Consider the following 72,089-nt stretch of genomic DNA (forward strand, 5'->3'; position numbering starts at 1 on the left):
TAATTTTGTTGGCTTCCTTCTTTTCTTTCGGTAAGACGCCGTCTTTTAAGAACAGTATGATGGGATCCATCCATGAGGGGCCTAGTTCGGCACAACATACCTCTTCTACTTCGGGGTCTTCAATGCTTGGTCTTGGTAGGTACTCAATTAGTAGTGGATGAGGGATGGATGTATCTGCCATTGACGCAAAGCCTGCTAGTTCGTCTGCTCTGCTATTTTCCTCCCTGCCAATCTGTTCTATCCTTACTACTTCAAATTTCTTGATCTCTGTTCTGACCAATTCTTGGTACTTGGCCATCCTGTCATCCTTTGCTTCGTAGTCGCCAGAAATTTGGTTTACCACTAGCTGTGAGTCGCTGTAGACCATTGGTTCGGTGGCACTCATGTAGAATGCTGATTTGAGTCCTGCAAGAAGTGCTTCATACTCCGCTTCATTGTTTGATGCGGGGAAGCCAAAGTTGATTGCTTGCTCCACAACCAGGCCGTCTGGTGAGATGAGGACTATGCCAAGTCCTGCACCATGCCGATTGGATGCTCCGTCCACAAAGAGCTTCCACATCTCTCCCACGAACAATTTCCAGCAAGTGGAGGGATCAGATGATGCCGTGGGGTCAAGAATGTTGTTGGTGTTTTCTTCAAAGTCCATGCTTGCTGTCTGCCCCATGCTATCTGATTGAACCAAGTCTTTATTTGTTGGTGAGTCTTGGCTTGGTGTAGTATGGTTCGCTTCTGCCTTGCTCTCTTTACCTTGGTCTGCCTTGGGGTTTGACTGAATATTCTATGCCTGGGGTTGCGCTATTCCGGCGTCAACTTCCATCCCTAGTTCGGTTGTGTTAGTCAGGTCGACTGGGCAGATATGATGACTTCCTGGGGTAAATTCTGCGACAAAGTCTGCTAAAGCTTGGGCCTTTATCGCAGTTCTGGGTTGGAACTTGATGTCGAATTGTCCCAACTCTACTGCCCACTTCAAGATTCGCCCAGAAAAGTTCGCCCTCTCAAACAAAGCTTTTAATGGGAAAGCGGTGAGGACGACTATGGTGTGGGCATGAAAGTAGTGCGACAACTTCCTTAAGGCCATCATTAAGGCCAAGGCCAGTTTTTCCAGTGGCAAGTACCTCGTTTCGGCGCCCAGCAATGTCTTGCTGACATAATAGATGGGCAGATGTTGGATTCCTTCCGCACGGACCAATACTGCGCTAATTGCGTGCTGAGAGACTGCCAGGTACAAGAAGAGTTCTTCTCCAAGTATTGGGGTGACAAGCAGTGGTGGAGAAGATATGTATTCTTTCAAGTTTTCCAGTGCGCAGTCGCATTCTTCGTTCCACTCGAACTTGGCCTTTAATGCTTGAAAAAATGGTCGTAGTCTGTCTGACGACCGGCTAATGAATCTGTTGAGTGCAGCTGCCATGTCGGTGAGATGCTGTACTTCTTTTACTGAGTTAGGCCTCTTCAGATCCTGAATAGCTTTGATCTGGGAGGGGTCTGCCTCTATACCCCGGTTGGTTACCAGGAAGCCCAGGAATTTGCTAGATCCTACACCGAACGCGCACTTAGATGCATTAAGGCGCAACTTGTGTTTCTTCAGAATCTGGAACATCTCACCTAGGTCCCTTAGATGGTCATTCTTGTCCTTGCTCTTGACCACCATGTTGTCGATGTAAGCTTCCATTGTTTTGCCTAACAATGGTTTAAACATCTTGGTGACCATCCGTTGGAATGTTGCCCCTGCATTCTTTAGGCCAAAAGGCATGACCTTGTAGCAATACAGTCCTCTTGGAGTTGTAAAGGACGTGACCTCCTGGTCTGGTTCGTACATGGCGATCTGATGGTAACCTCTGTATGCATCAAGAAAGCTAAGTCGGTTGTGCCCCGCCGTGGTAGGGGGAAGCTGTCCTTTGGGCATGCTTTGTTGACTGTCTTGTAGTCGACGCAGACACGCCATTTGCCATTCTTTTTTGGTACCACGACTGTGTTAGAAATCCATCTGGGGTAATGTACCTCTCTGATTGCTCCTACCTCCAGTAGGTTTCCCACTTCTTCTGCCACTATTTCGGCGTGGTGGAGTGCCGATCTGCGAGTGCGCTGAATGATTGGTCTGGCGGATGGGTGGACATTGAGTTGGTGACAGATGAAGTTTGGATCAATGCCTGGCATGTCGTAGGGTGTCCAGGCGAACACTTCGATGTTAGAGGTCAAGAATTCCAAGACCTCCAATCTCTCAGTGCTGGACAACGACGAACCGAGCAAAAAGAACTTATCCGGGTTCTTTTTATCTATTCTTTTCTCTACCAAGTCTTCCACCGCTTTTTGATCAGCTGTTTTGCCGACATCTGCGAACAGTCCATTGCTCTCAAGTTCTTCCACCGAATGAACATATCCCTTGGCGACGCGGCTGCCATTAACCGTGACGATGCACTGCTTGGACATAATTTGGTCTCCAAAGACCTCTTCAATTATCCCAGCTTCGTTGGGGAATCGCATTACTTGATGGTAGGATGAAGCTACCGCTCTCATGGCATGCAACCATGTTCTTTCCAAGATTATGTTGTAAGTGGAGGGGACCTTTAATACCCAAAATTTCACTTGTTTTGTCACGCTTCCTGCCCTGACTGGAAGGATGATCTTGCCAACTGGCCACTCTGGTATTGAGTTGAATCCGATCAGGGGGGACACAGCTGGTGCCAAGTCTTTGTCCTTCAATTTCAATTGTTTGAAGGTGTCGTAGTACATTATCTCACACGAGCTACCTTGGTCTATCAAAATTCGTTTGACGTCGTAGTCCTTGATGCGGAGGGTGACGACCAGTGCATTGTTGTGAGGGAAATATATTCTTTCCAAGTCTTTGTCTGAAAAAGACATGACGTTCTTGGCCTCTGTTCTCCCCTTTTTGATGGTAGGTTGGGCACTTAGTACCTCCCTTAAGTGCTCAGCCTTCTTGATCGACCCTCTGAGCTCGCATACACGCTCAGGTTCGAATACTCCATGTATCACATTAATTACTCCTTGAGGTGGGGCGTCAATTGGCATTCCATTGGGGTTATTGTGGTCCTAGGGGGCTGGTTGCGTCCCTCCTTCAATGTATTTATTCAGGTGACCAGCTGCCACCAACTCCTCCAGGTGCTGTCTCAATGGCATGCAATTTTCAGTACGGTGCCCCTTTTCTTTGTGGAAGGTGCATCGTAATCTTTCGTCGTAGTCTTTCTGTGCTTCTCCTAGCTTAGCTGGCCATCTGACGAAAGGTTCATCGCGTATTTCGCTCAGAATCTGATAGATCGGTTTCTTGAATACCGTGGTTATGGCAGTGCGGACTCTCAACCATCTTTTATCCTTGTCCTCACCGTTGTCTCGCATGTCTCGTCCGTTTTTGTTCGGACGTTCTACCGTGTTGACCTTTGTCGCGGTCTTTTTATCTGGTACTGCGGTCGTGCCAGATTTTGTTTTGGCACGGGCGCCGTCCTCTTCCACCCTGATGTGCTGATGCACTCTTTCCATCAAGGCCTCCATGGTGAGGGGTGGTGTCATGGTGATTGAGTCCCTTAGTCTGTTCCCGACTGGAAGGCCTCTTTTGTACTGTGCAATAGCGAGATTGGTGGGGCAGTCCCCAATCTGATTGAATGTCTCCCAATAGCGACTATTGTAGGATCTTAATGTCTCCTTTTCGCCCATGTCGATGGAGAGTAGCTGGTCAATCTCCACCGGGGTTTTGGTGTTTGTTCTGAACCTTGTGACGAACGCCTCCGCCAATTGCGCCCAGGAGGCTATGCTGCCTTCTGGAAATTTTTCGAACCAAGTCAAGCCTAGATCGCCAAGGCTTGACGGGAAGAGGATGCACATTAAAGCCTCGTTTCGCCGATACACCGCCATAACCTGGCAGAAGTGGCTTAGGTGAATGTAGGGGTCCGTCTTCCCCTCGTACGTAGTGAATTTGGGCTGAAGGAAGCCTGAAGGTAGGGGCGCGTTTTCAATTGCCGGAACGAACGGCGAGGTCTGTAACCTCGCTAATGCTTTGTCTGTTGGTTCGTAGGCAGGGCGTGGTAATGGCATTCCAACCTCGACGCTTCCATGCGTCCGAGGAGCCAACCGCTGAAGGGCAGATACCCTGTGAGGGTTGCGCACCCTAGTATCCTCCTTCTATCGTGCCTTTTCTTCCAGCATGGTCCGCAAGTCGGATGATCTGGGCAACTCCGTTTGCCTGGATGATGTCTGGTGCGAGTGCGAGTGCGAGGGTCGGTAGGTACTTCCCTCAGTGTAAGACCTTAATGATCTCGTTCTCTCAGACCTGGAGTAACGAGTTCTGGAGGTTCTGGACTGAGTATCACCTGTCTTGAGGCTTCTACTCTCTGCTTGTGATGGTGTGGAATGCCTTCCACGATCTTCTGAGCTGCGAGGGGGCGTCTTGTTTTTGCTCCCCTCCCCTGTCGCCCCTTCTTTTCCCTTCATCTGGCGTTTCATAATCTCCATGTCCGCCGCCATCCGTCGTATTAATTCGTCCTGCTCCTTTACACGGTCCTCCAAAACTTGAGGATCAATCCTTCACCTTTGTCTGTCAGGACTTTGTGAATGAGAGTGACGGGGGCTGTTAGTCCGCCTCCTCCCCCTTGCATCCCTCCTGGGATTTTGTCGTTGTGGCTCCAAGTCCGCCATGGGAGGGATAGAAGATAGGCCTTCGCGCCTTGCACCCCCCTCTGGTGTTTGTCCGTCGATGGCGGACTGCGGCAAATCTTCGTTGTGCGCCATTGTTTTTAAAGAGGAAAAGCTTGATCAAGAGGTTTTGTTCTAGTCTGAAATTCCCATAGACGGCGCCAATTGTACGGGAAAGAAATAAATCTTCTTGTATAATCCTGTTGATCAAGTCTGCGCTCTTCCAAACGTCGTCGCTTTACTCCCTGAAAACACAAACGTGAGCTAGCCGGCGGGTGTGTGCCGGAAACCTCTCCGATGCCTAAGTCAGCAAAATAGACAAGTAGACAAAAGCTCTGTGTATTTAGGAATCAAAGTTGTGTTACCTCTCCATAGGTGATGTTTGCGAGCTTTTATAGGTTCCGTGTGGCACAATCCAAGTAGGACTCTTACTCCTCCATGTAGAGTCCTCCTAGGATTCATACTCCTGAAAGATAATGCTTATCCTTCAACACCCCCCTCACTGTTTAAACCAAGTGAGATGGTTTTACCATGGTCGGACTCCAATGTGGCCGAGGTACACACGGCTATGCTTAGCCGTAGAACAGACCGAACTATCCTTAGTTCGGCTCGTCCTTTTACTGCCCTTACCTCAGTTCCTCCTGTACAAACCGTGGTAAGTCTAAACCGAGCTAACTTTTAGCAAGGTTCAGACCGAGCTAACCATACTGCGCCATAACCGGTATAAGTTTTTAGTATGGTGACCGAGCTAACCCCCTTGGGACCGGAGTAACTTTAAGCCTCTTCAAGACCGGAGCAACTTTAAGCCTCTTCAAGACCGGAGCAACTTTATGCCCTTTTTACTCAGCCCTTCGCACTGAGGCCCATAATGGCCCAGCTCGGCCCAATTTTCATATAAATTACCCTCTCAATATCTATATAATAGAGAGAGAGAGAGAAAGAGAGATTACCTCTGTCAATTGGGTCGGCTAATTTCTTTTCAGCAGCGAGATCTGAATCTTCTGTTACAAATCCAAAAAACTTAATTAATTGCGGAGAGAGTTATATAATATGATAATCCAATCCACAAAACACACATACAGAGAGAGAGAGAGAGAGAGAAAGAAAGATTTTACTTTCGAGTATGGCAAGGGTTTTGGAGAGAGAGAGCTTCTCGTCTGGGATTGGGAACTTTTCTCATATGGTGCGGCCGTCGGATTAGCTTTCGATTCAACTTTCTTGTTTGTTGGGAATCATTGGCCACTGGGGACTCTGCTACTGCTACTCTTTCTCTTTCGCCTATCGTTGAGGAGGAAGAGGGTGGATGAGATCGTTCTGTTAAAGCAGAAGAACAAAGAGTGAGAGAGAGATAAGAGGGACAGTGGCGAGAGAGAGAGAAGGTGTAGAGAGAGAGTTGTAGAGACGTGTTGGGGCAGACGTGGAAGAGAGAGAGAGCAGAGAGGGTTTGAGCGGGAATCAAATTGATCTGCACCCTTAATATATTTTTAGGATTGATCTCAGCCATTCAAAAGAAATGTATTTCTGAACCATTTTATATATTTTCAAAATCTGTTTTGCTTTATTATATAGATATGATATTATTGTTTGGTTTAATTTTTAGAATATATTTTCTTGAAATATTTTTATAAAATTTAAAATTTAAAAGCATACATAAATTTCATATGATATTATATTTTTTAAGGTAGAAATAATTTTTAAATTTTTTATAAAACTCATAATTTTTTTTTAAATTTTTTTTTTTTTTTTTTGTTGAGAAAACCAATTCTATCAAACCAAAACCGAAAGAAGCGAGTATACATTTGCTACACGGTTCAGTATCTACTACTCTCTCTCTCCTCGCACACGCACAGAGCTGAGCTTGAAGAAGATGCCAAGCAGAAGACGAAGAATTTCTATTTCTTCCATTATTGGACCAAGAATAACTTACTACAATCATTGGCTATTAAAAGGTACTTCCAAATCTCCATCTCCATCTCTACTTGTTCAAGTTAATCATCCCTCTTGTTTCTTATTTGTTCTAATTCGTTCTCTCTCTAACTCCACCAAAAACCCTACTTCTCCTCCTCAAGGACGCGAACCTAAACCTGAAGCCTTACCCAAACAACCATGCAATTTGGGTCCCAATCATCTTCATTCTGCTTTAATTTCCTTCAATCGCATGCTCCGAATGCGACCTTTGCCCCCAATTTCTCAATTCAACAAAGCTTTAGGCTCTATTTTGAAAATGGGTCATTACGCCATTGCTCTTTCTCTTATTCATAACAAGTTGCAACAGTTCCAAGGCATTCAGGTCAATATCTGCACCTTCAACATTGCTATTAATTGTTACTGCCACCTTAATCGAATCGATTTTGGGTTGTCTCTTTTGGGTACCTTCTTCAAACGTGGCTATACACCCAATGTAATTACCTTCACAACTCTGATTAATGGACTTATTTTGCAAGATAAAACTCCTCAAGCTGTGGAGTTGTTTAAGAAATTAATGAGAAGTAGAGAAATTGAACCCAACGTGGTTATGTATGGAACCATTGTCAATGGGCTCTGCAGAACGGGGAACACTATCAGGGCTGTTAGTTTGCTTAGGATTATGGAAGAGGGAAGTTGTAAACCTAACGCCGTAGTGTATACCACGGTCATTGACAGTCTTTGCAAGGATAGAATGGTGGATGATGCTCTCAAACTCTTTTCTACAATGGATGAAAAGGGTATTTTCCCAGATGTTGTCACTTATACTTCTTTGATTCATGGCCTATGTAATTTTGGCCAGTGGAAGGAGGCTTCTGGATTGTTCAGAGAAATGTTGGATAGTGGTATTGCTCCAAATGTTCATATGTATAATGTGTTGCTGGATGCATGTACCAAGGAAGGGAAGATGAAAGAGGCAGAGGGGGTAATTGAAGTCATGATACAAAGAGGTGTGGATCCTGATGTAGTCACATACAGTAGTCTAATGGATGGATATTGTTTGCAAGGCGAAATGGATAAAGCAATCAGAGTGTTGAATACCATGGTGGAGAGGGGCCTTCACCCCAATGTTTTTAGCTATAACATTCTAATCAATGGATATTGCAAGAAAATGAAAATAGATAAGGCCATGCATCTCTTTCAAGAATTGCCTCGAAGGGGGTTGAAACCCGACAATGCAACTTTCAATGCTATGTTACGGGGTTTGTTTCAAATAGGTAGATGTGGAGCTGCTCAAAAACTTTTTAATGATATGCACGCTGCAAGCATAATTCCAAATTCTCAAACTTATGGTATCTTATTGGATGGGTTGTGCAAAAATGGGCATATTTCTAAAGCATTGTCATTATTCCACGTGATGGAAAGCTGCAGTTTACATCTTGATATTGTTGAGTACAATATTCTTATTGATGCATTTTGCAAGGATAAAAAGCTTGATATTGCAAGGGCCCTTTTCAATAACCTTTCTTCCAAGGGATTACAACCCAATGTTAAGACATACACTACGATGATACAAGGTTTTTGTGAAGAAGGCCTACTGCATGAAGCTAAAGAGTTGTTTGTTAAAATGGAACATAATGGTTGTTCGCCAAATAATGTCACTTACAACACTATTATCCGAGGATTTATTGGACAACAAAAGTGCTATGAGGCATTAATACTGGTTGAGGAAATGGTTCAAAGGGGTTTTTCAGCAGATGCATCCAATTCTTCCTTTGTCATAGATATAATCTCAACTAAAGGACAAGATCCTGCTCTCCAAGAAGTGATAAAGAAGTTCATGCCCAAATAGTCATGGAATGCAAGAGATTGAGTAAAGTGCTTAAACTATGAAGGTAAAGCTACGTACATATTGTAATATATATTATTAGGTGAAGCTCCCTTTTTTTTTTCCTTTTGTTATATATTGACATGGGTTTATACTTCTTCTCCATCAATAATTTGGGACTTGTTGTTGCATGACTTTGCAATATTATTTTCACATGTTGTAGAATCTTGTAGACTGTTTGTTACCTCTCTCTCGGCAGTATTTTAATTCACATGTTACAATTCAAATAGATTCTTTTTCAGTCCCCTGAATTATGTACAAGTGGTCATTTCTTAGGGATTTAGGATAAATGACCGCCAGTGGTACTTTTGGAGATTTCTTTCTTAGGTATGTGGTCATCAACTAGTTCTCTAAAGGAGAATTTATGGTATTAGTAGGGTATTTTCCTAGATGTTGTCACTTATACTTCTTTGATTCATTGCCTATGTAATTTTGGCCAGTGGAAGGAGGCTACTGGAATGTTCAGAGAAATGTTGGATAATGGTATTGCTCTGGATGTTCATACGTATTGTGTGTTGCTGGATGCATGTACCAAGAAAGGGAAGATGAAAGAGGCAGAGGGGGTACTTGAAGTCATGATATACAGAGGTGTGGATCCTGATGTAGTCACATACAGTAGTCTAATGGATGGATATTGTTTGCAAGGCCAAATGGGTGAAGCAATCAGAGTGTTGAATACCATGGTGGAGAGGGGCCTTCGCCCTAATGTTTATAGCTATACCATTCTAATCAATGGATATTGCAAGAAAATGAAAATAGATGAGGCCATGCATCTCTTTCGAGAATTGCCTCGAAGGGGGTTGAAACCCGACAATGGAACTTTCAGTGCTATGTTACGGGGTTTGTTTCAAACAGGTAGATGTGGAGCTGCTCAAGAACTTTTTAATGATATGCAAGCTGCAGGCATAATTCCAAATTCTCAAACTTATGCTTTCATGTTGGATGGGCTGTACAGAAACAAGAATATTTCCAAAGCATTGTCATTATTCCATATGATGGAAAGGAATGGTTTAGATCTTAATATTGTTATGTACAGTATTCTCATTGATGCATTTTGCAAGGATAAAAAACTTTATACTGCAAGGGCTCTTTTCAGTAACCTTTCTTCCAAGGGATTACAACTTGATGTTAAGACATACACTACGATGATACAAGGTTTTTGTGAAGAAGGCCTACCGCATGAAGCCAAAGAGTTGTTTGTTAAAATGGAGCAGAATGGTTGTTTGCCAAATGATGCCACTTACAACACTATTATCCGAGGATTTATTGGACAACACAAGTGCTATGAGGCATGAATACTCGTTGAGGAAATGGTTCAAAGGGCTTTTTCAGGAAATGCATCCAACTCTCTGTTGATCGTAGATATACTCTCAACTAAAGGACAAGATCCTGCTCTCCAAGAAATGATAAAGAAGTTCATGCCCAAAGATAGTCATGGAATGCAAGATATTGAGTAAATTTCTTAACCTTTATGAACTATGCCAAATGTTAGGTGTGTACCTAATCTTTCTCCTCCCAAACACACATTAATGTGTACTATTTGGGCCTTTTTTTTTTTTCTTAAGCTGTGAAGGTAAAACTACATTATACTAAATTGTGTAGCCTTTAATGCTCATAAAATGTCTGTTATTTGGTGAAACTCTTTTAAATATATGTATGGATGTTGCATCTTGCCTGTACCAGTATGTACTGCACTAATGAAAAATGCAGTACACTGACTGGTACGATATTAATGACATTGGTTGTGTTTTATTATGCCTTTTCTCTTACACTAGGATGAAATTATTGGTAAAAATTAATTTGTTTGGGACTGATCTATATTAGCTAGAAGATTGATCGTGGAATTGTTCCTTGTGTAATTTCTACAGTGCTACATTAGTTGCTCTTTGCTTTAAATAGAAGAAAGAGCCATTGTCTTGTTTCAGTAAATGACTCAAGGATACATAAAGCCTGCCTTCTACCAGGTTTTAAATTCTTTTTGCGCTGTGCAAATCAGAAAAACCAACTTGAGAAGTATTTGACCTAAATTACTTTAGTTCTATAACATGGATACATTTTTGCTAGTCACCATTTTCAAAGTTATATCTGTAATTCTTTTCATATATCACTCTTTTTTAATGGAATGCAGATTAAGATGGATTAAAATAACTTAGTGAACCCTTTTTGCTAGTGTATTTTTAAAATGATTTGTAGCTTGCTTGGTTAATTAGCCCATATTTTGATGTTACCAATAAAGGACTCTTTGGAAGGAAAGATTGGTTTGCAACTAAGGGGTTCTAGTAATGTTATATGGTACTATGATAAGCTTCGGTTATATATAGCTTGAATTTATTAAGCTAAGTACAGATTTGGTATTTTACCTCTTGTTTTTCACAAAAGCTGTAAGGAGCTATACAATTTTCATTATGAGCTTTAATTCATTAAAATGAAGCAAATGCAATCTATGGGAAGAAGATAAAGTACAGGCTGACCCTGTTGATCAACCAAAGACAAGCTCTAAAAATCACTTCTTCCACTTAATTCTTCAATAGATAATTGTAATGTCCTTAAAATAGCCTACATTATATGTTGCACTAGAGAAAGAGGATAGGTTCAGGTATTTGTTTTCTTTTTGTGGTCCTGTAGGATGACAAATAATATTTACTACTTGTACAAGAACAGGACAAAAAAATAAATATATATATATATATATAAAGTAATGACATTTTGATTGTAGACATACTAGAGGCATATCTAATAATAAAATCACCTGTTGTTTTTTTTCTGTTTTTATTTTTATTTTTATTTTTTTCCCTGTAGAGATTGTAACCAAGTTCTAGTCAATAATATTTGCCTAAACTGGTGTAGATTTCTGACGAATTTGTTATTGAAGTGAGACCTTGGCATGTTAAGCCAACTCAGCAGCCAAGTGTGCACTCCAGAAAACTGACTTTAATATGTTTTAGTTGGAATGATGCACAAAACTACCTGTCAATGGGAAAACTAACTTTAATATGTTTTATTGAATGCATACCATACTAATACAAAAAAGGTAAACAAAGTGGCGGCGTATAATATTAACCACATTGGTTGGGCTTTATTATACCTTTTCTCTTATACTAGGATGAACTTAATAAATTGGTGAAAATTAAATGGTTAGAGAATGATCATCATGTTTACATGAAAAACCAAAGCTAAAATATTAACCACCAGAATGCTCATGGAATTATTCCTTGTGTAAATCCTCGAGTGCTGTAATATTAGTTGCTCTTTGCAAGAACTAGAAGACAGAGCCATTGCTTTGTTTCAGTAAATGACTCGAAGAGGCATAAAGCCTAGCTTTTGCCACCTTTAACACATGTGGCCATTTGAAAGGCTTATATGCATTTCTTCTCAATTCTCATGATCACTATATTTAGGAATAAGATACTTAGGATTTTTTAGGACAGCGTCAGATCCTATGAATCTGAAGGGGAGAGGCTTAAGCCCTTATATACACATGAGCTTATGCTTCTCTTTCATTATTCGGGACTTGTTGGTAACTCTCTTAGCAAAGTGCTACTCATATGTTTTGGATTCTTATGGGCTCGTTGCTACCTCTCTTAGCAGAATTGTAATTCACATGTTGCAGATTCTAGTAGATTCTTGTGCAGGGGACTGAAGTTCTGTATTAGTAGGCATTTCCTTGGGAATTTGAGACAAATGATCACTAGTAACGTCTGTAGACATTGCTTTATTAGTTCAATGTGCATCAAATAGTTCTCCAGATCTGATTCATTGCCCTTAAATGTTTCTGGAATATTAGCATGATGCGTTGGAGGAGACACAATTGCTGTACCAGTAAGTTGGATTGGTTACAATAGTGGTTGGTCATGAGGCTTTTGTTATACTAGCACAAAGCTTGATAGGTTTTACACTAAGTAGCATATACCTCTATACTAGCACTAGATCGATAGATGAGGTTGCCATCATTAGTCCCAGATGGAAAGAAAAAAAAAGGATTCATGACTAGATGAAGCAATTTAATAGTTGATAGTCTTGCCTGGAGTGGGTGAGACAACTATTGCCTTGTTAGGATGACAGTTGTTTGCTTACATGATTGCCATTTAAATTTTTGGATTCTCCTCCTTTAAAGGTTCAGTTCACTGCAATTTTTGGATTCTCCTCATTCACATTCCTTGGTGCTAGAATTACTCAATGGCAAGAGCAAAAATCTGATGAATTTACGACTGTTCCTGTTCTTCTAAAGAATTCATAAGCTGTGGTATTTCCATATCATTCTGTTGATATTTATTGACATTCTATGTATATTATTAGTTCATGTGGTGTTGTTGCTGTAATTGGAGGGCATGGATTGGTGGTTTATCAACTGCAGAAATATTGCATTATACTAGGAAGAAAATTTGCACATTTAGCTACAAATTCACCATCAGGGTTTAGTATTACATTAGGATGAACACATTGAAGGCACATTTGGCTTTTGAAAAAATTGGTCAAACTGAAATGGATATAGAAGGATAATAATTTCAAATGATATTATATTTTTTGAAGGTGGAAATTTTTTTTTAAAAATCAAACCAAAACCAAAAGAAGCAAGTATTCAGTTGCTACACAGTATTACTCTCTCTCTCTCCTTGCAGACACAGAGCTGAGCTTGAAGAAGATGTCAAGAAGAAGAAGAATTTATGTTTCTTCCATTATTTTACCAAGAATAGCTTACAATAATTGGCTATTAGAAGGTACTTCGAAATCGAAATCTCCATCTCTACTTGTTAATCATGCCTCTTCTTTCTTATTTGTTCTGTTTTGTTCTCTCTCTGACACAACCAAAACCTACTTCTCCTTCTCAAGGAGGTGAACCTAAACCTAAAGCCTTACCCAAACAACCATGCAATTTGGGTTCCAATCATCTTCATTCTGCTTTAATTTCATTCAATTGCATGTTCCGAATGCGACCTTTACCCCCAATTTCTCAATTCAACAAAGCTTTAGGGCCTATTTTGAAATTGGGTCACTACACCACTGCTCTTTTTCTTATTCAGAACATGTTGCAACAGTTCCAAGGCATTCAGGTCAATATCTGCACCTTCAACATTGCTATTAACTGTTACCGCTGCCTTAATCGAGTTGATTTTGGGTTGTCTCTTTTGGGTACCCTCTTCAAACGCGGTTATGCACCTGATGTAGCTACCTTCACAACTAAGGGGCACAACTAAGGGTTCTAGTAGTGCTATATGCTACTATGATAAGATTCGGTTATATATAGCTTGCATGTATTAAGCTAACTACAGATTAAGTAGTTCTCATATGACCCTTGGGGTGATTTTAATAGTTTTCTGGTATATATCCTTTTGCTATTGGGGCTGTTGAGTCTAAAAGATATTGATATGGAACTGTGACATAGCTAGAGTGGAAATGAATTATCAAGGCACAAGTACAAAAAAAGTGGCTAGTGGCTGCTCAAGTGTAGGAGGCCAACCTGTGGGCTAGTTGTGGCGCCATGGTGGATTATAAACGATATGCACCTTATGATCTCCGTAATCCTGGTTCTTTTGCATCGCTTTCAATTTGAACTATGTTATTAGTTGTAGGTGTAGAACACCAGATCTCATTTCCAGTATGTTCTAGAGATGGAAAATAAATAAATAAATAACCCTTTAGATATTGTTTGAATGTCTAGTCAAAGAAAAATGTGATCTTTATTAGCTTTGCGCTAGGTTCCTGTATGTTTATTTATGATTGCAAATATCAGTCTTCTTTTTCATTCTCCTCTAGGATATTGGCATGTTTTCAATGCAAATGCTCACTTGATGCTACTTGAAATATTGATGTAGCTACTGCTGGAAATATATATATATATATATGTATTTTGTGCAGGTAAGGACAGGTGAAGTTGATGTTCTTGGGTTGATGTTGATAAAAGCTTCGTGGCAACGTCTTGCAACTGCTCCGGTTTGTAAAGAAATAGGTGAATAAGGTTGGATACAGACTTAATTGACTATCAATCAGAGGGTGTGGAAGTATCCTACCCTTATGAACACACATCATATAGAGCGACTTTGAAGGGCTTGTGAAATATACTTGGCAACAAACTCAGCATGAAGTTGAATTATCACAGTGAATTATCAAGACTCAATTATTATTGAAGTGGCTATGCAACTGCAAGAGCCCAACCTGTTGACAATTTCTTAAATTGTGGGTTGTAGTGGCAAAACACAAGGCTGCAGAGGCTATTTGTCGCGAAGTGCAGGGCTGACAATCTTTCTGGATAGATTTGTCAACTGACTGATGCCCTTGGGATGGAATGCCTTTGGCTGGTTAACTTGATGACCAACCACTGCCCCAGCTGAGTCCATCCTATGAGGCCAAGGGTGGGGGGGCATTGAGGTCTGTTACTTGGTAGCTGGCACAGGAATTTGCCCTTTTGCTATCTCCAGTGGTTACGTGTTTAGCACCCTTTTTCAGCACATCAACTATTTTTTTTTTATTTTATATATATATATATTTTTTAGTTTTTGAGAATTTCCACTGAAGTTTTATAAATAGCTAGATGTTGCTTAATAATTCATAACTTCCATTATGATGTTGCTGACTGCTTATTATCAATTAAAAAACACATTTCCCTCTTGTTTGTGATGAAAGAGGTAAAGGAGCTATACAATCATGATTGTGAATATTCGTTAAATTTGAGGCAAATGTGATCCATGATGCTGATTTCTGTACCTTCAGTTTCACAGTCCTTTATTGATGGATGTTGAGCTGATACCCAGCTGTTCAACTAAGCACTTCAGAATAATTCTACTTGTAAATATTTCAATGCTGTGTGCTAGTGATAACAGTTGTCTGGATCTCTTAATTACAAGCAACACATGGTTCTTGACATTGACTTTTGTGGTTCATGTATGCGAAAACTGTAGAATGGTACTGATCTCTTGTGACCCAGGAACAGAAAAGGAGAGCCCGCTTTCATAATGTAGGTATCGATGTTTTGGAACCGCTGCACCAGTGGTATATCCAATAGTGTAACCCATCCATCAACTAAGTTGTTGCATGGTTGATTTCAATGAAGTGGGAAACCATCTGTCTGCTAAGAAGCTGATTGGTATCTGTGAGTTTTTTGTACATCTGCATCCTTGTAATTTACACCAATTCTTCTTACTGGATGTGTGCAAAATTTTATCCGTTTATCTTCTTATATAACCAATAATAAAACTCAAAATATATATATATATATATGTATATTTCATCTATTTGTTTAAAATCTATTTTTTTGAGACTATATTAAGAGGTCTTTTTTTATAGTTTTATCCATTTATCTTCTTATAACATTTGTGGTCTTAATTATCACAAATGTCATAACTAAATTTTTTTAATCACAACTAAAAAACACAAGTCATAAGTAAACACTACATAAGTTATAATTAAAATAATAATCACATATTTAATGGTTTAATATTAAAAATACTAAACTAACCCTTCTATTAACGTCGTTAGTCACAAAGAGATTTGAATAGTTTTTTTTTAAAAAAAAAATCAGTTTAATTATCAAAAATCTCAAGACAATGAATGTAATTTACCCTAAAAAAATAAGCATTATTACCAAAACCACTATATCTAAACTAACGTCATCTCCAACGGTGCATCAAATTGTGCATCAGATTTGAAATTTGATGAAAAAATCACTTTTTCTCCTTTCAATGGTTTCATCAAACTGTTATCAAATTGAGAACTAAGCAAAAATTTCACCAAACTGAGAATACGCTGGGTCTTTCACCAAAACACTATTCATTACCGTTGTAGTTTCACTACCGGATGACGTACCGAATGACCAATTTTGCGCAAAATGTTGTACAGATTTTACACTGAGAAGTTGACCACTCGTTCAACCCCGGGATCGACCCCCCGGATGACCTTCAAGCTTGAAAATTCAATTACAAAATTGTACAAATTTTGCTCTTTCCGGTCGACCAGCCGGTCGTCCCCCCGGACGTCCGGTAAGTTTTGATGAAAGGTACAGTACATTGGAGTGATTGATATCAGATTGAGCCAAAATGCCTTTTTTTTACTCAAATTTGGTGAAAAATTTGTTCAACCGTTGGAGATGTTCTAACACGATTTTAAGATATTAGATCATCTCTAATCTTACATCAAATGTTTCATCAAATTTAAATTTGATGAAAAATTAGTTAAAATAGTATTCCAACCGTTCATCAAATCAACATCAAATGAAGGGAGAGTTTAATTTTTTGTCAAATTAAGGAAATTTTTGACATTTCGTCAAAATTTGTAATTGGTTGTTGGATCGAGCGTCCCCTAGACAATTGGGTTTTCTTTATCTAAACATAAAATTTTACTCATGGTTTGAATGTTCTCCCGAATAATTGAGCTTGTTACTTAAATATATTATTAAAATGCACCGTATCAAATTAAATTTTTTTATTAAATTTTTATTCAAATTTAATAATTACTACTAATCGGTTCGCAAAGCCATTTTAAAGTTGCCCCACCAGTCTGTACTGCCGTTTTCTCTGTTTCTCTCCACTCACACACACAGCTTGAAGAAGATGTCAAGAAGAAGAGTTTCTATTTCTTCCATTATTGGATGAAGAAAAAGAAGAAGAAGAATTGCTGATCATAATTGTCAGAAAGATACAATGTTTCCCTCTCTAATTAATCATCCCTTCTCATTCTTATTTGTTCTGTTTCGTTGTTCTCTCTCTACTACTACCTGAAACCCTAGTTCTCCGCCTGCTGATGCTGCTTTAATAACGAATCAACCTAAAACTTTACCAACATTCCGATGCTATGGTCTCCAAGACGCTGTAACTTCGTTCAATCGCATGATCCAAATGCGACCTTTGCTCCCCATTTCTCATTTCAACAAGGCTTTAGGTCCTCTTTTGAAAATGGGTCATTATGACATCGCTCGTCCTCTTAATGGGAAATTATTTTCTAGGCATTCAGGTCAATATCTACACCTTCGACATTGCTATTAACCGTTATTGCCGCCTGAATCAAGTCGATTTTGGGTTCTCTCTTTTGGGTACCCTCTTCAAACGGACCTGATGTAACTACCCTCAACACTCTGTTAAATGGAATTATTTTGGACTATAAAATCCCTGAAGCTGTAGAGTTATTTAAGAAATTAATAAGAATGAGAGAAATTGAACCCAATGTGATTATGTGTGGAACCATTGTTAATGGGCTTTACAGAACGGGGAACACTATCAGGGCTGTTAGATTGCTTAGGATAATAGAAGAGGGAAGTTGTAAACCTGACACCGTAGTGTATAATCATTAACAGTCTTTGCAAGGATAGAATGGTGAATGATGCTCTCAAACTCTCTTCCAAAATGGATGAAAGGGGTATGTTCCCAAATGTTGTCACTTATACTTCTTTGATTCGTGGCCTATGTAATTTTGGCCCGTGGAAGGAGGCTACCGGAATGTTTAGAGAAATGTTGGATAGTGGTATTGCTCCAGATGTTTGTACATATACTGTTTTGGTCGATGCATGTACCAAGGAAGGAATGATGAAAGAGGCACAAGGGGGTACTTGAAGTCATGATACAAAGAGGTGTGGATCCTGATGTAGTCACATACAGTAGTCTAATGGATGGATATTGTTTGCAAGGCCACATGGATGGATGAAGCAATGAGAGTGTTCAATACCATGGTGGACAAGGGCCTTCACCCTAACATTGTTAGTCACAATATTTTGATTAGTGGATATTGCAAGAAGATGAAGATAGATGAGGCCATGTGGAAGGCTCCAAAATAAATAGACATCTAAAGCCCTTATAATATCTTCACTCATGTGAAAACTCCTATTGTGATTTCTTTATGAGACATGCTTACATCAGAATCCCTTAATTATTACAAGATTTAATTACATACATTGAGCTTATAGCGTGAAACCATAGCATGCGGTACAAGAGGATAATACTTAAATTAATACAAGTTAATGCCTTAAAGACTACAAGTTTCCGAGGCCTTGCCCGGATTACAACAAAAGAGTTATAAACTCAAAACAAAAAGCCCTTGGCTTAAAAGAAAGCAAAACAATAACAATACGAGCATCAAGCTCCATGATCCTCCCAAGCCATTGTCTTGGCGGAGGCACTCCAAATCCACCTAAAATTGGTTTTCCACGTAGGTGAGCAATAAGCTCAGTATAGGTAATCTGCAGTGCTATGCTAGAGGGCCTGTTTCAATCAGGAAGATGTAGAGATGCTCAAGAACTTTTTAATGAGATGCAAGCTGTAGAAATAATTCCAAATTCGCAAACTTATAGTAGGTTATTGGATGGTTGTGCAAAAATGGGCATACTTCTAAAGCATTGTCATTATTCCACATGCTGGAAAGGAATGGTTTAGATCTTAATGTTGTTATGTATACAATATTCTCATTGATACATTCTGCAAAGATAAAAAACTTGATACTCAGAGGGCACTTTTTAGTAACCTTTCTTCCAAGGGATTACATCCTAATGTTAAAACATACACTATGATGATACAAGGTCTTTGTGAAGAATGCCTATTGCATGAAGCTAAAGAGTTGTTTGTTAAAATGGAACAGAGTGGCCGTTTGCCAGATGATGTCACGTACAACACTATTATCTGAGGATTTATTAGACAACACAAGTGCTATGAGGCATTAATACTCCTTGAGGAAATGGCTCAAAGGGGTTTTTCGGTAGATGCATCCAATTCTTCCTTGATCGTAGATATACTCCCAACTAAAGGACAAGATCCTGCTCTTCGAGAAGTGATAAAGAAGTTCATGCCAAAAGATAGTCATGGAATGCATGATATTGAGTAAATTTCCTAAGCTATGAAGGTAAAGCTGCACACATATTAAATTATATATTATCAACTGAAGCTCTTTTTTCTTTTTCTTTTTCTTTTTTTCTTTTTTATTTGGTTGTGTATTGACATGGGCTTATGCATCTCCATCAACTATTTTGGACTTGTTGCTACGTGACTTTGCAACGTGTTTTCATAATTTCTATTTATGTATATCGTGTGTATAATGGCTTCTAATTTTCTCTCTCTCTCTCTCTCTCTCTCTCTCTCTCTCTCACACACACACACACACACACACACACACACACAAATTTTTTGATTCCCCTCCTTTGAAAGTCTATATCGACACAGTACGAAGCAACCCCATTCACAAGAAGTGGTGCTGACATAATTCAGTGGCAAGAGCAAATACTTGTTGGATTGACAATTGTTCCTTTTATTCTAAGCTATTCAAAAATTATATATATGTTTTTATATTATTCTTTTGTTATTTATTAGTACACTATATATTCTTGTGTTGACTATAATGACTATCGGAAGTTCATGCATGGTTTGCTTCAATTGAAGATCATGTAGTGGTTTCATTTGAAGTAGTTTATATCTTTTGGTTCTTAAGTCTAGCACAATTATTTATATAATAAAGCACCCAGCTTTTTGAAAATGTACTACAATTTTGTCCTAGATATCAATTTGAATGGGTAGGATTAACACAATCTAATGGTCTAAAAATGTCCAAAAACGTCCAAAAAACAAATTGTATGTTAATGGTTGAGATTGTTTGCTTGGCATATATCTTACGGTGGAGGATACATTTTCTCCTTCCAACCCACCCCTTTCTGTTTAGCTCTTTCTCTCATTTGAATTTCAAATTTCAAACACACCTTCTCCCAGTCTCACTCTTTGCTTCTCTCACACACTTCCTCCTTCATTCTCTTTTATGCTTCAATAATCAAAAGATTTTGGATTAAACTCATTTGGTTCATCGCTTTCAAACCCTCCAATCTCTTACCCATTTCACTCTCTCTGATTGCTTTCAACAACCAACCACATGTCAACAACCACTTGAATCCACTGATTCAAAGTCCCAAATTTTCAATCTACCCTTCTAATCAACCACTACCAATCTCATCACACCCAAAACCCATCATTTTTCTTACCGGAGCACCACCTTGCTCCTCCACCACAAGCCAAAACGCACCACCATAGATTTCTTACAATTTTGTAGAATCCCTTGGTTCTTCAATTTGGATAATGGTCAAGACAGAGGTCACAAATTGAAGTCAAAAGTTTGAATTCAAGGTCATAGTTATGGATTTCTTCTGAATTAGTTTCTGATATTTAATTTTTCCTTCCTGTAGTTCAATAATTTTTGGGTTTTTGCTATCATTGTTTGTACTTTGCAGGTATAAAAACCCATCATTGTTTGATTCTTTTAGCTTAGGTCATAGAGGAGCAACATCCATAGAGTAAGCACACCTTTTGGTCATGCTATTTATTGATTCTTTTGCTCATTCTCCCTTGTTTTTGATTCCATTCACCTAGCTATGTTTAGTGGGTCCATGAGAATATCTTTGGCATATTTTTGTTAGATAGTGGATAATGACATATGTAGGGTTATTATTTTGGTTACTAAATCTTTGTTATTTGGTTAATGTTCAATTAAGGAATTTCACTCTTTCCTTTGTTACTCTCTCTCTCCTTTTTTTTTTCAAAGATATTGTTCATGGTACTTGAGGTCTACAACTAGATGGTGTTGATGGTACATGAAGTTTTTTCTAGAGCTATTGTGTCCATTGATGGCATTGATTGCTTTTTAGGTATTTTAAGTGCTTTCAGTCTTAATTATATTTTTGTGTGAGTTTTGGGATAATTCTATTAGATTGAGAATTTTGGGTATACTATCAAATTTCAAAGTATATCTCTCCATGTTTGATCAACATAAATCCTGTTTTAGTGTGTTTTTTGGGGTTTGCCATGTTGCTAGCAAGTTTTGGGTCTGCAAATTATCTTCTTGCTTTTTCTATTAGATTGCTATAAATTGTACATCAATTTTTTTGCTAATTACCAATGACCCGTACTAACGGCAAATTTTTTTGGGTTGAAGTCGGATAAATACTTTATGATTAAGCTTTTTCCTTTTCATTGTTATGAACATTATAGAGATCTCTCTGTTTTTAGTATGATTTTGCTTGTACATTTATGCATTTAATTTTTCTCATCTATATGTATATGTGCCATAAAGGTTTAAGGTTTATAATTTTTAATTTTTTAATAGTTCTTTAAAGAAAACCAATTATTTGTAATTTTTTGTATACTATTTCTAATAATTGAAGTGAGTTAATATGCCTTCATTGTTGTGAATAGAGATCCTTAATTTTTGGTAAATTGCAGTGGAAACAATGCTTCAATTTGATGCTTTACTATAGCTTACTATAGGAACCATTACCATTCAATAGCTAGGATTTAACTCAATGGGTTCAATCATGATGGAAAAAGGTCATAATGATCAACAACACTCAATTGAATAGGTCAAAATTTATGAAAACAGGAAGAAGCTTCCTAAAGTACTCTCAAATAAAAATCCTTTCTGTAGTATTTCATTAGTTTCAAAGTAGGGAGAAGCTACGTAAAAAGGTGCACATGGTATGTCTTTCATAACACACTATCACAAAATTTGCAACATAAATCATAAAATGACACAACTTTTCTCACCACAAAAGTATATCTTTCACTTTAGGGTGTACACCATAAATTCAATATGTGTAACTTTTACCACAAATTAACATAGCATAACTTTATTAAAAAAAAAAAAAAATCCTTACTCTCTTACGATGTGCCTTTTTAGTAGTACACTTAATAGAATTTCCCTTCAAGTTATTATTATTAATTTTTTTGAAAATGATTGTTTAAAAGATTGATGGTTGATTAAGATGAAAAAGTACTTCCAAAGGAAGAGAGTGGTAAGACTTCCAAAGGGTTTTTTTTCACTGGTTGCTATTGTTTGTTTGATGATTAATTTGTTTTAGGTAGAACATTGCAAGGTATCTTGCCTTTCCATCTTGCTGGAGTGGCAAGTGTGTTGGCTAATTTGCTATGAAGACTTTCCTTTCATATTTTTTAGTGAATCTAGTTGTATTGATTATATTTTTCATAATTTTTTTAGTTTGAAATTTGAAAAACAAAAATTGGATTTTAGATTTTTATTTTTATCTTTATATTTCAAGGTAGGGGTGTTAAGCGGATATTCCGATCTGCCCAAACCTACCGAACTGAACCGATCCGTCGCATTTTGGACGGATGCGTGATGACAAGCAGACGATTGCAGATTGATTTTTTCCAATTTGCCTAGTTTTGGACGGATGGCGGATTTGAGGTACTTTGGCCGCAACTAAACTGCCAAATCGCGAGCACCCTTAGTAATTTATAAGAATCTGTGTTTTCAATTTGTTTAGATATTTTGTTTGTGTTTTCAATTGAAAAAGAGTTTAGATATTCTGTAGTGTTTTCAATTTATTTTCAATTTGGAAATCGTTTTATTAAATGGCAAGTGTTGATATTTGATATTTCTGTGTGGAAAATACAAGGCTTAATTTTGTCATTTTTAAAAAAAAAATCAAATTAAATAGTTTTTGAATAAAAAAAAGTAATGAAAATGGTTTTCTTATATGTATTTATTATTGGTATTGGACAATTTACTTGATAATCTTTTGATTATGTTAAGTTGGATTGTTATCCAAAAAAAAATGTTGATAAGTAATTATATTATGTTCAAAATTTGTGAAGGTTTAAACTGCCAAACCGATTTGTATTCATCCGTCAATTCGCCAATCCGGCAGACGAATGGCGGATTGGAGATTCCTCGGCCGCAACCGAACCGTGAACACCCCTATTTTGAGTTGTGATTTGCTTATTTTAATGATGCTTCAATCTGTAGAGTATGAACATACATTGATGATGATGATGACGAATTGTGCATCTATTATGGTCGTCTATATTAGAATGATTAGCTCTGTGTGTCCATAAAAGTACCATGTCTTTTATTCATGTTGTTGTGATTTAGTACCAAAGCTAGCCTCAATTGTAGTTTTGTTTTGTTTGTTTTGTTTTTTTTTAAAATTTGGATTCCATTAAAAATTGTTCTTCAAAAACAATTTTGCTTTTGGAATTCCCTTGCTTTTACTTTCATGCCTTATAACTTGTAATTTTTTATTCTATTCTGAGGTTGATTTAAGAATGTTCTTTTTTGTTGTTTTTGTTGTCGTTTTGGATTACATTGGTTTGATTCATTCTGTCTTGCTATTCTATTGACTAAAAATAATTACAAATTTGTGATAAATTTTATAAATATTAATAATTAAAATCATAAAAATTTTCATCTGTGTAATTATTTTTTTTTTTAAATTACACTGCGGTGTAATTGCCCCTTTTTAAAAAGAGTTTCAACAACCTTCAAAATGTTTACATCGCAGCTTATTTTACTCCCAAGATGGTTCTTGAATAAAATTCTTATCAACTGGTATGGTTTTTGAAGCATTTTTATTTATTTTAATCTTTTAGCAATTAAAGTATTAGTATGATTTTTAACAATTAAAACATTAGTATGATTCAAGACTGCAAAGCACTTAATACTTCATAATATTAGTATTATTGTTAAACTTTTATTTGATGGTACATGTAGGTTAAGTTATGTCAAGTTTATATTGTTATGTTTCTAATTATGCCGAAAGCTCCTCGTGTTTGAATAACTGAATGCAACATTGTGGTGTTTTCTTAATTCTGACACTACTACATGCTTAGAAATGTAGTAATAGGCGTAATATCAATTTAGCCATGGACTACTAGATTTATTATGTCCATCAAAAACAAATAATTTAAATTTAGTGAGATGTCAAATTCATTCCTACATGTGGGATTTTTTTTTCATTTTTTTTTTGTTTGCATGTTTAGAATTTTTTCTTCCATTGAAAAGATGGATAAGTGAATATTGACTGACCCAAGGACACAACAGGATGGTGGATTTGATGGCCATGGATCTCATGGATTTTTTTATTGGTTTAAATGCGTTCGTAATTTCTAAGCTTATTTCTTTTGATGGGATAAGTGAGAAACGAGGAGATAATGTACTACTAATGATTGTGTAATACCTTAGATTTTAAATATTTGAACAATCTCATCACTGATAAGTTGTGATTGTAAATCTGATAGCAGTTCATTATTTACTTTGCCAGGGCTTTATATTGCTTTTCCTATTTAGTCCTACGATACTTCATTACAACTCGAGACAAATTGTTTTGAAGTTTGTTTTGCCTTTTAATTTTTGTTGCCAATGGTCTGTTTGGATTTTCTCAAGTATGACCTTTTTTTTTCATATGATAAAATTGATTTTTTTAACGGTTTTTTTTCTTTAGCCTTCTATGAGGAATCACATGTATTTTGATCACGAAAAAAGTGTGAATGTGATAATTGTTGGTATTTAGTTTGGTAATTGTAGGTAAATTGAGACACTAGTGCTTTTTATCAAGAAGAGTTATGTTGGAATTTTATTATGTTCAATTCCTCTTAATTCATAGTTATTGGTTTTCTTGTTTCTCATAAGTATTTTGATGTTATTTTTCCTGTTATGATTTCTTTTAGTTGATTTTTTAAAATGAATTCAAGCGTTTGAGTGATTTTGTCGCAGGTGATTGATCCGCATTAGAAACGTTAGGGATGTGTTGCTTTTCTCTGTGTGTTGATTGATACCAGTTGTTAGGGAAAATCCGAGATTCCCCACAAGTAAATCAATCAATGGGAATAAAAATTAATGCGAAAAATTAAATCAAAAACAACACAAGAATTTTTACGTGGTTCCCTCAATGTGAGGTACGTCCACGGGATCGAAATCCGATTCCACTATCAACTAAATAATTCCAAACGATTACAAACGAGACACTAATGGTCTCACAAAACCACCCTTAGGTGAATTCTAAATAATCACAAATAAACAAGAGGAAAGACCTCACCAAATAGATGAACCAAAATAATCACCACAGCAAACCTTCAAAGCAAATCCGAAGCAGAAGCCAGCCGAATAACCAGAGCAATAATTAATCACCAAATTGAACCACCAATTAGACTTCTGTGGGATGCTTGTTTACCAAACCGAAAAAGTAAGCACTATCTCACCAAGGAAGAATTTGCTGCCGCCACACCTTCTCTTCAAAATAAACAATATATATATATATATATTGAATCTTGGGTTTTAAAAGCAAACCTAATTGTATCTAAATTGGATTGGGTTTCCTCAAATATAATATATAAAAATATATTATACCTAAATCAAGTCAAATTAAAACTCTTTAACAAACTAATTGGGTCCCACACTCCAATAAGGAGGTATACCCAACATTGATGGTAGTTGGCTGTTTCATTCTAAATTGGATGATTAGTCTTCATCTTCTTTTAAATAAGCTAGGATGATTATTTTTTTTTACCAAAATATTCAGTTACCATTTGTTGAAGGGATTGAAATTTGCTAAGAAACTTGCAGCTTTGAATAACTCCAAACATACAAGGAAAAAGATTCGAATTAAAGAAAAAAAGGAAAAATGAAACAAACAATGTAACAAGAATAAAGTCTATATCTGGAAAATTGATTTCCTTCTCTTTATGTGCAGGTTAAGAAGAGAGAATAAATTTTAAGAAAAGCAAAGGTTGATGTCCTGATACACACAGTGAAAAGAAGCTGATTGCCAAGACATATCTACAAGAAAGCTTAGAAGCATTTTTAGGTACAAAGCTGTACAAGCAACTAAAGTCCAATGCTGACGGAGCTCAGATCAGTTTTACTTTCAGCAGGTGAGAAACAACATTTAACAACAGAATTCCATATCTGGGAAGCTTTACTTGTCTTGCTGTGGAATACCATAAAGTTGCACACAAATTTTCATGTAAATTTGAATTCCGAGTTGGCTCGTTTACATGGCTATTTAGGTTTCTAGAGCTTGTTAATACAATGGCTATTTGATGTCTACACTGTAATGTGGTGGTTAAGGGAGCCTATATTTGAATCTGTCTTTTGAGCCAGTCTTTTTTAATTAATTTCAAGACTACTATATATTATTCATCTTGTTCTTCATTGCTCTTAAACGATGTGTCATATGTACCATATGCAAGTTATGATCAAAATTAGCAATGGTTGTGAACTATTGTGGCATTAGACAATGGGCCATTGTGGTGGTGTTGGGCTACCAAACTATCAAATTAAAGTTGGTTAGAACGTCTCGTATTTTGTTATGTTTCCATTGTGGTAAATTATGTTACAATTGCAGTTAGGTTGGGGTTCACTTTGTTTTCTTGTAATGTTTATGCTGTTTGTCAGTAAGTCTGGGTCAATCATGTTTTCCTCCTTTTGGATTGAATGCCTAATAGAAGTGTTCTTTTCACCTTCGTTTTATAAAATGTTATTATTACCTTACTACTGAAAGAAAAATCATGATAATGAACTACTTACAATTGCCATGGCTAATTCTAATATCAGGCTCAAATAATTGGTTGAAATTCATCTACGACTTGATGATTATGCATTAACTTGAACCATGGGCACGGGTCATCGTGCAACGCACGACATCCCGTAACTAGTACATATATCTATCTATTTTGTTCAAGTAAGAATAGGTGAAACTGATGTTGATAAAAGCTTTATGGCAACGTCCTTTAACTGTTCTGTCTTGTAAAGAAGTAGAACAATTTTGGATGCTAAACTAATTGACCATCAATCAGAGGGTGTGTGGAGGTATCCTATCCTTTTGATCACACATCACCTGACGCAAGCTTTGAAGGGCTTGTGAAATATTCTCGGCAACAAATTCAGCATGAAGTTAAATTCCTAGGCAGACCAAATTTAGGCCTTTTGCATTTGCTTTGATTCTGTATGTTACTATTTTCCTTAGCATAAACAAGGTGTACTTGGTATTCTTAAAAGTCTTTGTACAACTGAAGTCTTTAACCAATCTGTTTACTCGGCATAGCATTGCATGTTTCTCTTTGTATATTGCTGTAGCAAATTATGATCTCAAATGCTTGCTGGAGATTCTCTCTTATATTTTTATGAGTGATGATTGTTGGAGTTATTGAACATTATATAATATTTTTTTTATGAATTTATTGTTAGTTTTATAATTAAATTGGCGATGGAAGCTTTTATGTCTTCTGGTGGAGGAAAATTTTAAAAAAAACTTTTAATTTTTATTTTTGGGAATGTAAGGTTGATGGAAGCAAATTGTTTGCCAAACTTATGTTGTGTTTGGATAATGGATTTAAACATTGATTTGGAAAGGAAAAGCGAAAATGTGATGGTGAAAAATTGTGAATGAAATATAAATTAAATTTTTATTTCATTTCTCATTTCCTTTTCAAATCTCGACAGAAATTTATGATGCAAATACAATACTTGAAAAAGTCAAGCTACAATACTTGTCATACATACCATATGTAGCTTATAATCAAAATTGGTATTCATTTTAAGGGGCTTTTCCCAAATTAAGCCAAATTAGCAACCTATTTCCCAAAGTAGGCCTAGTTTGGATGGAATTCCCAAACTAGGCTAAAACGTGGTTCACAATCACGCTTTCAACGTTTTTGAGGCTGTCACGCGGAAATTTCCTGAAATCGTAAAAGCGTGTTTCCAAACCACGTTTTTAATTAAGAAAGCGTGGTTACAAACTACGCTTTTAATTAATTTTTTTTTTATGAAAGCGTTGTTGTGAACCATGCTTTTAATTGAATTTTTTTATTTCTTCTGAAAACGTGGTTGTGAACCACGCTTTTAACTAAAAAAAATTTTCTTCTGAAAACATGGTTGTGAACCACGCTTTTACTGTTCATAAAAGAAAGCATGGATGATAACCACGCTTTTAACCAAAATCCGTTTTTAAGTGAAAGCGTGGTTCGTAACCACGCTTTTAAAACTTATATAAATATCCCCCAGCGCTGTCATTCGCAATCACGCTTTTTACACTTAGCTTTTTTCGACTTCACTCTCGCTCCCTGCTCTCTCTGCTCACTCTCTCTCTCTGTCCGTGGGTTGCTCTCACTCGTTGGTATGGCGTCTGTCTCTCTCTGTTGATCTACTTTTATGCGTTTATTGTATTTGTGAAAATGTGAATGTGGGTACAATGTGGGTATAATATGGGTAGAATAGGGTTCATGAATGTGAAAATATTGTGAAATCAGAAATCATAAATTAGGGTTAGGGTTTTGAATTGTGAAATCAGAAATTAGGATTAGGGTTTCAGAAATTAGGGTTTTGAATTGTGAAATCAGAAATTAGGGTTAGGTTTCAGACTTGGTAGTTATAAGAGAATGATAAAAGGCTGTGTGATTAAAAAGACATAAATGATAAAAAATGAAGTAAAAGAATATATATTTATATTGTTGTATAAATTTGATCCATGCAAATAGCTCAATAGATCTTCCATATAGATCCATGCATGTTATCTACCACTAAAATACACACTATGATCATTCACTCTGCTTAAAATCTTTGATGCTAGTATGGAAATTGCAAACCAACAAAAGACTTTGCAGGTAGGCCCTCAGTTATCTTGAATATTTTCATATTTTGAAGTTGCCAATATATGTAGGAGATTTGTCTTAGACATAAAAGAGGTAAATCCAAATGAAAAAAATTAAAATTAAATATCTTCCTTCCACATAGAGAATCAACAAGGTAAGGAGTTCCCATATGTGGTATACGGAAAGCCAACCCTTTGAAAAATTCTATTAATGAAAACTAGACTACCATTGGAACATTCAACAAACCATCTTAGAAATCTCAAAAAAGCTTCTACCTTTCTCCTACAAATGGCCTAAAGCATACAGTCAAGCAGCCCCAAACATTTAAATTAAATAACAAGATTTCAATATAAGATATGATCACATTTAGAAACCTATTTGAGATTTTGTGACCCAAAAATTGGAAGGTATCCATCCCTTCATACTCCAATTTATATTCCTCCAAAGCCTTGAAGGAGAAGGTGGTGAAGGCTTCAGTGCCCCCTCTTCAAAATTTAAAGATAGCATCAAGTTCAATTCATACAAGTGTTCCTCAGGTTTTCACATACATACAAATAACTTTGATTAAAATAACTTTGTATGTATATGGGGATATTATTGTATAAATTTGATTAAGGTGAAAATTTTACAAGAAAATATAATTCTAATTTTAAATAACTTTTATAATAAATATAATTCTAATCCTGTCTATATTTTTTGTATTGTGAATTGTGAATCCTGTCTATATTTTTTGAAATTAGGGTTTTGAATTTTGAATTGTGAATCCTATCTATATTTTTTGAATTGAAAATTTTATTTTTTGCTTGTTAATCCTGTCTATATAGTTAAATCTTCTTATTCTTTCGCTTATCTCTTAAGCTACATCATTAGGCCACTATAACTAGTACAAACAATTTTTTTGGGTTGTTTTAGGAAATATGTTAAAAGCTAATTTTTTGTTTTTTTTAAGAAAAAAAACTTTTTTTGGAAAAACGTGTAAAAAAAGTAGAGAAATGATTTGACCCAAAAAAAATTAGAAGTCAAAAAATGACTTTTAACCTCTATGTCAAAAGAGGCCTTTGAAGTCGTCCTCAAAAATGCTATTACCAAAACATTTTATATAAATTAAAAAATTTTGTTTAAAAATTATGTTTGAAAAAATTAAAAATTTTTATTTATAAAATGACTCATTCTCGATAATTTTTACCCACTTGAACTATCCAATTGACTTATTCCTTATGCGTCTGGATGATGTTTATTCAATTAAGCTTTATATTTTTATGATAGTCGGATGTCTGAATCAGTTTACGTATTTCTCGACTAATCTTAGAATTCACACCAAACGTCCCTTCCACGTAGATCGAACAAATCTCAAATAATACCTATAAACATGACCTCAAGAAATTGACAACACATAATGAGAGTTCAACTTGAGACCTAAAAGGAGCATACCTAATTTTTAACACATAATGAGAGCTCATTAATATTAATGAAACTCTAGTTTGACTCGGTTTGGCTTGATAATTTTTTTTAATGTTATTTATATTGTTTAAATAAAAATAAATGAGTCGAGCTTGACGAACCGAGCCAAGCCCTTAACAAGCTCAATCGAGCTTGTTCATGAAAAGTTTGGGTCATTTGCAGCCCTATTTGAAAGACTCATGATTGGGAATTTGGGAGAACTATTTCAAATATCACCCTACTTTACTAGAAATAATATAAAATTACAACTCATAATTATTAACTGTCAAATTTTTTATTTTTATCTTTTATAACTGAGTATCTAAGTCAATTTATACACACCTCGACTAAATTTAAAATTATAATATATGCATCAAAAGAGAGTCTTAAAACATTCTAATTAATAGTCCATAGAAATTTCCTAGGTAAGAAGAAAAGAAAAAAAAATGGCACTTTGATGGCTAAGCCTGTGTTTCATAATACCAAATAATTGCTACGGATGGCCCAATAGATTGACATGGATTAGTATCCAAAATTTACTACATAGATTTAACCACCAACATAAGCCCATAAGCCAAGGCACAAGCCTCTTTTGAGAACATGAAAAAAATTAATTTATTGGTTTATTTTGATTATATTATCTCTCTATTTTTTTTTGTATGTTTAAAATAAATAAAAAAAAGAGTAAATAAATTAAAAAAATTTCTTACTTTTCAAAACAAGCCAAAATGAGCTTTTTGTTTGAATTTCATAACAAAGCCTCTATGACCTCTAAAAAGTGGACGAGGGTTACCATTTCACATAGGAAATAACTTTGTCATTAAAGTCCCTAATGGCACAAGCTTGAGCAAATAAAAGTAACTTCTCTTTAATTGTCCATAAATCTCAAGAATTGGATCACCAGCTTTAAAAAATTAAGAACAATGTTTGAAACCTCTATTTGATATTGTCCAAATTAGTCGAGTTATTTCAACTCAATGAAAAAAATAATAATTTCATACAAAACTTACACTACGATTTAAGATTTTTGTATGACTTGTCCAATTTAGTCCAATCTCACTGAATAAAAACAATACTTGATAGAATGAAGTTGTTTTAAAATTATACTATAAAATTATATGAAAAAAAAAATAAAATAAGAATCTTCATAATGTCTTAAGATTCAAAATTAGTAATCCATGATGCTATTTATTAAATAAAAATACTAAAAAAATAGAAATTAAATGTGTGATATATTTGTCTACTTTATCAAAATACTAAAAAATAGATCAACATTTATCAAAAGAAAACAAAATAAGTGTTCTTTAAATTGCTCCCACTTACATGCATACGATTAAATCATTGCCTAAATTAAGGGTTGTGTAGAGTTATTATTTATTTATTTATTTATTTATTTGGAGTCAATGCCTTTTAGAAATTGATCATATTAAGGGAGGGAGGCCCATTGTTTTATTATGCTGATAAAAATATAAAATAAAATAATTCTATTATAATTCGAGTGTTATTGATTCAAATCATAGAAATAATGTCTCTAGATACTCAATAAGGCGCGTGCATATATCTGATCTTCCTCTAAACTCTGTCATGACTGTAATCTTTGGAATTGCCCCTTTACAAATCTTGTAAATCAAAATGGGTCACTAGCTAAAAATATTATAGTTTTGTTATAAACAAACAAAATTGATCATAAAATTGAATACAAATACATATATATGCATAAAATTTTATAGAGTTTGTTAGTATTATGAAAATTTTTATCCATCTATATACATTTTGTGTACAGTTCTATAACCATTTTTGTGTTCTTAGACTTATTCAAAATCTAAAGTTATTGTTTCTATGTGATTCAAAATTTCTTTTTGTTTCAAATTCAGTTAACATTTTTGTATAGGACATCTATACATGTGTGTACAAGCACGAAATAATTCTTCTTGTATGATCCTGTTGATCAAGTTTGCACTCCTCCAAACAACGTTGCTTTGCCACCTGAAAACACAAACGTGAGCTAACCGGCGGGTGTGTGCCGAAAACCCCTCCGATGCCTAAGTCAGCAACTAGACAATAGACAATAAGCTCTGTGTATTCTAGAGTAAGAATTGGGATACCTGTACATAGGTCTGGTCATGAGCTTTTATAGACTTTACTTTGGCATAATCCTAGTAGGATTCCAACTCTCCCTATGAGAGTCCTCCTAGGAATCACACACCCTACTCACTACCAACCAAGTGAGATGGTTTTGCACAATCCTAGTAGGACTCTACTCTCCTTAGCAGAGTCCTCCTAGGAGTCATACTCCTACTCACTACCAACCAAGTGAGATGGTTTGCACAGTCCCAGTAGGACTCTAACTCTCCTTAGCAGAGTCCTACTAAGAGTCTCGTCACTGCAAGCCAAGTGAGATGGCTGAACCCTTTTACCTCGGTTATACATTCTTGACCGAACTGCCTTATCTTGGTCCCCTGCCATTTGGACCGTGTGATCGAAAGCCGATCTATCGAATGCCACCCTGTTGAGCTATACACAGCTCGGCCCTCGCCACTGATGTTACCTCGGTTTGCTATAGAACTTTCTTTACTTCGGCTGTCATCTTTACCTCGGCTCTGTGCTCAACTAAGTAATAGATTAGAAGCATCGACCGAGCTATACCTAGCTCGGCCATCTGTCTTACCAAACACCTCAGCCAACCCTTGGGCCTAGTATTTAGGTAGCTCGGTTAACGCCCTTGCCCAGTTTGGTACTCAGATAAAAAGGGACCGAGCTACCCGTCGTCCATACTCCGGCCCTTATCTTGGCGCATTATGCGGCCCAGCTCCCGAAGAAGACTCTTCCTAGCTCGGCCCAATTTATTTACAAATTAACCTCTCAATTGCCCCTTAATTCCATCTGCGTAGCATGATTGGGATTATTTTTCCTGTAGCCGAGCTAAGAACGCCCCCACTCTGCCGGGCTAAAAAGTTTGTTCGGCCCCCAATAAGCCTTGTCAGTTGCTCAACATGTCCTTCCATTAATCTGGAATGACGTCATTCCCAGGATACATGGCGTACCCCCAAAATCCTCGTTCTCCTGTTACCACCGTCATGCCGAAAATTTGAATAGCCTTGCTTTTTTGCCTTCAACGTATATTTCCTTCGAGTTTGCAATCATATGGCGAGTCGTTCTTTCTGTGTCTCGCCAAGCAGACTAACTCGGTTTATACTAACCCTGCCAACCTGCTTTGGCCGAGATAACCATCTTGGTCCAGGAAAAAATTTGTTGGTCAAACCTGCCAACCTGCTTTGGCCGAGGTAACCATCATCCCGGCCAAAGAGTTCAAAAATTTGTTGATCAAACCTGCCAACCTACTTTGGCCGAGGTAACCATCATCCCGGTCAAAGAGTTCAAAAGTTTGTTGGTCAAACCTGCCAACCTGCTTTGGCCGAGGTAACCATCATCCCGGCCAAAGAGTTCTAAAAATTTTGTTGGTCATACCTGCCAACCTGCTTTGGCCAAGGTAACCATTATCTCGGCCAAAGAGTTTCAAAAATTTGTTGGTCAAACCCGCCAACCCTCTCCAACCTAGATTCTGATCTCGGCTGAAGAGAACAAAATGTTGGTTTTTCCAGCCAACCCTCTCCAGCCTAGATCCTGATCTCGGCTGAAGAGAACAAAATATTGGTTTTTCCAGCCAACCCTCTCCAGCACAGATCCTAATCTTTGCTGAAGAGAGCTCAAAGTCGGTTATTCCTGCCAACTTAGAGCGAAGTGTTTGGTTTTTCCAGCCAAACGTCCTGCAGCCTGGATCCTTATCCTCGGCTTAGGAGAGGTGTTGGTTTTTCCAGCCAACCTCTTCAGCCCAGATCTTAATCTTAGCTGAAGAGAGCTCAAAGTTGGTTATTCCGGCCAACTCTGAGTGAAGTGTTTGGTTTTTCCAGCCAAACGTCCTGCAGCCTGGATCCTTATCCTCGGCTTAGGAGAGGTGTTGGTTTTTCCAGCCAACCTCTTCAGCCCAGATCTTAATCTTAGTTGAAGAGAGCTCAAAGTTGGTTATTCTGGCCAACTCTGAGCGAAGTGTTTGGTTTTTCCAACCAAACGTCCTGCAGCCTGGATCCTTATCCTCAGCTTAGGAGAAGTGTTGATTTTTCCAGCCAACCTCTTCAGCCTAGATCCTAATCCTAGCTGAAGAGAGCTCAAAGTTGGTTATTTTGGCCAACTCTGAGCAAAGTGTTTGATTTTTTCAGCCAAACGTCCTGCAGCCTGGATCCTTATCCTCGGCTTAGGAGAAGTGTTGGTTTTTCCAGCCAACCTCTTCAGCCCAGATCATAATCCTAGCTGAAGAGAGCTCAAAGTTGGTTATTCCGGCCAACTTTGATTTTATTTAGAAAGAGTTGGTCAATCCTACCAACCCACTTTGCCCCCTGTTGGGCAAAGATTTTTTACTTGGTTAGTCCTTCTTGTCAACTGTGCTAACTTTTGTCGAAGGTGTTCTGTTCGACATCGCTGTTTGTGCTGAACTCCGCCTTGGTGTTCGTTCTGAATCTGGTTACAAATGCCTCCGCTAGTTGCGCCCACGAAGCTATGCTACCTTCTGGCAACCTCTCAAACCACGTTAAACCCAGGTCACCAAGGCTGAGGGTAATGGTGCGTTCTCCATTGCCGGAACGAACAGTGAGCTCTGCAACCTTGCTAACGCTTTGTCTGCTGGTTCATAGGCAAGGCGTGGCTCTGGAATTCCAACCTCGACACTCCCATGTATTCTAGGAACCAATCGTTGTAGTGCGGAGACTCTGCGGGGGTCGCGAGCCTGAGTGTCTTTTCTCCTTCGAGCCTTTTTAGTCTTCATTCTCTCAGGCCTAGAGTAGCGTGTCCTGAAAGTCTTTGATTGTGTATCGCTCGACCTGAGGCTTCTACTTTCAGTTTGTGATAGTGTGACTTGTCTGTTACGATCTTCTGAGTGGCAAGAGTGTGTGTTGCCTTTGCGCCCATCTTTTGCTGCCACCCCTTTGCCTTTTATCTGGCTCTTCATAAACTCTATGTCAGTCGCCATTCTTCTTATTACTTCGTCTTGCTCCCTTACGCGATCTTCGAGAACCTGAGGATCCATCTTCCGTCTCTGTCTATGAGGGCTTTGAGAGCGGTATGGACTTAAGCCCCGTCTTTCTCTCGCTTTTCTTCGTGGATTCCTTCGCTGGGGATCTAATTCCGCCATGGGTGGGATATAAGGTAAACCTTCGCGCCTCCCACCCCCTTCCGATGTTTGCCCATCAATAGTAGATTGCAGCAAGTCTTCATTGTGCGCCATTGCTTCCAACTAGAGAGGAAAACTTGATCAAGAGGTTTTGCTCTTTGTGAAATTCCCACAGACAGCGCCAATTGTACGAGCACAAAATAATTCTTCTCGTATGATCCTGTTGATCAAGTTTGCACTCCTCCAAACAACGTTGCTTTGCCACCTGAAAACACAAACGTGAGCTAACCGGCGGGTGTGTGTCGGAAACCCCTCCGATGCCTAAGTCAGCAACTAGACAATAGACAATAAGCTCTGTGTATTCTAGAGTAAGAATTGGGATACCTGTACATAGGTCTGGGCATGAGCTTTTATAGACTTTACTTTGGCACAATCCTAGTAGGATTCCAACTCTCCCTATGAGAGTCCTCCTAGGAATCACACACCTTACTCACTACCAACCAAGTGAGATGGTTTTGCACAATCCTAGTAGAACTCTACTCTCCTTAGCAGAGTCCTCCTAGGAGTCATACTCCTACTCACTACCAACCAAGTGAGATGGTTTGCACAGTCCTAGTAGGACTCTAACTCTCCTTAGCAGAGTCCTACTAGGAGTCTCATCACTGCAAGCCAAGTGAGATGGCTGAACCCTTTTACCTCGGTTATACATTCTTGACCGAACTGCCTTATTATCTCGGTCCCCTGCCATTCGGACCATGTGATCGAAAGCCGATCTATCGAATGCCACCCTGCCGAGCTATACACAGCTCGACCCTCGCCATTGATGTTACCTCGGTTTGCTACAGAACTTTCTTTACTTTGGCTGTCATCTTTACCTCGGCTCTGTGCTCAACTAAGTAATGGAATAGAAGCATCGACCGAGCTATACCTAGCTCGGCCATCTATCTTACCAAACACCTTGGCCAACCCTTGGGCCTAGTATTTAGGTAGCTCGGTCAACGCCCTTGCCCAGTTTGGTACTCAGATAAAAAGGGACCGAGCTACCCGTCATCCATACTCCGACCCTTATCTCGGCGCATTACGCGGCCCCAGCTCCCGAAGAAGACTCTTCCTAGCTCAGCCCAATTTTTTTACAAATTACCCTCTCAATGTGTATGAATTCAAAAAGGATCATATGGACAAAGCATACCCAACCTCAAAAAGAAATGTTTTGATGTCGCATAGAGTGACTTAATCATATACAAAAGTTACCATATTATAAAATTAATTAGGGCTTTTTTAAAATAAATTAAATTAAATTAATGGTAGTGCTTGGATGGCTCTACTCGTTTGATGCATTTTAAGCATTTTAATAAATTTATATTATTACAAGGATGCTTAATCCAATGGGGAAGGCTATTACCCATCAAATTGACTATCTTATTAAAGATAATTGATGATTATTCCCAAGTTTCCATGTGAAGAGAAATAGACTATCTAGATGAGTAGTCTTACATGAAAGAAACTTTCCAAAAGTTATTTTTTGAGTGAAGTATTTTTACCAAAAGAAATGGAACCAGGTTTTCAAAATGTAACAGTGCATTTAGAGGGTGGCGATGGGTTATGGGGCAAGGGGGAGGGGAGGATGATTGTAGAGGTAGCGTGGGTTTTGATGACGTTAGGTTGTAGCAGGAAACAGGTAGGTTTCAATGGCGAAAGAGATGGGGAAGGAAAGAGAGTTTATCCACTGTGTGAGGTGCATGGTAATATTTAAATGGATGGTTAGGATAGTTTGTGATCTAGTATGGTCAAGTTTAAAAGTTGTTTTAGAAGAAGTTAAAAGAGTAAATAATATATTGCCACATGTATTTTAAAAAAAAAAAAAATTGTTAAACAAAGTAACTGAGATGGACATGAGTGTAGGTTGTGACACAGAATGAAGTTCAAAATTTAAATTGATGAAATTAAAACTTTCGAGTTTAAATTAAAAAATACGTAAAACTCTGGAGTTTTTTTTGTAATTTGTCCAATATTTTAAACATGTTTATGTTCATTTGTTGGCAAAAATGAAAATAAAAATATATTTAGTATACACTGTAATGTAAAATTTCATGCCACTAATATGTGTAATTTTAAGAACCAAATAATTTAATGCTAAATGGTATACCTTTTTAAAAATAAAATTTTGGTCTTGACAGGGTAGTAATTAATTACCAAATGTCTAATTTCATCCTTAAATAGTAGAGACAATTGGTGAAAAGTTTATTTCAAAGGGGTATAAAGTATTACATTCAAGGTAAAATCTTGTTTGGTAATAAGGACAAAGTGAAAATTGTTGACGATATTGAAAAAGTTGCCGGAAAAAATTATATTTGTTTTTATCACACACCATAGATTCGTCATTATATTTGTATCATAGAATAGCATAATACACTTTTAATAATTCTAATTTTTATCATAAAAAATTAGAAATCTCTTGTAAAATTTATCCAAAATTAATAAAAGATCTTCATAACAAAAACTTAGCTGAATTATGACATAATGTGATTAGTTATAACATATTGTGAGGTCAATTATGATATTATTTTGATTATGATGTAAGAGTTGTTTAGTTATTAAGTTTGTGAAAATATAATTTTCCCGTCCCCACCCTATTTTCTCATTGAAGTGATATTGGGGAAAATTACCATCTCTAATTAAGTTATGAGCTCTTACCATAAAAGTTCTTCAAGTGGACAAAAAAAGAGTTTTTTTTTGGGGTAGTATACCAGTTTTCTAACAAATGTAAAATATACCCAATTCATGTAGCTCAGAAGTAGGTGTAAATGTTATGAATTTATAATTTTATATTTAAATTTGTAGATAGTTTCTAATCAATCCTTAAGCAAATATTAAATGTGATAGTGATTGTATGGAGGGCGCGTTCCTTTTTTTTTTTTTTTTTTGCTTTTATTTTTAAATGTGACATCCTTCATTTATATAATAGAATACATTGCATATCTATTTGTGTCAAAATTATAATATGAAATTTAAATTTTAGTACAAGTCTGAATTGTTTATTTTTATATTTATTTTTTGTATGACAAAACACAAGATTTAATATATTATACATCTAACAATAACTCATCTAACAAAATAAATCTAAGTACAAAATATAAAATAAATCCTAAATGGAGAAAAAGAACCTTCACGCAGAAAAGATACGAGTCTCCACATAGGAAGTAAAAAAAACTCCACGTAGAGATGAAACCTCAGCCGTTGTTTTATATAAATAAAAATAAGTGAACAAAAATGAGAAAATAAACAATAATAAACAAATAGAGACAAAAATAAAAATGCGAGAAAATATAAATTGAAGTAATGTTTAGTTGTGTTGAAGTAATGTTTCACCTCTAGAGTTCCTTCTACCCTGGAAAATATAAATTGACAAAAATGAGAGGGCTGCTTTTTATATGAAAATATCACTTATGATATAAATGTCACTTATAGGAAAATATAAATTGTCTTTTGTAACGCCCTCAAAAATTAACCCATTATATATATATCAATGACATGCATTATTTAAAGAAAACACTTCAATAATTCATTATAACATCCATCAGAGTCTTACTAAACAAGAACATTACATGTAACATCAAATTAAATGCCCTAACGGCTTACATCTTTCCAAGCCAACACTTGGACACAAAAGTATGAGTTCTAACTCAAATATAAATAAAGCCCTAGGCTTGAGTGTTTACATATACTAACAATGAAAAACAAATAACAAAAAAAAAAAAAAATAGTCTTCAAAATCCAAGTCCTTCCAAGCTAAGTCCTTAGAGGTAGCTTATCACCTGAACCTGAAAATGATGTTCCCATAAAGGGTGAGCCACAGCCCAGTAGAAATATACTAAACCACATATAAGCAATGAATAAAGCATTAGCATTCGATAAATGGTTAACCAAGATAATCAATTACTTCATTTTACAGTCTCATGACACTATTGTCTAAGACACGTTTTACTTTCCAACTTTATCAACATGGCTTAGAACCTGGCCAAACTTACAACAGTGAATTATATATATCATATTCACATCCTTCCAATATTTACAAACAAATGAGACTCAAGCTCAAATCAAAACACTTCATACTTCCAGATTGATACACATTTTAGTGCTGTATCAACAAAACACTTCTATATAAATAAGCACACATAAAAGTGATGCTAATGGAGTCCATCCCCTATCTCTTCCCAAACAAAATCCGGTTTAGAGGTCCATCCCCTATCTTCCCCTAAACCGTGGAGTACATCCCCTATCTCCTCCCACACAAAACAATGTATGCAAATGCAATGCTCAATCAATACACGTATTTTCTGTATCAATGCAATAATCAAAATTAAGGACTTAATCAATGTGATTAGTTTCAGTTATCCCTAATCCACATGCAATGTCTACAACAAACACGACTATCCTCCACCGATAGCTCAAAACAGTTATTTCGAGACTGGAAATAAATATATCAACAATTCAATGGGTGAGTGATTTAAATTATCCAACTACACCTCTTAATCAATAAATTCCTCAATTTCATGAATTTAACCAAATTCCCCAATTTCCCTTAAATTAATTATACAAATTAATTAATTTAAACAACTAGGGTTTTTCCCAAAATTATCAAAGTAACCCCAATCTATCAAAATACCAAAACTTAGAACAAAACTTATAAAATAGAGTAGGAAATCCCTACCTTGAAGAAAAGAACTCGAATGGAGAAGATGATGAAAACCAAAGTGCTCCAAATCCAAGATTGTTCAGATTAAACGGAAGCCCTCGACCCACTCTATCTTTTTAACAAAGGACTTAAGGTAGAAATACACTCTAAGTAGATCAAACCTAAGAGAGAAGGTGTGTAGGGAGAGGGAGAAGACGGTTCTAGGGTTTTAAAATAAAAAAGGAGATGAAAAATCATCCAGAAAGTCGGATCTCGGATTTTTATACCAGTCGCCCCGCTCGAGCGTGGAAACCCCCGCTCGAGCTCCACTCACAGACTCCCGCTCGAGCGGCCAAACTCCCGCTCGAGCGGCGAATGCACACTCCCAGAAGTTTTTGCAGACGGGTCCCCGCTCGAGCTTCCAACTCCCCGCTCGAGCGTCACTCACGACTTTCCGCTCGAGCGTCCAATCCCCCGCTCGAGCGGCCAACAATACACAAGACATACTGGATGGGTGTATTCCCTGCTCGAGCGCCCAAACTCCCGCTCGAGCGGACAAGCCAAAATCTGGGCAACTAGACTTGGTTCCTAAGCTCAACCAACCTGCTCCAAATCTTCCCAACACAACCCAAGACTCAAAATAAGAAAATGATGAATGACAACAACAATTATACAATGACGGAATCTACAGAACCTAAGTCCGGATACAATAATCAAATGAGAAAAGACCGGGGTCGCTATATCTTTTGACTCCCACAACTTCCTTTCACCAAGTATCCGCCTAAACAAATTCAAATAACCAACACAAAAATAAAAGCAGCTGAATTTACAAAAATCAAATCAACACTGAAATATTACCAAAACAAAGAAGAAGAAACATGGAAAAAGAAAAATTTACATTTACTGTGCACAAGAGCATGATGTTAATCGTAATAAATAATGAAAAAATCAGAACACAAGAGCATGATGTTAATCTTTATGTGTTGTAAGCTTTTTTCTTAAAAAGCTAAAAAATCTAAAACATAATCATTTTTTTAACTCATAATTTAATTAAAAAATCAATAATGATTGTTGGATTACAATTGCTAATTACTTAAATAAAGTTCTTGCCTCACAAGTAATTGTAATTGAATGAGTTAAAATTCATATAATTATTTTAGAAGTAAAATCCGATATAAGTATATTGTTGATATTTTAATGTTTTTTGTTTCATTGAAGCAAGTATATGGAGACTGTTTCAATTATGTTCTACTAGGGGGGAAACATAATTCAGGATCTCGATGAAGGTGTGTCATATGATGCTGAGCCGAAAGGGATATATTGGGTGCAACTTGGCACCACGCTTAGCAATTTGGAGGAGATGTTCATGTCCAAGGTGGCAAGTTACGGGGAAAGTGTCCGATTGAACTTCAAATATAGATATCTTTATTGCCAGTGGCAAGCAATCAGCAAATACAAGATATTACAGATCAATGATGATGAGGCGTTGAACACCGTATTAAGCATCGTTGCAAGTTTCCAGCCACCAAATTGTTTGAAAGTGTACATTGATAAAGAGGTTGTACACAATGTCCCGAATATGACACAGATGGATTCTCGTCCGTTCACTACATTGCTAACACATGGGATTGACACGACAGCGTTTCAGTCTCCTATGCATGAATCAGATCAATGTTATGCAATGGGCTACACACAACAGACATTTGAGGGCCATGGTGTAGAATCAAGTTCACGTGGTGGATATGATTATGAATTTCACAATAACACAGAAGATGTGCCCACCTGCAGCCATCATACCACTCCAGTTGAAGTTGCTGGTAATATAGCTGAAACAGTGAACTATGTGTAGTTTGCTAACAATGACATGTACGGTCCTGATGTCGCCCTAGACGATGATGAGAATGAAATGTGTGATGAAGAAAATTTATTGGGCAGATCAGATGATGATGATGAAGAAGATGATGCTGACGCTCCCGTTGACCTTGAAAATGCCCCCATTCCACCTAGACTTGAAATCCCTTTCTATGAGAACATTCACATGGGTGGTGATTTTGGCATGAGTAGTCGTGATGTTGTTCCCTGTAATCGGATCTGGAACGCTGAAAATCCAGAGTTGGACAAAGGGATGGTTTTCGTTGATAAGAAGCAACTTGTACATGCTGTGAAATTGTACCATGTAACAAATAATCCAGAGTATAAAGTCGTAACCTCCGAGCGAGGCCTTTGGGTGTCTGCTTGTAAGCACGATCGCAGATGGTGGTTGCGTGCATCTCTTAGTAGGAAACATGGTCTTTTTGAAATAAAGCAGTACAGGGGTCCTCACCATTGTTTATACCCACGAATGAACATGGACCACACTAATATTAGCTCCAGTTACATTGCTTCTTATCTTTTGGGACAAGTTGTGGTGAGTATAAAAAATAAATGTTTACATATATATACATATTTGTTTGTTTATGGTGTTCACACCAAAATAATCCAACTCATATTTGATTGTTGTATGCAGAATGAACTTGATATGCCAATTAAGAATGTCATCGAAGATATCAAAAAGACCATGAACTATAGTATATCATACAAGAAGGCGTGGCATGCAAGGGCAAAGGCAATTAGAATGGTATTCGGGGATTGGGATGAATCATATAGGCAGTTGTCTAAATTCATGCATGCATTACAGACATCTAATCCTGGCACCATCGTTCAATGGAAGCATAGATATATCGGAGGTACAACCATTATGCCCGTCTTCCACTTTGTTTTCTGGTCTTTCAAACCCGTCATCGATGGCTTCAGATATTGTAGGACTATTATAACCATAGATGGTACATTCTTATACAGTAAATACACTGGTGTGTTGCTTGTAGCAACAATTGTCACTGCCAATGGCACAGTATTACTACTTGCATTCGCTGTTGTCGACAAGGAGAGTTTGAAGTCCTGGTCGTTCTTCATTTCAAATATCAAGAAACATATTGTCATGGATCGACAGGGAGTGACTTTGATATCTGATCGAGCTGAGAGTATTTTAGCTGCTGTGAGGCAGCATTAGCTGAATCCCTCGCTCCAATTTGTTAGATATCATCGGTACTGCCTTCAACATGTTTGTAGTAACTTTAACACAAAGTTCAAAAATAAGGAGCTGAAACAACTTCTATAGAAAGCAGGGAGTGCTCATCAACGACGAAAGTGTAATGCTTACTTAGAACAGATACAGGCTATTAACCAAGATGCCATCGATTGGGTCCACAAGATGAATCCTGTGGAGTGGGCCCTTGCGTATGACGGTGGATATCGGTGGGGGGTATTGACTAGCAATGATGTAGAGTGCTTCAACAGCGTCTTGAAAGAAGCAAGGAACTTACCTATCTCAGCTATGGTTGAATTTACATTTCGACGGCTCGTAAAATATTTTGATGAGATGGGAGCCCAAGCTGAAACAGATGTATGGAATGAGTTTCAATACCCTAGAGAGATGCAAAAAACTATCGAGGAGGGCATCGCAAGGGGAAATACTTTCTAATTGATATCGTATGACAAGTTAGTTTGTAACGCGAACTAAATTGTTCTTATTATGTTGTTAAGTTAATTACACCTAAAAACATGAACTTGATTAGTTTGTATCAATATTGTCTGATTGGCCCCGCCGCGTATTTGAGGTGCAAACATCTTTTCGCTATGGACGAGGTCGCAATACATAGATTGTGCTGATGAATCAACCCATGTGCAGTCGTGGGAAATATGAGATAAGACACTATCCATGTTCCCATATGCTCGCTGTAATGTCTGAATGCGGTGACAATCCATTCGAGTACGTGGATCCAGTATATAGGCTTCCTGTATACATGAGGGTTTGGGAAACTAAATTCAATCCAATACCGCATCAAGATTATTGGGATGATCCGCAGTGGACCTTAATGCCTAATGTACTTCGTCTACGAGAAGTAAAACAGGGTTGTACATCTATGTCTCGTATTCCGAATGAGATAGATATATCAAATAGGCGTTTAACCGCTCGTTGCAGTGAGTGCCAGCAAACAGGTCATGACAGGCGAACATGTCCGGCGTGACTTGGTCGATGAAGGCTATGTAATACTTACATATTGTAATAGATCATTTTTAAATTCTTTATTTGTAATAGATCATTTAATTCTGTATTTTTTAATTCTTTATTTGTAAACGGGTCGTACATTAAAATAGATCATTTTTTTATTTGTAATAGATCATTTCTAATTTTTAAGTCTTTATATATTGTAATTGTTTTATATTAAAAAAAAATTTACAACTAACATACTAAGCAAATAAATTAAACTAAATATGTATGCAAATACATTTAACTGTACCACATAGGCCTAAGTTTTTTACTGTGTACTTGATTGAAAATGTGTATTACAAAATTCTATACTTAATCAGATGGTTCTTCTACCATTTGAAAATTTAATATTTATGAATAAATTTAATATTTTCGAATGCTGCAACCATTGTTCACATTTACAATTTATGAATAAATTTATGTAATTTAAAAATTTTATAATTTATTCAAACTTCTAGCATTACAAAATCAATAATTAAGTTTTGTCAAATATTATAGCGATCCCGGGTTTACCCTTGTTGTACAGTGATCCGGACATGTGTCAGTGGATGTTGGTAGTTGTTTATTATCTTGTTTGTATCCTCTTTACTTTGTATATTGAGTTATAGGATGTGTTGGGCAGGTTTGTTACAGGTTGGTTGTGTTTGGGAGCCTAGTGCTGCTGCCCAGATTTTTGGACCTTCGCTCGAGCGAGGAGTTGGTCGCTCGAGCGAGAGTTGAGTTCGTGCCTGGTGGGTAGAGCCAGAGTGGCTTCGCTCGAGCGAGCGATTGCGTCTGGTTCTGGACCTGAGAGTTGCATTTCTTGGCTCGAGCGAGCTTTCTTCGCTCGAGCGGTCTGGTTTGTTCTTCGCTCGAGCGAGAGGTCTGTCGCTTGAGCGTGCTTCTGGTTGCAGACCTGAGGGTTTGAGTTGTTGGCTCGAGCGAGCATTCTTTCGCTCTAGTGCACTTCTGAGTTTTTGGCTCGAGCGAGAGTTTTCTGTGTCTGGTCGCTCGAGCGACAAAGTCTTCGCTCGAGCGAGCGTGTTTTATATCAGCGGACAGTAACGTTTTTGAATATCACTTTTTCACTTTCTTTTTTGATCAAACCCTAGATCCGAGACTCTCTCTCTCTAAACTTACACTCTCTCTAAGATTTGATCTCCCTAGAGTGTGAATCTAGCCTAGGGCCTTTGTTAAAAAGATAGAGGGTGTTGAGAGCTTTGATTTAATCTGAAAAAGTTTGGATTTGGAGCACGTTGATCTTCGAGTCTTCATCTCCTTTTTGGCTCAAACTTCGAGGTAGGGATATCCTACTCCTCTCTTTAGATTTTGTCTTTAAATTTTAGTATTTTGAGATGTTGGGGTTGGTTTGGTAATTTGGTGAAAGTTAGGGGCTTTTGTGCAATTTTACAAAAGTTGGGGTTTTATTCATAATAAACCTAGATGCTTGTTTGGCATAGAGAAATGGAATAAATGTTGAATCATTGATGAAAACGGGACCTAAGGGTTGAAATGTTAATTATGGATAATGACCTAATTACATTGTTTGATTAATTGGGATAATTAATTGTGAGAAATGAGGAAATGAAATGTTGATTGAACATCCATTGTGCATTTATTTTCTGTTTAGAGATAACTGCTTTAGGCTATCGGTGGAGGATAGTCGTGATTGTTGTAGACAATGCATGATGATTAGACAAACGGAAACTAATCAATGGAATGTGTCATGGAATTTGACGGTTGATAGAATACATTAATTATATGTATTGAGTGATTGTATATAGAACCAATGTGTTTGTATACGTTATGTGTAGAGGAGGAGATGGGGGATGTACTCCGCGGTTTAGGGGAAGATGGGGGATGTACCTCTAAACCGGATAGTGTTGGGAGAAGATAGGGAATGAACTCCGTAGATACAGCTCATATGCTTGTCTAGAGTAATGAAGATAGAGCTTATATGCTTATCTTTGTGAAGTGTGGATACAGCTTATATGCTTATCTATGAATGTGGGATATTGTTGTTATACATATCTGTTGGGAATGTGGATATAGCTTATATGCTTATCTGTGAATGTGGGATATAGTTTTATACATATCTGTTGAAATGATGATAGAGCTAACGTGCTTATCTGTTGAAAAAGGGAAAATGAAAAGTAACTTGGACTCATAAGTCGTATGACATAAATATGTGATTTATGTGAATGTATCAGTGTTGGCCATCTATCAATTGCTAATCTTTTAGTCATTGTTCATGGTTGGTTTAGTGTATTTCTACTGGGCTGTGGCTCACCCTATATGGGAATATCATTTTCAGGTACAGGTAGCATGCCACCTCCAAGGACATAGCTTGGGAGGCTAGAGGCGGACATACTTTTGTCGTTTTACTTTTTGATGTGTTACATGTAAATTCAAGCCAAGGGCTTAATGTGTATGAGTTAGTACTTTTTGTTTGTAACCAAGTGTTAACTTGGAAAGCTGTAAGCCTATAGGGCATTTGCTATTGTTGTTAACATGTAATACTTATGTAATGGAATTCTGATGTAATGGAAGAATGTGGAACTTTTACATATCAATGCATGTCTTATTTGATGGGTTAATGTTATTTATTTTGAGGGCGTTAGAACTTGGTATCAGAGCGTACCGGGTTCGAATACTTTGGGTACGTGGGAAGTGATTAGGATCACAATGGGTTTGTCTCGCTTGACAGAGACTTAGATGTAGTATCATATGCTATGTGCTTAATTGATAACATGCTTATGTGACTATGTGGGTATGGGATTTAATTTCTAGGATGTTGATTGGATCCTTGGGTTTCTGGGAGTCTTGTTGGAAAAGCACTTGATCAATGCTGTTTCTAACCGGAACTCTAGTAACGCCTCGGGACTATCATTATCCGGGAAATGAAATTCGTAAGTGCTTATGTGTTTATGTGCTTACGTGGAGTGAATTACAATTGTCCATGCACTAGGACGTGGGTGTTTAGTTTTGGCATATTTGTGAATGTGCTAATGTTCTGTGTTACCTTTATTAGGATGTCAGGGCGAAGAAGAGGTGCTAGGCGTGGTAGACCTGCGAGGCAGGAAGTACCGTTATCGGGTGAGATTCCGGCAGTGCAAGAGGGAGTTGGCCAGGCCAATGTGGCCGAGCCAGTGGGTCAGCAGGCCATGGGTGCCTTGGCCAGAGAGATAGCAGGAGCTTTGGGTATTCTTAGAGCTGGGAATCAGGCAGCTGAGGCAGGGCCTTCTTTCTTGAAGAGGGAGTTTTTCCGGTCTAATCCGGATGAGTTTATTGGGGATCCGAAGGAGCCACTGAAGGCTGATGAGTGGCTAGAGCAAATGAGTAAGACGTTCGAGATGCTTGGCATCGAGGACGGAGCACTGAAAGTGACCTTGGCATCCTTCCAACTGAAGGGAGATGTGGGTCAATGGTGGAAGTACGAGAAGGCTCGTGTTGGTGGTACTTGGGAGGCGTTTGTGAATGCTTTTCAGGAGAGGTTTTTGTCTGCAGCAGCTAGGGAGAAGCTGAGGGATCAGTTTAGCCGGCTTAAACAGCAGGGCTTGTCAGTGGCCGAGTTTGAGGCTACTTTTACCAGTTTGTCCAGGTTTGCACCTGAACTAGTGGCGTCTGAGGAACGCCGTTGCTATGAGTTTGAGGGAAGTTGAGGCGGGGCCTCAAGTTGAGAATTGGTGGGTCTTACATTCGAGAGTATAGACACCTGGTAGATGCTGCTGCTCATATGGAAATTATGATGCAGGAAGAGGAGGAAGAACAGAGGGGCTCCAAGAGGAGCCAGGATGGTCAGGGTGATGGCAGGAGGCAGAGGGGTTATAACCCTCAGCAATCTCAGGGAGCAGTTTCAAGATCGACCTTTCCAGTGCCGAGTGCAGGCTTGGGGAGAGGCAATCAGGGGGAGTTTGCTTGTTACAAGTGTGGCCAGCTAGGTCACAAGGTTTCTGTTTGCCCGCAAAAGGGTGGGGATCAGAGAGCTGCTTCTTCTTCAGCTAGACTGCAGAGTCAGAGTTTGGGCAGGGGGCAGCCCTTGTCTTGTTATCAGTGTGGACAGCCTGGGCACCTGAAGAGGTTTTGCCCACAGTTGAGTGCCACTTTGGGAGCGTCTGGTTCTAGGCAGACGCATGGTTTTCAGCCAGCTCAGTCTGTGCAGGCCTCGAGGGCCAATCCGGGAGCTTCGTCATCCCAGTCTGTGCAGTAGTCTTTTGCTCCGAGGGGTGAGCAGGTAGACCAGGGGCCTACGGGGCGCGTGTATGCTGTTACCGCGCAGGATTTAGTACCGGTTCCATCGGTAGTGAGAGGTACTTTTCTGTTTTGCAACTCGGTTGCTAATGTGTTGATAGACACGGGTGCATCTCATTCTTTTGTATCTGCTGCATTTACATCTGTTTTGGAATTGGAGTTAGCACAGTTAGCATCTCCTATTTGTGTGGTATCACCTTTGGGTGGTGAGTTGATCCTGAAACAGGATGTTAGAGGTTGTGATATAGAGGTCGCCGACTATAGGCTTCCTTTTCCGTTTGTTGTCATGCCCATGAAGGGTTTTGATATTATTTTGGGTATGGACTGGCTATCGTCATACCGGGCTGTTATCGATTGCTACCGCCAGAGGGTCACGTTATGTACCTTGAGCGGGGAGTGGTTCCATTTCTTGGGAGACCGGGTTGGTAGTGTTTTGCCACCGGGGTATGATTCGCGAGGGCGAAGTGAGCTTAGTAGTCTACTTGCTAGCTTTGAGAGTGGTGAGGGTGGTGAGACCCAGCTTGTGTTGCCGAGGGTGGTTTGTGAGTATTCGGATGTCTTTCCCAAAGATCTTGTTAGTTTGCCACCTCATTGAGAGATAGAGTTCTCTATTGATTTAGTGCCCGGCACAGCGCCGATTTTTATGGCACCTTACCGTTTTGCTCCAGCAGAGTTGGTTGAGTTGAAAGTTCAGCTCCAGGAATTGCTAGATAAGGGCTTTGTTCGCCCTAGTGTTTCGCCGTGGGGAGCACCAGCCCTCTTTGTTAAAAAGAAAGATGGTGCCTTGAGATTGTGTATTGACTACCGGAAGTTGAATCGGGCTACGGTTAAGAATAAGTACCCTATGCCCCGTATAGATGATTTGTTTGACCAGTTGAAGGGTTCCCGTTGTTTCTCTAAGATAGACTTGAGATCGGGTTACCACCAGTTGAGGGTCAGGGAGGAGGATATTCCTAAGACGGCATTCCGTACGCGGTATGGCCATTACGAGTTTCTGGTGATGCCATTCGGGCTTACCAATGCACCGGCAGTCTTTATGGACTTGATGAACCGGATCTTCCGGGAATTCTTGGATCGGTTTGTAGTTGTTTTTGTGGACGACATCTTTATCTATTCGCCTTCTGAGGAGGAGCACGAGGAACACTTGAGAGTGGTGCTTGAGTTGCTTAGAGCCCATAGGCTGTATGCCAAGTTTGGAAAGTGTGAGTTCTGGCTGAGGGAAGTCAAATTCTTAGGCCATGTGGTATCCAGGGAAGGGGTGTCTGTTGATACATCCAAGGTTGAGGCAGTGCAAGATTGGGCACAGCCTAAGAGTGTGTTTGAGATCCGCAGTTTTCTGGGATTAGCTGGGTATTACCGTCGGTTTGTGAAAGATTTCTCCAGGTTAGCGTCACCGTTGACTAGACTGACTCGGAAGGGAGTCAAGTTTGTGTGGAGTGAGACTTGTGAAAAGTCGTTCCAAGAGCTGAAAGTTAGATTGACCACCGCTCCGGTGTTGATTATTCCGGAGAGAGGGTTGGGTTATGCGGTTTATTGTGATGCCTCACGAGAGGGTTTGGGTTGTGTGTTGATGCAAGAGGGGAAAGTGGTAGCTTATGGCTCACGTCAGTTGAAAATACACGAGAAGAATTACCCCACACACGACCTAGAGTTAGCAGCAGTGATCTTTGCCTTGAAAATTTGGAGGCACTACCTTTATGGTGAGAGGTTCGAGGTATTCTCGGATCACAAGAGTTTGAAGTATCTGTTTACACAGAGAGACTTGAATCAGAGGCAGAGGAGATGGATGGAGTTCATCGAGGATTATGATTTTGAGTTGCACTATCATCCGGGAAAGGCCAATGTTGTGGCCGATGCCCTTAGGAGGAAATCCATTAGTGATGTAGCTAGTATAGCCATCCGGGAATGGGAGATGTTGGGAGCACTTGGTGAGTTTGATTTGCTACTGGGCGAATCTGTTGAGGCTGCGGCCTTGTTTTCTGTTGTTGCGTAGCCTACACTTGTGACTAGAGTGCTAGAGGCACAGAGAGGCGGCCTTGAGGTACAATCCCTCCGAGAGAAGATCTCCGGTGGGACAGTTGAGAAGGGTTTGACGGTGTATCCCGACCTGACTGTGAGATACCGAGACCGTTTGTTTGTACCGGAGTCTTGCCATGAGGAAGTACTCCGAGAGTTTCATCATTCGCGCCTTGCGGTGCATCCGAGAGGTACTAAGATGTATCAGGATTTGGGTCGCCAGTTTTGGTGGCGGGGTATGAAGAGAGATGTGGCTGTTTCCGTATCGAAGTGCCTTACTTGCCAGCAAGTGAAGGCCGAGCATCAGAGGCTAGCGGGTTTGTTGCAACCCTTGCCTATTGCCGAGTGGAAGTGGGAGCATGTCACTATGGACTTCGTTGTAGGTCTTCCGAGGACTCAGCGGGGTAGTGATGCTATTTGGGTGGTTGTAGACCGGTTGACTAAGTCGGCGCACTTTATTCCTATGCGCGTGAGAGATTCGGTAGATCATCTTGCCGACTTGTATATTCGGGACATAGTGAGGTTGCACGGGGTCCCAGTGACGATCGTCTCAGATAGAGATCCTCGTTTTACTGCTAGGTTGTGGCAGAGCTTGCAGAGTGCCTTGGGCACTAAGTTGACCTTTAGTACGGCCTATCATCCTCAGACTGACGGGCAGTCCGAGCGTACTATTCAGATCCTCGAGGATATGCTTCGGGGTTGTGTCCTGGACTTCAGTGGGACGTGGGAGAGGCACTTACCCTTGGTAGAGTTTGCCTACAACAACAGTTTTCAGTCTAGCATCGGTATGGCACCGTTTGAGGCTTTGTATGGCCGACCGTGTAGGTCTCCAGTTTGTTGGGCCGAGGTGGGTGATGCACCTTTGTTGGGTCCGGAGTTGGTTAGGGAGACGACGGAGAAAGTTGAGCTTATCCGTAGGAGGCTTGTTACAGCCCAGAGTCGACAAAAGAGTTATGCCGACCGTAGGAGGAGACCTTTGGTGTTTGAGGTAGGTGATCATGTCTTTCTGAAGATATCACCTAGGCGAGGCTTGATGAGATTTGGGAAGAGTGGGAAGTTATCCCCTCGGTTTATTGGTCCTTTTGAGATCCTTGAGAGGATTGGCGAGGTTGCTTATCGGTTAGCCTTACCGCCGCAGTTGTCCGGAGTGCATGACGTGTTTCATGTGAGTATGCTTCGGAAGTATGAGCCAGATCCATCACATGTGTTGGATTGGACCGATTTAGAGGTAGATGAGGATGCCTCGTATAAGGAGAGACCGGTTCGGGTCTTGGATAGGCGGGATCAAGTTCTGCGTGGCAAGACCATTCCTTTGGTGAAAGTCTTGTGGAAACATCACGGAGTGGAGGAAGCCACTTGGGAACGTGAGTTGGAAGTCCGCGAAAAATATTCGGACTTGTTTGTTGATATGTAGTCTTGTATTTAAATTTTGAACTATTGTTGAACTTAAGAGCTTTTATATATGTCTTAAGTTGTGAAACATTGAAAATGTTTTGGTTTATTAGAAGTATGTTTTGGAACTTGCCTCATATGGAAGTTGAATGTAACATTATATATGTTGAATATGCTGTTGAAATTGGAAAGGAAATGCGTAATGTTGATGCATGTTGAAAGTACATATGTTGTTTACATATTGTGAAATGCCCCTTGTTAAAGGGATGGGATGACCGGTAATGGGTCGAATTGTTGAATGTTAAAATGTAACATTGTTTAAAATGAAGAAAAACTTGTTTTTTTTGAAAACTTGTGCTTAATTTCGGGGACGAAATTCTTTAAGGGGGGGAGGTTATAGCGATCCCGGGTTTACCCTTGTTGTACAGTGATCCGGACATGTGTCCGTGGATGTTGGTAGTTGTTTATTATCTTGTTTGCATCCTCTTTACTTTGTATATTGAGTTATAGGATGTGTTGGGCAGGTTTGTTACAGGTTGGTTGTGTTTGGGAGCCTAGTGCTGCTGCCCAGATTTTTGGACCTTCGCTCGAGCGAGGAGTTGGTCGCTCGAGCGAGAGTTGAGTTCGTGCCTGGTGGGTCGAGCCAGAGTGGCTTAGCTCGAGCGAGCGATTGCGTCTGGTTCTGGACCTGAGAGTTGCATTTCTTGGCTCGAGCGAGCTTTCTTCGCTCGAGCGGTCTGGTTTGTTCTTCGCTCGAGCGAGAGGTCTGTCGCTCGAGCGTGCTTCTGGTTGCAGACCTGAGGGTTTGAGTTGTTGGCTCGAGCAAGCATTCTTTCGCTCTAGTGCACTTCTGAGTTTTTGGCTCGAGCGAAAGTTTTCTGTATCTGGTCGCTCGAGCGACAAAGTCTTCGCTCGAGCGAGCGTGTTTTATATCAGCGGACAGTAGCGTATTTGAATATCACTTTTTCACTTTCTTTTTTGATCAAACCCTAGATCCGAGACTCTCTCTCTCTAAACTTACACTCTCTCTAAGATTTGATCTCCCTAGAGTGTGAATCTAGCCTAGGGCCTTTGTTAAAAAGATAGAGGGTGTTGAGAGCTTTGATTTAATCTGAAAAAGTTTGGATTTGGAGCACGTTGATCTTCGAGTCTTCATCTCCTTTTTGGCTCAAACTTCGAGGTAGGGATATCCTACTCCTCTCTTTGGATTTTGTCTTTAAATTTTAGTATTTTGAGATGTTGGGGTTGGTTTGGTAATTTGGTGAAAGTTAGGGGCTTTTGTACAATTTTACAAAAGTTGGGGTTTTATTCATAATAAACCTAGATGCTTGTTTGGCATAGAGAAATGGAATAAATGTTGAATCATTGATGAAAACGGGACCTAAGGGTTGAAATGTTAATTATGGATAATGACCTAATTACATTGTTTGATTAATTGAGATAATTAATTGTGAGAAATAAGGAAATGAAATGTTGATTGAACATCCATTGTGCATTTATTTTCTGTTTAGAGATAACTGCTTTAGGCTATCGGTGGAGGATAGTCGTGATTGTTGTAGACAATGCATGATGATTAGGCAAACGGAAACTAATCAATGGAATGTGTCATGGAATTTGACGGTTGATAGAATACATTAATTATATGTATTGAGTGATTGTATATAGAACCAATGTGTTTGTATACGTTATGTGTAGAGGAGGAGATGGGGGATGTACCTCTAAACCGGATAGTGTTGGGAGAAGATAGGGGATGAACTCCGTAGATACAGCTCATATGCTTGTCTAGAGTAGTGAAGATTGAGCTTATATGCTTATCTTTGTGAAGTGTGGATTCAGCTTATATGCTTATCTGTGAATGTGGGATATTGTTGTTATACATATCTGTTAGGAATGTGGATATAGCTTATATGCTTATCTGTGAATGTGGGATATAGTTTTATACATATCTGTTGAAATGATGATAGAGCTAGCATGCTTATCTGTTGAAAAAGGGAAAATGAAAAGTAACTTGGACTCATAAGTCGTATGACATAAATATGTGATTTATGTGAATGTATCAGTGTTGGCCATCTATCAATTGCTAATCTTTTAGTCATTGTTCATGGTTGGTTTAGTGTATTTCTACTGGGCTGTGGCTCACCCTATATGGGAATATCATTTTCAGGTACAGGTAGCATGCCACCTCCAAGGACATAGCTTGGGAGGCTAGAGGCGGACATACTTTTGTCGTTTTACTTTTTGATGTGTTACATGTAAATTCAAGCCAAGGGCTTAATGTGTATGAGTTAGTACTTTTTTTTTGTAACCAAGTGTTAACTTGGAAAGCTGTAAGCCCATAGGGCATTTGCTTTTGTTGTTAACATGTAATACTTATGTAATGGAATTCTGATGTAATGGAAGAATGTGGAACTTTTACATATCAATGCATGTCTTATTTGATGGGTTAATGTTATTTATTTTGAGGGCGTTACAAATATGCCCTAAATGTAATCATCAACCTATTATTGGAAAAAAAAATTCTCATTCAATTTTTTGGCAAATATTTATGTAGGAAAACTATCCACATGTTACTACACTATGTTCATGGTCATTATTAAGCTTATGTAACTGAGGCCCTAAAATTATTTTTGAAAAGATTTCTATATTAGTTATAGCATACATAACGGTAGGTTCTGTTGAATTTTTATCATATTTAATGACATATAATTTTAAATCTTAAAGTACAAATATATATATATATATATATTTAAAAATAATAAATTATGGAATTATTAGAGTTTTTTTTTTTATGATTATAATTAGATTTTAGTGAATCGCTTCCATGTTAGTGGCACAAAAATTTATAATTTTAAAATAACAGAGCACATTTTTTTTTTGAAGCCGTCATGTGTGGAATTAATTAGAGATTAATTGTTATAGTTAAATTACAGTTAACCAATAGAGGTTTTTGAAATAAAAATCAATTACATTTTAGTGAATTGCTTCCATATATAGTATCATACAAATTTAAATTTTGAAATAGCTGAGTATGCTTTTCTTTTACAAATTGTAATTTATGGAATAATTACAATTTTTCTGTTACGATTAAATGAAATTTTTATTTGTTATGCTCTAGTATTTCACTTGTACAGGCTTCATAGCACATGTACCTGAGGAGGTCCCACTTTTCAGTCAGCCACATCGGGCTGACAGTATATGGGAGCGTCCGGTATGTATAGCGATCCCGGTATTCCCTGTTGTTGTATATCTATAATCTGGACTCAGTTCCGTAGATTCGTTGTTGTCTTATCCTCATTTCTATCCCTTACTCTTTGTTTTAGAGTTTTGGGTTGTGTTGGGCAAGTTGGGAATTAGTTGGTTGTGTTTTAAAGCTTTGAAAATTTTGCCCAGGTTTTGGTCTCTCCGCTCGAGCTGCGGTTTTACGCTCGAGCGGGCTTTTGTTGCTGCCTTTCCGCTCGAGCGGCAGTTTGGACGCTCGAGCGTGATCCTTTGTTTTTTGTCCATACGCTCGAGTGGGGAGTTTTACGCTCGAGCGGAGAGTAGACTACAAAACTTCTGGAAGTGTGCAATCAGCGCTCGAGCGGCTCTTTTCACGCTCGAGCGTGAGTCTGTGTCTTACGCTCGAGCGGGGTTTTCTACGCTCGAGCGGAGAGTCGACTACATCAGTCCGTGATTTCACTTTTTGGATCACTTTTTGACCTACTTTTCCTCTCTTAACTTTTAAAAACCGCCCCTTGAGAGTTTCTCTCTCTACTCTTACCTTCTCTCTAAGTTTTGATCTATTCCCGGTGGTCTTCTACCCTAGTTCCTTTGGAAGAAAGGTAGAGCTTCGCGAGAGCTTTGTTTTAATCTGAGAAACATGGGATTTGGAGCACATGGGTCTTTGGTCTTCATCTCCGTCTTCTCTATTCGAGGTAGGGATTCTCCTTGTTCTTTTTCAATACTTCGTCTATAGATAGACATGTGGTAATTTTGTATTGCATAAAAATCATATCCATGTTGGATTTGTTTGAAATCATGGGAAGGAACCTAGGGTTGGGTATTTGAAAATGGTTATGTTATCATTGAGAGTTGTTTTGGGCTAATTGGAGTGTAAATTAGCATGTTGTAGTTGATAAAGGAAAAAGGCCTAAATCATATTTTGATTGATAAATTAAAATGGAGAATAATGAACCTAAATTGTAACTCTCTATTGTTGATGTGAGTGGGTGAAGGTGTTAATGCCTAAGGGGTTAACTTTGGCTTTGAAATGGGTTTGAAATGTATGTAGTGTACTAATGTGAGTTATGGCTTCCTTATTGGTAGAAATTGGTTTTTGTAAAATAAAAGGGATGGGTTTGGTTTTGTGACAACTAAAGAGACGGAGTTGGTTTTGTTAAAACAAATAGGGAAGTGGAACTTGTTTTGTGAAATGGAAAAAGTGTTTTGAAATACGTATGAAAATTGGATTATTGTTTCATGAGTGTTGAAGACACACATGTGTGGAATTGTATCTTGAACTACCATGTTAATGTTGTTGTCGGGTTTGTGGTCTTATAGTAATTGAGTCTTTAATAGGTGTACTAAATATTTGCATCTAGAGGTTTTATCCTTGGTCATCGGTGGAGGATGACGTGGTTGTGTTGAATTGCTGTGTATGTAATACACCATTGTTGATTGAACATTATATGTAATGAAATGCTGAATTACATTATATTTGTATACTGGTTTGGGAGATGAGAGGGGTTGTACTCCAGTGTGTGTGAGAAGATAGGGGATGGACTCCACACACTTATGTGTTCAGCGCTTATAATCAAAGGTATCATACCCTTCCAGCTAGTGCCTGGAGAACTGACGCGCTGATAATCTAAGGTACCATACCCTTCCAGCTAGCGCCTGGTAAACTGGTAGATTGTGGTGAGAAGTGTATCTTTGGCTTACTACGCATATAGCTAGTAGTGCAGTGTTGTTTTGTTATTGTTTCAGTGTATCTGGAAACATTGTGGATTGTATTTGTTACAGTGTTGGAGGGACGAGTTGACTCATTGATTGATTTTATGTATGTAGTTGAGTTGTTATTTTTTTTTATAGAGGTGTGCATGGATAATTATGATATAATTGGAATTGCATTGAAATGCCAAATATGTTTTGAAAAGGCACATCTGTTGTATGTGTGGCAAATGAAAGAGTAATGGGCTTAGTGAATCTATGTTTCTAAGTAGTTGTTAATGTTATAAAAGATTGGGAACGGGGGTTAATGAAAGGAAAAAGGGAGGATAAATCGCTTATAGCGGTGAATTAAATGATTGTTTTCAAGAAAAGTTCATATATATATTTATATATGTATATTTTGTATAAACTGTCACATTATTATTCTAGTATGAGAATGGGTGTTCATGATCATAGCTATCTGTAATGTTGTTATTGTTAAGGAGCATGTTGAGTTCCCTACTGGACCATATGTTCATCCCACGTTGTTGAATCTTTTTCAGGTGTTTAGCAGGGTGTGCTACAAGATTTGGATCTTCTTATATGTTGGCCACGGGGCCTTAGTTATGTTGGCGGAATGCCATTGTTGTAAAGGGTTACACCCTTCCTCTTGTACTTTTAATGATGTAAGCCCAAGGGCAATTTATTAAGTTAGTTCATGTAATGTTTACTTTGCATACGAATGAGAGTATTGTTAATCATTTCTACGGATTGAATGTATGAGTTTATTTCCGCATGTTATCTCTGAAATTGGATTAAGTTAAAGAATTTGGTAATGACTCCGAGTAATAAAAAGTGGGGCGTGACAGTATGTAATAACGTTTGTTGGACTTTACGCTTACAATTAAAATACCCTGCATTTTGTTTTATATTACATGATAATGCTATTATTTAAACTAGTCATTCTGTTATGTAGGACGAGCACGCACCGTGTTGACCTGCCGTCGGGCAGATTCTGGCTTGTGGGAGCATCCATTGGACCATAGAGTCTTGTAGTATATACTACGCGCGGGATTCGATGGTGTCTACCGTATCGGGCATATTAGGCTGGACCACCCACTCATCACTGCTCTCGTCGACAGGTGGCGCACAGAGACTCATACATTCCATTTCCTGATCGGGGAGGCCACCGTCACATTGCAGGACGTATTTGTCCTATATGGTCTACGGATTGATGGACGAGCAGTTACTGGAGTTGACCCATCATTGACGAGGGAGTAGTGGATAGCCCTATGTGCTGAGTTATTGGGAGTTGCACCTACACCTGCAAACTTATAGGCAGGTAGACTGAGGGTGAGGTGGCTAGCCGAGCAGTTTGGTCCTTTTCCATATCATGCTTCAGATGAGTTGATACAGTAGCATGCCCGAGCATATATTATGTGGCTTATTGGGGGGGGCACTTCTCCCTGATAAGTCACAGAACCTGCTCAAGTTGATGTACTTGCCACTGCCGAAAGACATTGACGAGATTGGCCAGTACAGCTGGGGTAGCGCGACTTTGGCATGCTTGTATAGGATGCTATGGCGAGCAGCTCACGTGGGTGCGAAGGAGATCGGAGGAGCACTTGTCTTGCTACAGGTTAGTAAGAATTTTATTACATGTCAATTCATATTGTATGACATATATCAGTATTGTAATTGCGTTCAAACTATTGCAGACTTGGGCGTGGGAGAGATTGATTCGCATTGCCCCGTCTAGGCAGCAAGTGGTTTGTCCTGGTGATCTTCCCATGGGTGAGAGAGACATGCAGTTGCCACCCGAACCTCGAGGTAGCCGGCGGAGGGTTGACTTGGGCCACGAGGTCGTTTCGACCCACGTAGTCGTAATTTATAGAGACCAGCTCGACCGGATGATCGAGGGCGAAGTACGAAATTTTGCTCTCAATTTTAGTTGTCTTGTTCATTGTATATGTTTTGAGTTCACGAGCGAATTTTAATATACTTGTTGTTATTGTAGTTTATTTGACAGCCTTATGCTGGGGTCCTCAGTACGCTCCCCGACTACTGTCGACTAGGTCAGGAGATATGGATGGCGAGAGTGCCACTTATTTGTTTTGACGTGGTTGAGTGGCATTTTCCCCATCGTGTCCTCTGACAGTTTGGTCGAGTCCAGTCTGTGCCGGATCAGTTCGACACTGCGTGGCGGTTGCACGTCACTGATAGGCGTGGCCGAGTTGGCACTGACTGGAGTTTGTTTTATATGCGATATATACAGTTATGGGATGCCCATCGGGACAGTTTTGTACAAGCTGACTGGAGCGATGAGGTGCTCCCCTCTTCCGACCCTTACATGTTGTGGTATTGGCGACATACACGACTACTAGTTGGTAATCCGAGCCACCTGTCTGAGTCCGGATATCAGGGAGTTAGGCCTTATCTTGAGGCATTGGTGAGTATCATAGTATGTGTCAGATAATTATCAAGATCATAATTGATTTACTTGGAGTCAACTGTAGCCTAATACGTCCGAATTTTTGTCAGGTGGTTGGAGCTGGGAGGTCATATCACTTGGCTGAGGACGCCCTTTTCAGACGTGATGGACAGCATGCCTTGCAGGCCGTTGCAGAGATCCGAGACTTATTGTACGAGGCGATCTAGCTTGCCCATCGGGGAGATCGTCTGCATTTTGGCCACTGCGGTGTATACATTGCAGCAGCTGCTCCAGACACTTCAGCGCTGGCCACATCAGCTCCTTGGACATCAGTCACCCCACCACATGCTACCCCATAAATATCTCCAGATTCCCTCTACGTACATCCTACCCAGCATACTGGCATACCTTATGTAGTTGACCCTGATTGGACACCGCCCCGATACATACATGACGTTGTTACCCTACCCACCAAGTTACCACCACCAGACAGTTTGGGTGTTTGTAGTGTTGGGGTTGATACATGTACATCACATAGTCCCACACTACATACACCTACTTTTCTAGGGACTAGTTCGACCGCGACCATGAGTACACATGATGCAATTCTCACTGACATCTCCCATGTTGAGGATGAGGCCCATATTGAGCCCCCCCCCCAAGAGCGTGAGGGAGAGGCCGAGGTTATGGTTGTGGCGGACGTCGCGGCCGAGGTTGGGGTGCGAGCAGAGGCAGAGGTTGAGGTCAAGGTCCAGCTGCAGATTGTGATACAGTTGCACCAAATGAGGGAGTTTCACAGCTCACAGCAGTATCCGATCTTCGGCCAGAGACAAAATCAGGGGCAGCACATGTAGGAGAGGTAGGGTCAAACTCACAGGCTCCATAGGCAATCAGTGGAGGGCCACATGTAGAGGAGGGAGTGCCACTGGATACGCATTTACGATTGGGGAAGCCAGATATTCAGAGAGTCTACCGTAGGAGACCGAGGAGGGATGTCCATGGTCGGGGTTGTGGGACTGGGGTAGGTTAGGGCATTAGCAGGTGTGATATGGAGTGTATAGTTTTTTTTATTTATAGTTTTTATTATAGTTTTTGTAAATCAAACTTGTACAGAGGATGTAAATGTACCATACTTATTTATTCAAAAATATAATTTTGTAATTTTTTATTCTTATTTATTTTGATCATTTCCTAAATACTTCAAATATTCAAATCATGATGTCAGAATGAATTTAAACATGGTGGTTATATACATAAGAGATTCAAGTTGGGCTGCATTTGGTACCATGTGGATTTTCATTTTACAATAATAAACTATATAATTTTTCATACAGTTTTTTTTTAAAATAATTTTTTTAACTACATAATTATTTCTTTACAAAAAACACAAAATAAATAATTACATAAATTTTATTTATTATTCTGTACTTTTTTTCCCAAAGAATTTGATAACATAATGATAAATTTAAGAACACTTTTTTTTTTTCAAATACAAACACACAAATTTCAGATTACATAAGACTACCCAAAAAAAAAAAGGTACAGAACCTGATAATATAATAAAAATTTGAAGAACATTGATTTTTTTAAATAACGTGCGCACACACACACATACACATACAACATTAAGAAAACAAAAACACAATAATAGAATAGATTAACCCTCCAACTGGACCCAAATTCTGTAATAATAAATAGTTTCTCCAGCACCCAAATTCTTTAATTTGCCAACCCCACATTCCTTCATTCCTATCATCACTGTGGCCCTCTTCACTCGAAGAACCCCAACTCCCTATACTAGACCCTCAACCATTTGCCTTTGACGTTGTGTCGTTCCCCAAAATCTGATTTTTGTCAACAGCCGACTTGTTGCCACCATTGGACTGGCTATTTTTATTACAACTCCTGATATTAGTGGGTGACTCATTCTCATGCCTGGGTTGAGATTATATTTCAACTTTACTCCCCTCAGAATTCGAAGAACCCCAAGCAGCAGAAGTTTTTGATTGAGGTACATGCTCAACATCTTCTTACTTGACTGTAGGTGACTCATTCTCATGCCTGGTTTGAGATTGTATTTCAACTTTACTCCCCTCAGTATTCGAAAAACCCCAAGCAGCAGAAGTTTTTGACTAAGGTACATGCTCAACATCTTCTTACTTGACTGTGGGTGACTCATTCTCATGCCCGGTTTGAGATTATATTTCAACTTTACTCCCCTCAATATTCGAAGAACCCCAAGCAGCAGAAGTTTTTGACTGAGGTACATGCTTAACATCTTCTTACTTGACTGTGGGTGACTCATTCTCATGCCCGGTTTGAGATTGTATTTCAACTTTACTCCCCTCATTATTCGAAGAACCCCAAGCAACATAAGTTTTTGACTGAGGTACATGTTCTACATCTAGGTACTTCACTGTGGGTGTGTTTTACAGTGCTGTCTGCAACTGAGAAAATAATTTCGATTTTATCTCATGTAACTTAACTCATGGGCATTTCAAGACACTTGGGGGTATTTACTTGCACTCTGTTTCATAGTTATTTATGAACAGTATTGCTTTAACACAAAAAAAAAAATTAAAGCCTCTGATTCATTTTATGATTTAATTTATAATTTTTTGCAAACACCAATTTGTACTGAAATCGTCAGTTTGAAGTGACTTCTTACTGTATTAAAAAAGCAAGCACCAGAAAACAGTTTACTGTGGCGATGTGACAACTTACTACATTGAAATGGCAGAAGCAAGCAACAGAGAATTGACAGTGATTGAGCGAAATAATATCGTAAACAATGTTCTATGTTGTGTTGTATCTTTGTTACTAGAGTGTAAGACAATGTTGTTGTTCATTTAGCTTACAGATGTATTTCAACTATTTGTTATATGAACCTGAAGTTTATGAAATCACTACATTTATAAGTACACATGTCAAGATTCGTTACGAATTTCTCTTCCTATTGATAACTCATGTATAAGCATTGCAAAGCCATTATACTGAATGAAAACGTTTCATCATACATGCAACCAAGTTCATTCAGTATCATCATTATATTCCGCATCAATAATGCATGAAATCATGAAATCCTAGTTCAAGTAGCGTTCTTCAGAATAACAATAACGGAGAGAAAGCAAAGGTATTTGTTATTTGTAGAATTACAAGAACTATTCAAAAACTATTGAAATTTCTCCCTTCATTGACAAGTCGTAGATAAGCATTACAAATCCATTACAAGATAAATGGTTTGGTCATTCATCCAAACAATTTCATTCATTATCATCATCATCTGACATCTTAATATCAGATTCATACATAACATCCATGCTCCAGGCGAAGTACTGGTGTGCATCATCCATTAACCCATCTTCGGAACGCTCATTTGCAGTCTTCATTAGTTCGAACCTTTGCAAACGTTGGGTCATGCGATTAACTTCATCGTAGATACGATGCAATGCCCTTTGTAACAACTGTGGAGTGTCAGTTGGCATACGCATGGCTAACCGGCGAGGAAATTTAATATTAACTTCATGACATAGCTCAACGAGAACGTTTGCTCGAGTTATGCAAAATTCCCACTCAGCTCTCATGGTATTGATGGCGGCATGTGAGTAACGCAAATTTGGATTTAATGGGTATTGAAATTCATCTCCATCTGTAACCCAATAGCAACCCATTGCTGAATATAGATCAACCACCGTATATCTCATGACGACATCGCTTGAAATAGCTATAAAAATTTTGTTGTGGTATGATGCGATATTTATACCACATATACACATGGTAGCTGTATGTTTGAACTTATTGTAAACAACTATGCATCAGAGTTGTCACGTCAACTTTTATGACCTGAACAACTATGCATCAACTTTATACGAGTTGTCACTTCGACTTTATGCAATTTAATTTCGACTTTTAAACAAAGTTCAAATCTGCTTAGAAATTTAATTTCATTTTTTCACTTACAAATATAATTCAATTTATTTTTCCGTGACAATATATTTAATTTCACTTTTCACCTTACATATTTCATTTAATTTAATTGAAGAAATTTGACCAATTTAATTTGAAGTTAACTATATGTTGATTTAAGTCGGTGTTGTTCTTGTCTGCATACTAGGTTAGCTTTTATCTGTAACACTTTCAAGTTCTATACATCAAAAAACCCATTCATTCTAAGTCTACTACAAATTAATCTTCAATACATTATATCTCTATAATATTTTATCTTCAAGGTTTATGAATCTATTTGGAGTTGCATAGGGTAACTTTTTAAACACAAAGGGTCTAATTGTTTTATTGTTTTGTTTTGGCACCCCCTCATCCCATTATGAATTGCAAAAATTCACATGGGCACAATAGCTATGGTACGATAATAAATTGTAGCTCGGCACAGTAATACGCCAAACATTCATCAGTGATGCAAAGACTTTAACAGACGTAATAAATTGTATGCTGTGTTTTTTCCTCAGATGCTATGTGACTTTTTGCAGCGATGCAGTGATGCATGTGACTTTTTTTCCTCAGATGCAGTGATGCATGTGATGCATGTGACTTTGTGCAGTGATGCATGTGACTTTGTGCAGTAATGCAGTGATGCATGTGACTTTGTGCAGTGATACAGCGATGCATGTGACTTCATGCAGTGATTCAGTGATGCAGTGATGCATGTGACTTTCTGACTTTGTAAATTATATACTTTGTGACTTTTTTTCTCACATGTAGTGATGCATGTGACTTTGTGCAGCGTAACTTAGATGCTTTGTTTTTTCCTCACATTTCAGAATTCATCTAAGTCACATTAATATGACCACATGGCAATAGTGTTGATAAACAATTATATAAAGGAGTGAAGTGTAATTTTCCGAATACAAAAAGAAGCAGAAAATGCAAAGAGGAGAAAAGGGGATGACTGTAAAGTTTCCTTAAGTGAAAATAAGATAAAATATAGGTTGTAGTGCCAATCTTCTTTACATATCAAGTGGCCAATTTATTATTTTGTTTTGTTTGTGTTTTGAACATTGTTTTGGTGAAAAAATCAACGATAATTTTGTAGGTCGAAGTGAGTTGGAAGGTTGTGTATTTACTTGCACTCTGTTTCATAGTTGTTTATGAACAGTATTACTTTAAAACAAAGAAAATTAAAGCCGCTGTTTCATTTTATGATTTAATTTATAATTTTTTGAAAACACCAATTTGTACTAAAATCACCAGTTCGAAGTGACTACTTACTGTATTAAAAAAGCAAGCATGAAAAAATAGTTTAATGTGGCGATGTGACAACTCACTGCATGACTGATTAATTTGACAACTCACTGCTTGAATATGAAGGGATTGCATTGTGAAAAGGACGACCTACAATTATGATTTTATCTGACAACCACGTCCGTGACTACGTCACAAGTACACAAAGTCACGAGCACTCAGGATTGCATGAAATGAATAAGATAAAATAATATCACGGGTATCACTTCTTCCATAGTGCCCCAACTCAATTATCGTCACCAGGTCATCTCTACTTAACCCCCAGTATGATGTCTATAAATAGCGCTACCACTAGTTTGATATTTGTTTAAGTCATAACAATAGTAATATATCTACAATTACTATTATTATTAATTTTTTTATTTCATGAACAATGTCTTCAAGAGGTGCAGGAAGTTCACGCCGTCAAAGAAATCCGAAAGTGTGGCTACTACCTCCATTTACTTATGACTACAAGAGCAAAAAGTACTCGAGTCCAAAGGATTATTATGCTGGAATCCGAGTAGAATGGCCGCTCAGTGTAACGGAGCAAGAATGATTGTTTAATGATCTACGTAACTTTGGGGCACCGGTACCTCATCGTCCTTCATTGACCATGGCTAGACGAAATGTGAGTGACTATGAAAAAGCAGTTAGCAGAATTAAGAAGGAGAACAACAGAATGTTGATGCGGAGATGTCGACATTTCATGCTTCAACTAGCCACTGAAATGGCAGAAGCTAGCAACAGAGATTTGACAGTGATTGAGCAAAATAATGTCTTAAACAATGAAAAATACCTCTCTGACTACTACATGTCAGATGAGGAATGAGAAATCAAACACCTTTATCTTTCATATATATTTGTATGTTGTGTCGTATCTTCGTTACTGGAGTGTAAGGCAATATTGTTGTTCATCTAACTTACGGATGTATTTCAACTATTTGTTATATGAACCTGAAGTTTATGAAATAACTACATTTATAAGTACACATGTCAAGATTCGTTACGAATTTCTCTTCCTATTGATAACTCATGTATAAGCATGGCAAAGCCATTACACATGGTAGCTGTATGTTTGAAATTATTGTAAACAACTATGCATCAGAGTTGTCACGTCAACTTTTATGACCTGAACAACTATGCATCAACTTTATACGAGTTATCACTTTGACTTTCATTTACTACTCAATGCATATCTGAAGGTTTTAAGCAAAGTTCAAATCCACTTACAAATTTAATTTCACTTTTCCGCTTACAAATATAATTCAATTTATTTTGCCTTCACAATATATTTAATTTCACTTTTCACCTTACATATTTCATTTAATTTAATTGGAGAAATTTGACCAATTTAATTTGAAGTTAACTATGTGTTCATTTAAGTCGGTGTTGTTCTTGTCTGGATACTAGGCTAGCTTTTATCTGTAACACTTTCAAGTTCTATACATCGAAAAACCCATTCATTCTAACTCTACTACAAATTGATCTTCAATACATTCTAACTCTATAATATTTTATCTTCAACGTTTATGAATCTATTTGGAGCTGGATAGGGTGGCTTTTTAAACACAAAGGGTCTAATTGTTTTATTACTTTGTTCTGACACCCCCTCATCCCATTATGAATTGCAGAATTCACATGGGCACAGTAGCTATGGTACGATAATAAATTGTAGCTCGGCGTAGTAATACGTCCAACATTTCTCAGTGATGTAGTGACTTTAACAGACATAATAAATTGAATGCTTTGTTTTATCCTCAGATGCTATGTGACTTTGTGCAGCGATGCAGTGATGTATGTGACTTTTTTCCTCAGATGCAGTGATGCATGTGATGCATGTGACTTTGTGCAGTGATGCAGTGATGCATGTGACTTTGTGCAGTGATGCATGTGACTTTATGCAATGATGCAATGATGCATGTGACTTTCTGACTTTGTCAGTTATATACTTTATGACTTTTTTCGTCACATGCAGTGATGCATGTGACTTTGTGCAGCGCGACTTAGATGCTTTGCTTTTTCATCACATTTCAGAATCCATCTAAGTCACATTAATACGACCACATGGCAATAGTGTTGACAAACAACTATATAAAGGACTGAAGGAGTGATGGTAAACACACAACCTTTCCACTGAGTTCACCCTAGGAAACTATCGTTCATCTATTGAGAAAAAGTCAAATGGAGTATAGATTCACGGCAGGGGGTAGGAATCGCAGAGGTGAGAGCTCACGACGAGGAAGAGGAACAGGAAGGGGACTCGCAGGGGGTAGGAACTTCGAAAGAGGTGAGAGTTCATGCCGAGGAACAGGAACGGGAAGGGGAAGTGGTGATACTGAAGATGAAACACCATTTACTTTGTTAGATGCCTCTTGTGCTTATCATGATAGGTTTGGGAAGCGACATTTTGTCATGCCCAAGTACTATCGAGATCCATGTGGTTTCGTGGAGGATCCATCTGATAATCAAACAGGATATGGTTTAGCAGACGCTAGACTTCTGAAGTGGCCCGCACTATTTATAGAGCGAGTGCAAATGGAAAGATTATGTCGGGAAAATCGACTGAAGGTGCCGAAAGCACACGTTCAGTTCAGATCCAAAAGGAAAATTCAGATAATGTTGATCGATTATGTGAAAGACTTCATCATGAGATTTCTCAAATGTGCCGTAGGTCAGTCCATGATATGGAACTATCTATACTTAAGTCGGATGCCAAGAAGAACGGAACAACACCAAATGCTGCGGCTATCAAGGACGATCATGCACTTCTCTTTGACCCTGAGCTCTCTGATTGTTCAGACTCTGAGATTGCCGATTTGAGTGAGGATTAGGCATTTATCTGTCTGCTAAATTATATTAAGTTATCCATAATTATATGTTGTGTGTGTTAAAATAACTCTTTCGACAATGAGTTTGTGAAAGGTTTGTCTAATATTTGTCTATGTAACTGTTAAGTATTGTACTTGTCACTTTATTTTATGTTTTGTGTTATGTTGAATGTTTCCACAAATTATTTTTGTGGGATACTTATGTTTGAGCTAACTACAACGTTCTAAACTGTTATAAGTGCTATAGTCATACCTTTATTTTGTTTTCCTGTTCGTAGTAGTAATTAGCAAATTAGATACTTTATATATGTTGTGTGAAGTTTTATGTAAATATTTCGTGGCAACAAATATTTAGTTTCGAAAAATCTGCAAAAGTAGGCTTAGTTTGGGAAATAAATTCATATAGGGGCTTAGTTTGGGAAAAGCCCCAACAAAATTTCTCTGAAACTGCGCAAAATGTTCTCTGGGAGGGTGCGTGTCTCGAGGCCATTATTTTCTTCTTCTTTTTTAATTTTTAATTTTTAATTTTTTATTTGTTGTTTTTATTTTTGTCCATTATCGATCTTTTTTAAATCATATTTGAATTATATAACAAAATAAAAATTTATTTAAAATTTTATATTTAAATAACAATTTAAAAAATATCAAGTAAATTAAGCAAATATTTAATTTACATTTTTTACACAATTCATTACTCTTTAGACAATGCATGCTGTTTATTTTTTAAAAATTTAATGTATAAATTATTTATGTAAATATCAAATTAATCTGATAATTGTACATATAATTTTATCATTTAAAAAAAAAAATAATGGATGTGAAACATAATTTCCAAATTATATAATTGATTTTTAAATATTAAAATAATAAAATTTGGTAGCTAAGATTACAAATTTAATACGATATTTTATATGAATAATTTATATATAGAGATCTACAAGATGATTGAGCGAATTATAGAATGCGGATTGAATAATAATAATAATAATAATCAACAGTGAGTGGTCACGCTTTCCTTAAAAAATGTATTTCGGTAGTAAAAGCGTGGTTGTGAACAAGACGATATTTTATATGAATAATTTAAAAATTGTATTGAACCAAGTTTTCTGGAAAAAAAAAAAAAAATTATTTAAAACCACAATAAAAGCGTGGTTCAAAACCACGTTTTCTAGGAAAAAATTTTTACACAGTTAAAGCGTGGTTCGCAACCACGTTTTCAAAAAAAAAAAAAAATCACTTAAAAGCGTGGTTCACAACCACATTTTTAGGAAAATTTTTTTTTAACTTAAAAGCGTGGTTCACAACCACGTTTTCAGAAATAAATAAATAAATAAATAAATTTACTTAAAAGCGTGGTTCCTAACCACGCTTTCTTAATTAAAAGTGTGGTTTGGAAACACACTTTTACGATTTTACAAATTTTCCATGCGAGAGGCAGAAAAATAGTGAAAGCGTGGTTCACAACCACGTTTTAGCCTAGAGTGGAAATTCTGTCCAAACTAGGCCTAGTTTGGGAAATAAGTTGCTAATTTGGCTTAATTTGGGAAAAGCCCTGGTGTCTGCTCGCGAACACAGAGCTGAGCTTGAAGAAGATGTCAAGAAGAAGAAGAATTTCTATTTCTTCCATTATTGGACCAAGAATAGCTTACTACAATCATTGGCTATTAAAACGTACTTCCACATCTCCATCTCTATTTGTTCTGTTTCGTTCTTTCTCTAACACCACCAAAAACCCTACTTCTCATCCTCAAGGACACGAACCTAAACCTAAAGCCTTACCCAAACAACCATGCAATTTGGGTCCCAATCATCTTCATTCTGCTTTAATTTCCTTCAATCGCATGCTCCGAATGCGACCTTTACCCCCAATTTCTCAATTCAACAAAGCTTTAGGCTCTATTTTGAAAATGGCTCATTACGCCACTGCTCTTTCTCTTATTCATAACAAGTTGCAACAGTTCCAAGCTATTCAGGTCAATTTCTACACCTTCAACATTGCTATTAACTATTACTGCCGCCTTAATCGAGTCGATTTTGGGTTGTCTCTTTTGGGAACCCTCTTCAAACGCGGTTATACACCTGATGTAACTACCTTCACAACTCTGATTAATGGGCTTATTTTGCAAGATAAAACTCCTTAAGCTGTGAAGTTAGTTAAGAAATTAATGAGAGCTAGAGAAATTGAACCCAACGTGGTTATGTATGGAACCATTGTCAATGGGCTCTGCAGAACGGGAAACACTTTCAGGGCTGTTAGTTTGCTTAGGATTATGGAAGAGGGAAGTTATGAACCTAACACTGTAGTGTATACCACGATCATTGACAATCTTTGCAAGGATAGAATGGTGGATGATGCTCTTAAACTCTTTTCTACAATGCATGAAAAGGGTATTTTCCCAAATGTTGTCACTTATACTTCTTTGATTCATGGCCTATGTAATTTCGGTCGGTGGAAGGAGGCTGCTGAAATGTTCAAAGGAATGTTGGATAGTGGTATTGCTCCGAATGTTCATACGTATAGTGTGTTGTTGAATGCATGTACCAAGGAAGGGAAGATGAAAGAGGCAGAGGGAGTACTTGAATTCATGATACGAAGAGGTGTGGGTCCTGACGTAGTCACATACAGTACTCTAATGGATGGATATTGTTTGCAAGGTCACATGGATGAAGCAATCAGAGTGTTCAATACCATAGTGGATAGGGGCCTTCACCCTAACATTGTTAGCCACAACATTTTGATTAATGGATATTGCAAGAAAATGAAAATAGATGAGGCCTTGCTTCTCTTTCGACAATTGCCTCGAAGGGGGTCGAGACCTAACACTGAAATGTTCAATGCTATGTTACGGGGTTTGTTTCAAATAGGTAGATGTGGAGCTACTCAAAAACTTTTTAATGATATGCAAGCTGCAGGCATAAATCCAGATTCTCAAACTTATGGTATCGTGTTGGATGGGCTGTGCAGAAACAAGAATATTTCCAAAGCATTGTCATTATTCCAAATGATGGAAAGGAATGGTTTAGATCTTAATAGTGTTACATACAGTATTCTCATTGATGCATTTTGCAAGGACAACAAGCTTGGTACTGCAAAGGCTCTTTTCAGTAACCTTTCTTCCAAGGGATTACAACCTGATGTTAAGACATACACTACGATGATACAAGGTCTTTGTGAAGAAGGTCTACTGCATGAAGCCAAAGAGTTGTTTGTTAAAATGGAACAAAATGGTTGTTTGCCAAATGATGTCACTTACAACACTATTATCCGAGGATTTATTGGACAACACAAGCCCTATGAGGCATTAATACTCGTTGAGGAAATGGTTCAAAGGGGTTTTTCAGTAAATGCATCCAATTCTTCCTTGATCATAGATATACTCTCAACTAAAGGACAAGATCTTGCTCTCCAAGAAGTGATAAAGAAGTTCATGACCAAAGATAGTCGTGGAAAGCAAGAGATTGAGTAAAGTGCTTAAGCTGTGAAGGTAAAGCTACGTACATATCATAATATATATTATTAGGTGAAGCTCCCTTTTTTTTTTCTTTTGTTATATATTGACATGGGCTCATACTTCTTCTCCATCAATAATTTTGGAATTGTTGCTACATGACTTTGCAGCATTATTTTCACATGTTGTAGAAACTTGTAGACTATTTGTTACCTCTCTCTCTACAGTATTTTAATTCACATGTTACAAATTCAAATAGATTCTTTTTTAGTCCCCAGAATTATGTACAAGTGGTCATTTCTTAGGGATTTAGGACAAATGACCCCCAGTGGTACTTTTGGAGATTTCTTTCTTAGGTATGTGGTCATCAACTAGTTCTCTAAAGGAGAATTTATGGTATGAGTAGTGTAGATGATTAAATATCTTTGTATGTGGTGTTGGAAGAGGCATAACTATTGTAGAATGCCCAGTTGGTTAGAAATTACAATAATGGTTGGTCTTTGTGCTCTATGAGGTTTATACAAAGCTTGAGAGGCTTTACATCATAGATAAGATTGTCATTGTTAAATGGAAGAAAAAAAATAAAAATAAAAAGATCGATGAATAAACCATTTAGAAGTTGATACTCTTCCCAATAGTGGGTGAGGCAATTCTCGCCTTGTTCGAATGCCTATTGTTGATTTATAATTTCCATTTATGTATCTTGTGCATAATGCCTCATAATTCTTTCACCCTGTCAAAATTTTTGATTCCCCTCTTTTGAAGGTTCATATCACTGCTGCCGCTCTAAGCAACCCCACTCACATACCTCAGTGCTGACATAATTCAATGGCAACAAAAAATTCTTGTTGAATTAACAACTGTTCCTTTTCTTCTAAGCTATTTCAAATACAATATTATTTTTATATTATTCTATGGGTATTTATTAGAACACTATATTCTTGTGTTGATTGTGAGGACTATCAATTCATTCATGTTTTTGCTCCAATTGAAGCTCATGTACTAGTAATTGACTTGATCAAATAGAGTATCAGCATGCTCTACAAAGCTAAAGCAAACGGGCCCTTAAGAATTAGGTTTGGACTCATCGATCTAGTTTTAATTTGCACCCTCATTCTGATAATGGTGCAGGGACTTTGTTAAAGGACCCGGGTGGTGATTATGGAGATTATTCAAATCCTTGATGGAGTTTTAAAGGTTGTAACATCTTGGACTGGGAAGAATTCTGTCACGACCCCATTCTGCCCCTAGTAGAATGGTGCCGTGATGGCCAGTAATCCAAGATTACCAAAGGCCAACTTACAAAGGTTCACACACAATCAAAGTATACATATGGGGCTTACATGTGCGGAAGCAATAAATTTAAATCTAATTAGTCCATAAGAGTTGTGCATAGATCAAATGAAATGTCATACATAACGTGGTTTTACAACTTGAGTACAAGTACAATAA

At 37.9% G+C, this 72,089-nt stretch overlaps 1 protein-coding gene, 1 long non-coding RNA gene and 1 pseudogene across 7 annotated transcripts; all 3 read left to right on the top strand.

Moving 5' to 3' along the window:
- Positions 1-6,428: 6,428 nt before the first annotated feature.
- Positions 6,429-15,054, top strand: LOC145801135 (uncharacterized). Of its 4 annotated transcripts, none has more exons than XR_014342064.1 (3): positions 6,430-8,441; positions 8,875-9,926; positions 14,291-15,054. XR_014342064.1 is itself a non-coding variant. In XM_082891496.1 (2 exons), exon 1 carries the CDS (start codon positions 6,509-6,511, stop codon positions 8,396-8,398), a length of 1,890 nt encoding a protein of 629 aa, XP_082747622.1. In that variant the 5' UTR covers positions 6,429-6,508; the 3' UTR covers positions 8,399-8,441; positions 14,291-15,054. The 4 variants fall into 4 exon arrangements, 2 of the variants coding, with proteins under 2 accessions (XP_082747622.1, XP_082747620.1); XR_014342065.1 differs by having other exon boundaries at positions 8,875-9,887; XM_082891496.1 differs by lacking the exon at positions 8,875-9,926 and having other exon boundaries at positions 6,429-8,441.
- Positions 15,055-16,905: 1,851 nt separating this feature from the next.
- Positions 16,906-26,323, top strand: LOC114267218 (uncharacterized). Of its 3 annotated transcripts, XR_014342072.1 has the most exons (3): positions 16,906-19,252; positions 20,622-20,684; positions 25,875-26,323. It is a non-coding gene; the product is annotated as an uncharacterized LOC114267218 (long non-coding RNA). The 3 variants fall into 3 exon arrangements; XR_014342070.1 differs by lacking the exon at positions 20,622-20,684; XR_014342071.1 differs by lacking the exon at positions 16,906-19,252 and having other exon boundaries at positions 20,333-20,684.
- Positions 26,324-68,780: 42,457 nt separating this feature from the next.
- LOC114312802 (uncharacterized) lies at positions 68,781-70,655 on the top strand (annotated as a pseudogene).
- Positions 70,656-72,089: the final 1,434 nt, after the last annotated feature.

Source organism: Camellia sinensis, chromosome 10 (assembly GCF_055761805.1).
Source record: "Camellia sinensis isolate YWXY chromosome 10, ASM5576180v1, whole genome shotgun sequence".
Classification (NCBI taxonomy): Eukaryota; Viridiplantae; Streptophyta; class Magnoliopsida; order Ericales; family Theaceae; genus Camellia; species Camellia sinensis.

Excerpts from the sequence above, each read along its gene's own strand:
- LOC145801135 (XM_082891496.1), top strand. The coding sequence starts at position 6,509 with ATGCCAAGCAGAAGACGAAGAATTTCTATTTCTTCCATTATTGGACCA.